This window comes from Diadema setosum, chromosome 21, assembly GCF_964275005.1.
Source record: "Diadema setosum chromosome 21, eeDiaSeto1, whole genome shotgun sequence".
Classification (NCBI taxonomy): domain Eukaryota; kingdom Metazoa; phylum Echinodermata; class Echinoidea; order Diadematoida; family Diadematidae; genus Diadema; species Diadema setosum.
The window spans coordinates 17,674,960-17,747,048 of NC_092705.1; the positions used below are offsets into that span (position 1 = coordinate 17,674,960).

At 38.4% G+C, this 72,089-nt stretch overlaps 1 protein-coding gene and 1 pseudogene across 1 annotated transcript; both read right to left on the minus strand.

Moving 5' to 3' along the window:
• Positions 1-7,914: 7,914 nt before the first annotated feature.
• Positions 7,915-20,719, minus strand: LOC140244366 (uncharacterized). The gene is made up of 12 exons (XM_072324006.1): positions 20,384-20,719; positions 18,573-18,770; positions 17,348-17,554; positions 16,301-16,542; positions 15,369-15,465; positions 14,293-14,490; positions 13,257-13,416; positions 12,708-12,805; positions 12,020-12,299; positions 10,958-11,059; positions 9,107-9,295; positions 7,915-8,252 (listed from the first exon to the last, which is right to left on the minus strand). Exons 1-12 carry the CDS (start codon positions 20,717-20,719, stop codon positions 7,915-7,917), a joined length of 2,445 nt encoding a protein of 814 aa, XP_072180107.1.
• Positions 20,720-61,795: 41,076 nt separating this feature from the next.
• LOC140244367 (uncharacterized) overlaps positions 61,796-72,089 on the minus strand; it is a 17,398-nt pseudogene continuing 7,104 nt past the window's right edge.

Genomic DNA, 72,089 nt, shown 5'->3' on the forward strand with positions numbered 1-72,089 from the left:
ATATTTTTAATGTTTATTTGTCTGCCTGTTTTGGAACTTTTTCTGTCGTAATGCTGTACTTCTATTGCCATTATGACTGGTTGATAAAGACATACGTTTTGGAAGGCTTGACCCCGTGGCGATAGAACAGCAATTTTATGTGTAATTGAAGCAAATGTTGAGTTCGTGTATTTTCAAATGGGAAAGGAGGAGAACTGTCCACTAAGTGAAACATTCTCACAAACGCACGTTTCTATTAGTGCACGGATTGACGCCACAGGCGATATACGTTGTGACCTGATTCCTCTCTCGGTAGGTCACACAGATTGGGCGTGATAAGCGCTTTGCCTGCGTGTTTGTGACGTCCATTATATGAACAATCATCGGAGAGAGTGGGAGGGGGAAAGAGAGAGAAGTGAAATAATCATTTGCATTTATCAATTAGCTACGGTCACTTGTTACTTTCATGTCCTTTAATGCCATACTCAAAGCACTAGATTACTACTGTTGCTCAGCATGTATAGACTTGTATTCATTTCCTGCCTGCTTCTTGTCATTTTTTTTTCTTACAGTGGTTATATGAACTTTATTATGTTGTCTGGCTCTTTGGCGCTCTTTTGTGTGCCGAATAGTTTGAATGCAAATGACTTTGACTGTTACTAATATCCAAATGGTATTAATCTTCATTCACTTCTAAAGAGAGAAAAACAGCCATACTACAATATACACATAATTAGATATAGTGAAGATGAGGCACAATCACGTGATATCAATGGTTAGTTAGAAGTTGTTCTTCGATTTTGATAAAGACCTGTTGTAGAGGCTGATTATCTTTCATTCTTTGTATAAAAAGCTTCTGTTTGTTGCTACCATTTTCATAGTTTAAGGCTCACAAACTTCTACTCGTTCATCTTCCGTCCTGATTCACATGTACGATTAGATAGCTTAATATTTTTCTAAAGAGTGTAACCTCTCGATAGGTTAAAGGAATTGATGATCATTTTGCTGTAGCTCTTCATAGGTAATTTAATTTACTCGATAATGGTTAAAAGACGTGACAAAGGGAAACAGCCGAGGATTTGACGCAGTTCTCCGCCAAGGTCATAGTCTATTATGATACACAAGGAATAATTGATCCTACAGCAATCGGTTAATAACAGCAACAACAGCCTCAACAACAACAACCCTAACAATAGTAACAATTATTCCTCAGTGATATCACAAAACAGAAAACATGCGTTGTTGCGTCAATTTATATCAGATAGATAATTAAAACGTATGATATGTTTTTCTGACTACCCCGATTGTTGTCCATGTAAGAGTGTGCATGTATTGCCTAACGCAAACACACACACACACACACACACACACACACACACACACACATATATATATCTATATATATATATACTTACATGTATAGAGTCACAGGAACTAGGCTGAAAAGAGAAACTGCTGGGGAAAAAAAGAGTTAAGACATGGTTTGTGAAGAAACGCGTGCACGCACTTCACGTGGCCTCGAGTATTATCGCTGATAACACCTCGTAATCTTGCTGGCATTATTTTTCCATTAGCCATAGGAAAAGGAGTGAACAATAGGGAAAGGAAGGGATAGAAAATGGGAGAGCAAAAGGGAAGAAAGGAGAGAGGGAAGGCGGGAAATTTAATTTAATCTGGCTGGGATATCTCCTAAAGCTCTGGCTAGTCCGCAAGCATTTACCGTATATCACAGCAATGCATAGGCAACTTTTTTACTCTATTATCATTATTATTCTTACAAACACCTACGCAAAGATCAAGCAGAAAACACTGCATTTTCTCCTGCAATATAAATTGAGGTACTGTTTCAGTTTTCCTTTTTTTATATCAGCTGCCGTATTCATGCTGAGAAAATCTGATACCAACAGCAGACAGGAAGATTTTTTTTTTTTTTAACGATCCTATAATTCCTGTTCGCTCTCTTTACGTGTACAATGTGCATTTTTTTTTTTCGTCCTCGCTTTACGTGTATATTCAACACAGCGATTTCAGGAAAAAGAAAATGTATCTGCACATTTTTAACTTGTTTTATTCTTTGATATACTTTCGTCAGCTGCTATAAAGAAATTTATCGACAACTGATATTAAAAACAAAACCCATCTACGCAAAAGAGAAAATGATTTTTTTTTTTTACGTGGAATATACAAACTCAACAACTATTTGAAGTCATCAAAGTTATTGGTCCGTTGTTTACTCTGTGTAATGATGCATGTACAAAGTTACATATCACCCTGGGGGCTCTGGGACACCCTGGGACATAGTGGAGAAATGTCTTGACTTTCAATCGGAAATATTTCAAACATACACACAGACAAACCAATGAACATAATTAAACATACTGGAAACTTAAGTGTTAGTACTACAATGTATATTTGTCAATGTACATAAAATGCAACATGTAAAAACATATTGAAGATTATCCCCTAAACCATTGACCACAAACCTGTCATTCCATTCGTGAGATTGTATATTTATATGCACTGACTGTACATTGTCTTCATAGCATCTAAATTATTTCTTTCTTTCGTTGTCAATGTTGGGTTCTTTTTTTTTTTTTTTTTTTTTTGCTAAATGATAATATTAGGAATGTCCCTTTTATGACATTCATATGTTGCGGCAGCCCAGCTACTGAAAAGAACACAGTGTCCGACAATATGAAACACAATGTGAACACACGCAGTCACAACTTATTGTGAATCATCAATTCACAGTGTGAAACAAAACCTTATTAAAACTAAAAAACCTGTGAAAAGCGACACCACACAGTGTCAGATAATCTTCACACAGTTAAATTCGAGCGTTTTCACATATTCGACTATGTGAACACAGTGTGAACACACAGTGAGACACTGTGTTCTTTCCAGCAGGGAATATACCATTTCTACGTGTTCATTCGGTTTTCTCCTTGGGTGTCTATTTGTCCAACAGGGCTGGTTGACATTCAATGGTCTAGCATAGGTTACATAATTTGCTTTCGTTTATCTATACAAATGATATCTTCCTAATTCTTGCCCTAATTTCACTTATATTTCATAATGCTCATTTTAGTACCACCATTCTTACCTCAGACAGTAATATTGATATTTTATATGAGAATGTATCATAGTAATCAGTTACAGTGCAGTAAATTGTCATAAATGTAAACAAAACTATTTATATATTATTTCAAAAGAAAAAAGTAAAAATGACATGAAAATATATGGAAAGCCAATAACTAAGTGTAAATCAGATCAGTTTTCATGAATCACTTCATATTACAATACTGCTTGGCGTGAGCATTATTATAACTAAAAAAAAAAATGTATGTAGAACAGAACATTTTGTCAGTGTTTTAATAAATCGTTTCAAGTTTGACTCACAACCTTTTGTCCTATATACAATTTTTTTACAACGCTTTATTTTACCTCATTTTTTGCACTGTAATGTTATATGGGGAAGCGCTTTTAATTCCAGACTTGATAAATCACCAGGGTATTCATATGTGTTTTTTTTTTTGTGTGTGTGTGTGTGTGTGTGTTTTTTCGATTTTTTTTTTTCTGGCTTTTGGTTTGTTGAACACTCAACTAGCGATCTCATTTCGCGCATAATCACGAATAAGCAGTTTGTCATCTCGACAAATTTCTAAGTCTAGTTACATTTAGGGTCGCTTTTACATTTAGGGTTAGACGTTTGTCACATTGATGGTCGATATTATTCTCCTAGGGTTAAAAGTTACTGCATTTATTGTCGATATCCCATTTAGGGTGGATAACTTCATACTATGTGAAGCGTTGTTATAACTTTAAAGGGTAATACAACGGTGTCTTCCTATCCACATCCGCTCATTGCTTATCGTATTGTCGGTGATCTGCAGTTGAAAATGCACTTGTCCTGTCAATTGGGGGGGGGGGGGGTGCTTAAGGTAAATGGGAACAGGAACACGTCTTGAGTAACAATTAGTATTAAAAGTACAATCTTCGGTCGATGTTAGATTTAAAGTTAAAAGTTAATACCTTGATGGTTAAAATAACATTGAGGGTTGACTCCATTAGCACATAAAGGTTTATAAGTTATTGCATTTAGGTTTTAAGATACAGTATTACGTTTCGGGTTAAAAGTTATCATATTCGGGGTTGAAATTGCAACTTTAGGTCGTTATGTAGGCCTATTAAATTAAGGGTTATCACATTCTGAGTCAATATTACTTTCTTATCAACTTAGGGTGATAAGTCATTACATTTAATGTGAATAATTATCACCTTAACGGTTAACAGTGAACACTTTTCTCCAGTTATCATTGGTTCTTGCATTGCTTACAGTTAAAAAATTTTTACATTAATGAAATGTATCTGATTATTTCAATTACGGTCAAACATAATTACACTTAGGGTCGATCTTTTAAGGTTGATAATACGTTTAGAGTTGTTTTTACACTTTGTATTAGCAGTAGCAGTAGCATTTACATAATAATAGATAGTCTTGATGTGTATCATGGGGGTGGTAATCTTAATGTATATAATATTTGACGACTGAACCACGTTATGTTATAAGTGGATATTACTTTATGTGGATATTACCAAACAGTTTATGGCACATAAACATTTGGATTGAATTTCTTCTTTCTCGTTTTCGTATCTGTAAATTTCTCTTCTTGTAGGTGTCTTCTTACACTGATGCCAAGACATTGCATTCGAATCAAGTCAAACTGATTTAATTACTCGATACAAAGTGCACTGACAAACGAATCTTTATGATTGCGTATAATGCATTTATTTGTCACAACGGCCACTGCCATTATCTCTTTTTTCCTGATTGCTCTTTTCAATCAAGATCACTCTTCTCTACTAACATAACACGACCACATGATTTTTCACTACACAATTCAGTACACAGTATGGCCATAATTATTTACAATGTGTATTGCACGCCAAAGGATTATAACATGAACTGAATTCACAAGCAAGTGTTAACTTTGTTTATAGAAAATATTTAGGCGTTTTTGTAATCATTTCAAACTCTACAGACATAGGGGATGTATGAATCAGAAGTGTGAAATTAAGTGCGGAAAGCAGATTTGTAAACTGTTCATTAACATTTGCCTCCAGACTTTCATTATGATTGACCATACACGTATAGGTTATTTGTGTCATACGTGATACAGGCACAAGTGAGCCGGAGTCGTTTTAATAATTATACAGAGATAAAAATGTGTAGCCCTGTATCATATCATCACAAACATAATAAGCAGCCACTATCAGTGTCATAAATATATTTGAATACGACAAAAATGCGGCATATTAAGATACATACTGTATTGCAATAAATCTCTGCAGATATAGTGATTTTCGAAAAATATTCCAATCATGAAAGCCCACAAATTTGCTAAAGGCAACACGTGATAAACATGTTAACATAGTCCTGAGTTATTCATAATTAACATATGAAACAACGCCAAAGTGCAGTGTGCTGAATTGGAGCGTTTTGCCAGACTTCAACTTGACACATCCAATTATATCTCTTAAGAAATTTTGAGGTTACACTCTATCAATTTGCATCATTTGATACTTGAAAACAAGAACCAAGCAAACCCTTAGGGATGGTCACTTTTCTGGTGAGATCTTTTTGCGCATGTATAATAGAGTATTGTCACGTAGTTTTACGATGCAGTCTTTGATTTTGTTTTATTCTTTGCATCCTCGCAAAGACTATATCTGAGACAACGCATTGCAAATACTGTTAGACGTCATGAATCACAATCATTGGATACCCTGTAGTGCTCTTTGGCAGAATTTGAAACATTCCCTCCTAATTGATACTCCATAACCAACATCAACCTCCCACTTCTAAGCTTTTCAACTGCACAGTTATACTTCATGACGCTTGATTTCCATCCTTTCATAATATCGTACAGTTATTAAGAAAAAGAAAGACTAGTTCTTAGCGTCTCTTGAAAAATGTTTTATTGCTCCCATGCCACGGTAATCATATCTGTTCGAATTTTCTCAAGGATTATCTTCGCTTAAGAGTGACCTTCCATAGTACATTTCTATGAAATCTGTGATATGTGTTAAAAAGTCCTATGAACCACTCGCACATCAATACCCATTAGCAGTAGAAAACAGTTTCGATTCCCGCTGGTTTCTTTTTTCCGACGTGTTTGATAAACAAATAATGTAGATCAGGAGTTGCAACTTTACAAATCTTATTTGTACAGAGGGCAGACAAAATTGAAGAAAGCTCATACCTCAATAATTTTCTTTTATCTAGATTTTCATCTTTACATTAAAAATGGCTATTGACATCAGAATTTTGAGACATAAATCCATTGAGTTGTATCATGAGTAAATGGATTTGAATGAATTTGTATGTCTATTCATTAATTTACTCGCTTTCTAATTTATAGACACTGTGCAGTGTAGAACTGCATAATGGTGCATAGTCTATCGAGGCGTGTTTGTACATCCCCTTGGTGGAATTTACAAAGAACCATCAAACTAAAAGACTTCGCGTGGCAAGGAGATAGCCTATCCAATCTCAATATCATCTCTACCTCACTTTGTTAATCTGATTCTGGCCTTGAGTGTGGAAATAAGGCAGGAGAAATAGAGGAAGCAAGTAATGATATGTCTCGATCTGCCTCAGATTACTGTCGTGGTATTCTAAATTTCACAATTTCACGTAATTCTTATCCAACATATAAATCTGCATTTGTGCCGTGGGAAATATTAGACATCGTTACACTCGCTTACTGACGCAGAAAATCGTCTCAATTTCATTCAAGCATCGTAGCACATCCCTCTGGTGGAAGTTACAAAGAGCACTTTGGGGGATTTTTCAAAAATCTCAAACTGAAAGAACTCCTATGTGTGTGACAGGGAAATAGCATGCTTTCCTATCTGATTTTTTTTTTTACACCACTTCTTTAAATCTGCTACTGGCCTTGAGTTTAGTAATAACGCAGGAGATGATATATAGAAACCAAGAAATGATCTGTTTCCGGCTCATATTACTGTAGTGATATACTGATTCCACATATAAATCTGCACTGGTACCGCGGGGAATATCCGTCATCATTACACGCTTGCATTGACGCAGCAACTCTTCTCAGTTTCTTCACGGCATCGTATCTCCTCATCACGCATAGTCATCAATGCCTACAGAGGGGAGAGCCGTATATTATTCGACTCATTTCGCTGCAGTCAGCATCAATTGTCTGGAAGACCATGAAAAGAGCGAAAGAAGAAACTAGAAAAACGAAGAGCTCATATCTATAAACCATTCCGTACAATCGACCGAAAAATGGGTGATCGCAATTTGACTTGAGGCAAAATGGTTCTGTTATTCAGTAGACTGTCCTCACTGCCAGGATTGGGTTTCATTTAATTGCGTATATCAAAAGGAGGTAAATGAAGATGACTCTGTCATCAGCCGTCTACAAATTACATGGATATGCCAAACCTTTTGTTGCTTTATCAACAAGTTCACCTCAGTGGTGCAGTTATCGGTGACAGAGAGAGAAAAGACATGACCGCGAAACATCCATCCATCTCTATAAGATCTACTTGAATGATATAGCTCGTACCCAAGTTTTTGTACGCTCATTCGGCACAGACGAACACTTTTATCATCACCATGGTAACAATCTACGAAATGCATGGATCTCATGCACGAGATTAGGGAATTACTCATGGCAAAACTGCCACCAACTGCCCTCAGAAAGACATGCCTTGTAAAAGCGCCGGTCGTGTCATCCACGACTCCGTAGCACCAATCGCTACCTCTCTTGAGTTGGAGAGGGATTTCAAGCACAAACCTCGACCATCGCCACAAACAAGCCACGTATTACAATGTGACATGATACACGTACGGTGAGAACGCCCTACATGTGGCTGCATGGCCTTAGATATGCGATCCCCTCACAAAATGTCGTCCAGAGCTTGCTTGAAGCGGATAATCTCCCTCAGAGACTTCAAGCCCAGCTCGTTTTTCACCTCCTTGTAAAAGAACTCCGGCGCGTCGGATGCGATGGTCTTCAGTCCAAGAATCCCCTCGCCGTCATAACCCTCTAGGCGATTTTTCAACTCCGTTAGACTGTTCCTCGTCAACCATGCATTTACGTCATCGTTTGTCCAGTTTGCCGCATTCTTCGCACTGACTGCTTCCCGCTTGGACAACCGCTTCGAATCGTTGCGCCTGATTTTCACCGCGAGGTTACTTTCTGAAAGAGAATGAAGACGAAAACTCATGGAGGTTGGGATGCTTGATATCACAACTCTCTACAGTGTAGGCCTATTTGATCCATTCATATATTATTTGCATTGTAACTCTGACTTCATTATCTAAATATGTCTATATTGGTTTGCGAAATGCACCTGCCGTTATTAGAAGAGGGTGTTGACAAATTCAACATTGAGGGTTGCTACGTCACTTAATAAGAATGTTGCATTCGAGTCAAAGCAGGACCTCTCCATATCTCTGGAATTACTGATCTATCAATTAAAAGACTTGGCGCTGATCAAAACTGATGCTTTCCCCAACTTAAGATAAGGATGAAAATGAAATCCATACTAAAAAGACTGAAACTTTGTAAATTTTAGTAGACATTACTCAATGAAGAGATCAGGTTTGTTCACATGCCCACAGAATTCATAAGCAATCAACGAAAATACAGAATAAAGATCATAAACAGAATTTGTTCAAAGTGATTTACGATTTTGAATGCTGAATGTGCGCAAACTGAATGCCCCCCCCAAAAAAAAAAAAAAAGATAATAATAATAATAACAATGAATAAATGAAATAAAATATAAAAATAAGTATTTGAACTCTGGAATAGCGGTATTGCGCAAATCGAGTGACCAGGGCAAATTCGAATGACACAAATTCAGATTTGATTAGTATATATAGGAATATGAATGCGCAAAAATGTTGATTTGAACGATAAATCCATTGTAAACGACAAAGAGGGTGGGGAATACTGAAATCTTTTTAAGTGATATGGAGACACATCATAGCATGAACTTAAAGCTTATTAACAGGTGAAGCTAACCATTAAGGGTCTTTAAATTCTCACCTCCAGTGACGGATAGATGACGAGGGATGGAGGTGGAAGGAAGACGACCTCGATTAGCCAGTTCTCGCTTGAGCCTGTCGACGTTGTCGACAACCTCGTCCATGGTTGCCATGGCAATGTAGTATTTGGTACCTAGCATGATGCCCAGCCAGCCGTCTGCCTCGTAGTCCGTCTGCATTTTGAGCGGGACGATGGGTTTGTTCAGTTTGAACGTGTACTCGGCCTCTGCGTTTTGGGGAAGAAAAGTTCGCATGGCATTAAAGAGGAAAGACAATAAATTTTCATTTCACTCGGTTTTGAGACTTTTACGTCGTGGACAAAAACTGGAAAATAACATGATATTGCTTAAAAAAAGAAGAAGATTAAAGTTCATTCATATCATAGCCAGCTGCAATACATTATCAGAAATGAATCAATGTTCATGATGCATGAATGTAAGAATGGGTGTGTGTAGTTTTCTGCTAACACATTTAATGTTTGTTTTGTAGATCATAATTCTATTCATTGGACTGCTACAATTTAAAAGAGGTAAATTGCGTCTGTTTGAAGGGTATTTCAACCGGGAACTACTCGCGCGGTCTTTCAAATGCGCGTTTCTCACGAATAAAAAGAGATTCAAATATATTAAATTAGTTCCGCATCCACGTTTTTTGTCGCAACATCGAGCAACTAGGTCTCATTTGATCTATTAACCTGCCGAGATTCATTTTGTGTAACCAAGACGGGCATGCAGTTTGTTTTTTTTTTCAGTCGTTTTAATTGCCTTGACTTTTTTTCATTAAGGACTAGTAGCCTGCTGAGAAACATGCACACTGAGAAACGTTGTGTTGGCTGTGTGCGTGTGTGTGTGTATATATGTGTGTATGTGTCTGTGAGCTTTAAAAAGTTATTGTTGACACTGCCGCCGCTGACATCGACGCTGACGACGACGGAAAAAAGGTCACCTATGTCTCGCTTCCGCTGCACAGGCGAGACAAAAAAAGAAGAAGAAGAAAGTACGGCAACTCCCAGGAAAACAGCTCCCGGACAAATTAGCACAAGCACCCAGAGATTTTTATGCTTGAAAATAACTACCCCCAAACAACTACCCCTTTAGGACAGTTACCTTGGGGTGATTATCCTGGGGGAAATTTTCCTTCAAAGAGTAGTTGCTTTAGAGTAATTGTCCTGGGAGTAATTGATCTGGGAGCGGGCATAGGTGTTCTAGGACTTAGTTGTCTTGGTGGAAATTGTCTTAGTATTTATCCCAGGGTAGTTGTCTTGGAGATACTCGTCCTGCAGGTCATTGTCCTGCAACTTGCCCTAGGAAATAATCCAGGGGTTGTTATCCTAGAGGTTACTACCCTCGAGGTAGTTATCCAGAGGGTAGCTTCAAGTTTTTTTTCTTTTTTTTTAATAAGTTTCCTTAAAATCATAAAATTTACAGAGTGCAGATATTGCAATTTATATACTAATCGTAATAACCTATTGTATTTGAAAGTCAGTAAAGGAGCCTATTGCTTTGTGTAGAAATTAGATCCTATGTAAGTTACACAGATTATGAAAAAACATGTATTTTTGCTGTATTTGATGATTTGAATGAAATCAAACATGAATAAAAAAAAAGTTACATGTCAGGAATCTATGAGAATATAAGAATTAATTAATTATGTCATATTTATCATCCTATATTCCTGGTAATGTGTAGCACAAAGAGAATTAAGTGTTTGTGTATTGCGTATTGTCAATGATATAAATATCTATAACATTCACATTAACATAGGCAATTATACGATATAAGTGATAAATTCTTTGAAGCTCTTCTTAAGTGACGCATATCAATAACACATCTTCTGAACACTATGCTATACAAATCAAGAAAACACCATGGTCATCACTTCAACCTACCTGTTCTGCAGGCCGGGCTATTCTTGTACTTCTCTGAGAAACAGATGAGGACCACCGCAGCATTCTCCACGGCAGACGCCATCGCCTCCAGGGTAGAGCCGCCTGCGGGAAGGCAAGGCAGAGCACGTTGAGAACACATGGAAGCTATAAACTTGTAAAGTGGTGTGTCATGAGGCTGTTGGTGCAAGCTTGAAATGAGGTTAGCTCTCTCATGGTTTATTGCGTGAATCTAATTGTTTCCGAAGGACAGATTAGAGATACCAGTGCTATCTGAGAAATGAAGACTGAGAGATGATGGAAGACTGAGGGACGAACAGACGTGACAGCAACATTTCTGTTGACATGAAAAGAAGATGCATAGCACTCGTCTACCTAAAATACATGAACAGTGGCCATCATTCCACTGGTTCCCAAACTAGGGAAACTCCAAATACCACTATGACAGGTCTAGGGCAATTACCCCCTGGGCAATTACCCCGGACCCTTCCCCTGGCCCTTATCCTAGTCCTAATCCTCATCCTGAACCTAATCCTAACCCTAACCCAAACTCCTGCTAACCCTAAACCTAACCTTTACTCTAACCTTACCACTAACCAGTATTTAGCCGGGGAAGGGGGGGGGGGGGGGTAATTGCCCTCGGGGGGTAATTGCCCGGATGACATGTACGAGCAACATTGCAAAACTTTGCTGTTTGTTGTTGTTGTCATATCTTGTGTCATTCTAACATAAAACAAACTTGTTAAAGCAAATACGCTGATATTGACAAAATTCCACTAATGGCATATGGAACAACGCTGAAGAGAAAGGCTAATATTAGGGAGCTTTAGATTTTAGACGCGCGGACGTTCAAAGGAAAAAAAAAAACAAAAAAAAAACAAACATGTTCTGAGCGTGCGCAGAAGCGCGGGTCAAGTTGACGCACGCTTCTGCGCACGCTCAGAACATTTTTTTTTCCCTCTGAACGTCCGCGCGTCTAAAATCTAAAGCTCCCTATTGTTGACTCCGTGAGTATGTAGTAAAATTTCAAAGCTAATAGCGCCCTCTTGAGGGGAACGTACTCACCCATTTGATCGACATCCATCCAGACTTTGTATCCATCTGCTTGAAGCAGCTCTTTCACTTTCAGTATCTGTTTTTGAACGTCCCACTGGTAGCTAAGCATCACATGATTAGTACTGACTTCCTCTTCATCGTCGTCGTCATTGTAGAAGACGTCCCCGACCTCGTTATCGTGTTCGACAGAGTGTTCGGGAGACTGCTTGCTGCTAGAATTACCCTCATCGCCCGCTGCCGAGTTACCCTCCTTTGCGTCCAGCTTAAACTTCCGAGAGGGGTCTTTTGACTGTAGCGGTAGAAAATCATGTAAAAATGAGAGAACTAGGGTTAGAGTCAATAACTGCTTGTTTCCTGTTTTGTTTGACCTGTTGTGTTACCATTTCTTATTCTTCTAAAGCATCGGCGGTCCTAACAATCAGAATGAGCAACTATATTTTGCTCAGGATAAGTTCGCAAACAGTGTTTTCTGCATTGCAGCATCATGTTCCGTTTTCACGTAATAATTCTGCTTTAGAATTTGATGTGGCATGTCCATGGCCTCTGAGTGATGTATTTGTGCTCATCATTTTTGTGTTAATGTGGTGAGTGTAATCATTCGTTTTCCGACTAAATTATGTTCAAAAATTCAAAGTCGACCTACATAAAGATAATGATCCGCTCCTTTGTGTACTAGTTTGTATGTAACTCGGCCTACCTTTTTCGTAAGCGTTGCGTGCGTCTCTTCCCCAACGTTCCAGAGAATGGCTTCGCACGGACGTGACAGTGCCGCATGAGTCTTGCACTTCCTCACCACTGAAAATAATTCATAGTGAACATTCTTGCTATGATTTGTAAGACACGTGTATACATTCGTCTATTTCTTTTTTCAGTTCATTCCAACAACGTTACAGTCAAATCATTCACTGAGGTATTCGAAGTTAAAATGTATACGTTCCATGTGATTATCTTTTTTTTTCTTCCTCACATCATTAATTTTCTTGAACATATATAATATATGTATATATATATATATATATATATATATATATATATATATTCTCATTCAAAACATTCCTAGACTTTGAAATTTTGACGGGGGATAACTGAAATGCAAACATTACGTTATCAAAATTTCTTCTTTTTTTTCCTGTACTCTTGTTTTCTAAGTTTTACTGTCTGGCCTTACCAGGTTATGGCGAAGATTATTATACCGTGCTTCTCCTACACGATTGCAACAATAGGGAATAAATGGAAAGGGTCTCACTTTGAAGGCAACCTTCCTCCTTCAGAATTGCACTTTGGTTAGACGGGTGGAATGAAAGTATCCATAGCACCTCTATCGCGCTTCGCTGTTCCTCGAGGGGGTTTTCGTCGGACATCATTGAAACGATGCGTGAAAGAGCGCCGGCAGTAATGAATTTTACCTGGATGGAAAAAGGATTGAGGAGCGAGCCTGGTTTGGTATGTAATGAGACACATTAACATTATGTAGTTGGTAGCATCTTCAGTGACCTTTCATCGCGTTAACGGGATATCATACATTACAAAGTGCTTAGTTCTACCCCTCTCTACATTTACCCGTATTTCCCTTCCATTTCGTAAAACATTCACTTCTCCTCTTTCGAAATCCACCTCCGAATACTAAACTACTCTCTGCCCCTTTGTGTTTATCTGAAGTTATTTGTTTGCATTCTTTATCTACGTTACTCTCATTGTTGTTCCTTTCATTCAATTATTAACTTCACCTTCGGTCTCCATCTCAAACCTATCATGAACTTTGACACCAGAATAATTATGTTCGGGGAAAAAAGAGACCACTCACCTGTTTCTATACCACAATCTTATCTAATGATATTTCATTTCGACTGAACGTCTTGAAATAGTAGTAGCAACAGTACTAGTAGTGGTTGTGATGGTAGTAGTAGTAGTAGTAGTAGTAGTAGTAGTAGTAGTAGTAGCAGTAGTAGTCGTCGTCGTAGTAGTAGTAGTTGTGATAGTAACAGCAGTAGTAGTAGCAGCAGCAGCAGCAGCAGCAGTCTCACCATCGATGATTATAGAATCCACTGATCATATTGCAAGTATCATTTTTATTATAACCATCAGTGTTGTTGGTAATTAAATGATGATGATTACGATGATAAGTGTCATCATCATTATCTTCATTATTGTTATTATTGTAATTATCATTATATCATTATAACTGTCATCGTCATCATCATCATTATCACCATCACTGGGAGTGATAGTATCATCTGTATTGGTACGAGCATCATTGCTTTTGATTTACTATAGTAATTTACCTTGTTGTCGTCGTTGGCGGCAAGATACTTCATAGCATCGGCAACCTGGATGGAGGAGAAATTGTAGTGTGCCGAGTAGTGATTTGGTTCGTTCAGGGCCTTGCTCAGGATCTTCACGATGAAGTCGATGTTAGTGTTGGTTGTGTTGAGGTGCGCGTTCTCATCCTCTGTCACAATGAAGGCTAAAATGAAAATAGCCTTGGAAAATGAAAATAGACAGAAAACAAATACGTTAACACCCCTCCTCATCTCCTCACTACTTAAAAGAGAGAAAAAGTAAACATTATGCTCCTTAGATGTAATGAACTAGTCGTAAATGAAAGCGTAATAAATCGTTTAACTGGCTGAAATTGAATTAAAAAATGCAACTACACAAGCACTCGGAGAGCGCAGACCTCCTCCAAGACAGCGACTCATTTCCACCCTACACGCATGCAATTCCCCCATTACAGACAATGATAGAAACCTTTGTTTACGTCGTCAGCTTCCAACTGCGCGGCGCCTCGCTCGCTCAAGCAGAGTACACGTTTTATGGTACGAATGCAAACCTAAAGTACGCCCAGCTTGAATCCCCAAGTTCATTGAACCTATATGCCAAAAGGTTAAAAAAAAAATCCTTCAAAAATGCATGCAAATTTCCTGGATCACTACCGCAATTTAATCATCTGTTCATTGTGTCGTTATCGACTTTTCCTGCAAGTTTCATTCAAGTCCGATCACAATTTTTTGAGTTATTTTTGCAAACATACAAACAAACCAACGCCGATGAAGACATAACTTCCTTCCTTTGGGGAGGTAATAATCATACTAAAAAATGGCGTAGACTGACATCACTCTAAAGTTGATTTATATCTATAAAAATGGCCACAATTTCATTATTGGCCTCACCTCTTGCGTTTAGACGAGAATTGTCAAACTACAGATGTAAAATGTCATTTATGGATTTTGAAGTTGACAATAGTAAAATTGATATAGTGGAACACCTTCCTAGAATTATGACACACACACACACACACACATACACAGTAACAAGTGATCAAACAAATACGTGTGTTGACGAGAGTTCGCAAGCTTACCTTGACCCGCAGGATAAGAAAGCGGCACTTAAGGTATGGCTTGAGGACCATGGTGGCGTGGTTCTCTCGGAAAATCGACTTGTTGTCCATGTGATGCCTAACAGTGGTAGAAACAATAATTTCGTTCATATTTCTTTCCGCTGATATCAAAACAGAATATTGCATGAACTAATGATCACCTCTTGTGCATGAGATCATCATTACTGATGAGATCAATACTGTGTATGAGTGTCTGCGTGCATCAATTAGAGAACTGATTAATGATTACTCAAACATACACATTTACACAGATACGTTTGCAATATATATTATCGATACAAACGGACACACAGACTGAATAGGAAATTGATGGATGATAAACGAAACTAACAGATGTGATACTCAACAGAAGAACAATTGCAACTGATTGACAAATTGTCCGACATCGACGTACATTTACGTGGATGTAGGGCAATTTGTCAATCAGTTGCAATGAAAACATTTCGATCGAAGAATTTCATGAATTTGAAGAAGAATAATTACTTGCAATGATAAACGGAAAAGAAATGAAAGAAAGAGTGACGAGTAAGGAATGAGAGATGAAGGGTGAGGGGAGAGGGGTGAAGAGTGAAGAGGTATGAGAGAGAGGGGTGAAGAGTGAGAGATGAGGGGTGAGGGGAGAGGGGTGAAGAGTGAAGAGGTATGAGAGAGAGGGGTGAAGAGTGAGAGATGAGGGGAGAGGGGTGAAGAGTGAGAGATGACGGGTGAGGGGAGAGGGGTGAAGAGTGAAGAGGTATGAGAGAGAGGGGTGAAGAGTGAGAGATGAGGGGAGAGGGGTGAAGAGTGAAGAGGTATGAGAGAGAGGGGTGAAGAGTGAGAGATGAGGGGTGACGAGAAAGGGGTGAAAAGTATGAAAGGATGGGTAAGGGTAAAGGACGCTGTCCGTAACGTACCTGATGCAGTGGTAGAGCACTGTGAGAACACGCTTGAGGAACTCTCTCCTCGACATCCATCGCAGCTTCTTGCTATCCATATTGAGAGCGTCCACGGAGTAGAAACGGTCGTGGAGAACGGCAAGGAGAGCAGGCACACACAGCTCGCCGATCTGCTGGCAGAGCTGGTCATCGGCTACTGTAAAGCCCTGTGTGGCATCCAGCAGCAGGTTGATGGCGAGGTACGAAGCTGGGTTCTCGATCTGACAATTTGAGGAGAGACAGAGAGAGAAATTACTTTAAAAACATAGTGATTACTGGCCTACCCGATAATGCTGGCTATGGCGAACAATGACAAGAACTAACCTTTAACGCTGAAAACATTGCACCAGCGTCAATTACGAGATACAAAGAGAGAGAGAGAGAGAGGGCTTGAGAGAAAGAGAGGGAGTTGGGGCAGTGAAAAATATGCAGCCACAGACAGACAGAGGAAGACAATTTTTACTTTTAACTATTGTATGTCAGAAACGGCATCTGACAGGACGTTATCGTTGTAATGTCACATGTCATCTTGATCCCCCAACTTTGAGCGTTAAAAAGAGCTATTCTGTTTTTAATCATGAAAAGGAAACACTTGCTATGCTTTAAAATTTTGATGTCGATCATATATTATAGAGATTATAGAAGGATACGATTCTTTCTTTAAACTTGATTTCGACATTCTGCAGACATTATCATTCTTTTCATCGTAATTAGATCCAGTACGTTAAGGATATGAGAAGCTTTTGTAAAAAAAAAATAAATAGATAAAAAAAAAATAATAATAATAATATTGATAATAACAATAATTAATAATAATGAATAAGTAACAACAACATCATCCAAAAATTCTTTGTACAAGAGATCCCCAACTACACATTTGTGAAACAATGTCTCCGATTTCTAGGGTGTGAAGAAACGCAGCACACGCACATACACGCAAGAAATAATGTGTTGTTTTTTGTTTTCTTTTACACAGTCGGGCTTAAGGCGGAGAAAGGAAGAGTGTGCCTTCAACGAGTCACTCACCAGATCATTTACGTCATCTTCGTGCAGCTTCTCCCAGATCTGCAGGAAGAGCCTGGCGAAGCCGAGCTCAGTGACCAGCTCGACGTAGTCGGCTTGTCTAACGTCACTCAATTTGCAGAGGACGAGAAGACAGTGGAGTTCCTCGTTGCCTGTGTACGAGTCGGCCTCGTGGAGTTTCTTCATTGTCTCACGGAGTTCTCGCTTTTGCTGGTTCATGAATAGACATAAAAAGTGTACTTCCAACAACTGATCCTCTAAACTACAGCGATAGTTTTACTTATCTAATTATATCTTTTAAAAAGAATTCTGACTTTTCTTCCGCTGTAGCAATAAAAGTCCAAACCGTTAAACTGATAATCTTAACAGGCAGGATTTAGTGATACATTTGCAGTCATTGTGAATTTTCTCCCATGTTCCTCCAGTAATTGTTAAAGTAAGGGAGTATCTATTATGGTAGTACTATCTGGAGTGTAGTTCCTGCCACAACAAAAGTATAGACAACACACACTCTTCCGATAATTCTGTTTCACTTCTAATTATCCGTTAGGTTATTACATATTCCGGTGCGTCAGCATTTCATTTCAGAGAAGACGATAATTTAACCCAAGAGCCTTGCAATTTAAACCTCACAACTAACAATTATTCGTGATACTATTATTGTTATTATCATCAGTATTGCTATCATAGTTATGCCCATTACAATTATCATAATGATAAATATCAATATTATCATTTATTTATCTATTTATTTATTCCGTTTTATTTTCACAGGGTAGCCCTTTCAGTTACAAAACTGATTTACAAAGGGGCCCTGCATAAAAACAATACAAAATACAGTACATACAAAGTTGAATACAGAAGTATACAGTAAGTCCCCCAAAAAGGAGAAAAACACCACACATAGCTTACAAACTCAATACAAAATTTTGGAAAAAAAAAATGTCTGCACATGTATAAAATGCTAAATTACAAGTAAATATCAATAAATCATTAATACAATCATTATCAATTTTGTCATTACATTATGGACACATTTGACTGAAAACAACGAGAATAATAAGGTGGACGATATCAATTAATACGCGTGCCCATAAAATACACGCACGCGTAAATACCGCATATTTAAAGGTGATATAACAGATGTTCGCGTAGAAATAAACATTGTATTTGATGGCAATAAAGAACTGTATTACGTGTGTACCATGGTGAAATGATGACGTCATACCTCAATCTTCATGGTTTCGTCAGGCATTACGACTCGCTCCCCACGGCTACCCGTCTCTGTGGCCCACGTGAGGTAGTCGTTGAAGACCTTAAACTTGGCCTCGCTGAACTTGGTCTCCGAGTAGGTCCCTTGTCGATGAATCTCCTCGAGTCTGGCAAATCGCTCCTCATCCGTCATTGTTGACGACGGCTCAACACACTGTAGGTACAGATTGAGACAAGGGAAGATTAATGGAAAGGGCTTTACAAAATATGTGATGACTTTCCCATGAAATACAATGTTATATCAACTTCGCACGTATATAAAACACATACCAAATTACATAATTATACTATTGATATTGCAACCACCGTGCTGCAAATTATTGCCTTTAAATAATGAAGAACTCACTTGGTTCATAGTCACTTTCCCCTTACGGCAATTTCTCAAACACCTAGGTAGCGGGTTTACAATCTTCCACGGCGTACAATTCATGTCCATGATGTGTCTCCTTTTCCATAAGCAAGTGCGCTTATTTACATCGGCACGACTTTTATATAATGAGGAATGACTAACTATCAGAGGGGATCTCACACGATCACGTTTTCTTGTGGTCATCCTCGTAACAGGCCACGGGGCTTCGACTGCGTATTCGACGTAGTGTAACTATGGACAAAGGAAGTCAATGAACTAAGGCGGAAGTAAGACCTCGCGTTAATTGACAGACCTCAACCTAATTTTGCGTTCAACTGCAGGCTCTCACATCTGGTGCCTGGTTTGTTTTGATGACTTTTCTCGGAATGAATATTGCATGGAGTGAAAGACCCGCTCTATCTGCGTGCGTTTGGCTCGGGTGTCGCTCCTTTTCTTATTTTGTTTTGTTGTTAACATTGGCAAGCTAACATGCAATGCGGACAACTAGAATTTTTTTTTTCTACCTTGACAAAGACTACATATGTTGTACTATACGTGCCTACCTGGTATAGGCAGAAAAACACGTCGAAACCAACTTGCTTCATGCTACCACATAATTTATAAACAATCCACACGGCAAACATTAACAAGTGTTTTTGTCGTGGGAGCAAAATAAAATTTACTTCCAGTGTGTTGTCTGTCAATATTACAATTATATGGTTTACAAACTCTTTCCTTTCAAACCTAATTACACCGGAGAGGATGACACTAATACTTTGCAAGTTGGTGTTAGCCATAAATAGAATGAATCTATTGAACATACATTTTTTTTTTAGCTTGATAGTAATAATCGCTTCATAGAGGTTAATTGTTACACAGTTTAATCATTTTTGTCCCATTCATTGCATAGGGCATAGCCTGAAGTACTCGAACGGATCCTGCACTTCAAAGTCTCTTTTTCTTAATGAACATATTTCTTAAGGCTGTACTTTCTTTCCTTTATTTTGATGTGTTATAGGGAAGTCAATTTGTATATGTGATTTTAGAGTCTGCTCTTACAGAGTTCGACCTTGTAGCTAAGAATTCACAAAATGGTGACCTTTCTAGTGGTTTTGTGATGCAGTCTCACATATTATTTGGTTACATGCATGAAAGGCTAGCAGAAGAAATGGAGGACTGGAAAAGAAGAGGAAAAAAGTTATTATACAGCTGACATTGCTAAGCAGGAAGAGCCTGCTGAACTTTCTGAGGCGGAGCTTGTTTTATGTCAAAATCTGATTCGTTTTGTTTATGATATGTCTGCCATATAGTCCATCCCAAGAACATTCCATATTTCCACCTTCAAACAATATCTATCACTTGCAAATATAAAGCACAGTACATTTGACGCTGACTGACCCACCAAAAAAAATACATACCTGCTCAGCGTTTTCCAGGCTCAGTTCAGCGTTCGATGCCAGCGAGTTCCTGTCCTTGTCTTCTCCGTCGTCATCCAGTTCAGCGTCCTCGGCGACCGTATCAAGTTTAGCCACAGGATGACGAGGTTCATCATACTCATTCTCGTCCACACTTTCGAAGTGTAGTGTATTGGGGACGTTAATTGTTTCTTGTGGGGGACCCTTGGCTACAATATCCTTCCTGCTAAAGGCCACTGTCTCGCGGATGGCGGTGCCTTCGGTGGATTTCTCCGGAGGTTCCTCCTCCTTCACTTTCGCTGTCACTACCTGTGAGGACTTACTCGAGCCACTACCCATGTTTGTTTCTATACAGTAACCTTTTATGACGTGCTTCTCGACGTTACGTCCCTATCACCCAGGACGACGCTCTGGTCCCGATAGATTCTCTAGCATTCCCGGTTAATCAGTGACTGGTTCGGATTGCGATTCTCCCCAGCTGACTAGGTATTTCTCCAGTTCGTAATAAAGTTCGTAAAGTAAGCGAAAGAAGTTGATTCCTCAAGATGGTTTGTCATCTGCTCGATCAGTGGGAACACTCAAACCTAAATGCAAAGAAATACAAGCACAAGAAAGAGTAATTCAGAGTTGTCCCTAATCATGGGAATTCATCGGTACTGTGTGTCAGTAAATTATTATTACCATGGTAGCTGAATTATTACAGTGTGTAAACCGCCACTTGTCATAATTGCTCTGCATGTGCCAGCACATCGTTTCGTCGCGTCAAATTATTGAAGCATTGTAATAACTATACGACGACATTAAGGCAGAGGTTGTAGTTGTCATTATCTCAATCATATTTGTATATGCAAACGAATGGACTAGCGGTGAGGTGACGACATCAATACCTCTTCCATTTGCCGAGGAAACGCATGGAAATTGCATATGCATCTTATAAGGATGGTACAGTCTCAGTTGCGAATGGGCTTCAGGTTTCCAACTTTTTTATGATGATTTCTTGAGATAATAAGAAACCTCTTATGAAATATGAAAGAGTGTATAATTCTAAGAGGAATAATTCTAAGAGGAATTTACGGTTTATTTCATGAAAAGGAAAAAAGGAAAATAAATGGTTGAGACATCCAAAACAAAGCAATGCTGGTAAAAGGTTGGACCCACCTTTTATTTCACGAAAATTGGTTATGAAATGAAATGGCTGAGATATCCAAGACAAAGCAATCCTGATAAAAGGTGGGATCTACCTTTTATTAGGATCATTTTGTTTTACTTTGTTTTTGAATATCTCAGCCATTTCAAAATCAATTTTCATCAAATAAACCATGAATTCCTCTTAGAATTGTATGCTCTTTCACGGAGTGGTTTGAGAGGTATCTAGCAAAAAGTTACAAGCTGAATCCTCACTTCAACCAATACTATACCATCCCTTTAATGCTCACTGGGCCATTTTCATACGAATATGATTACAATGTTAAAAAAAAAAATACTCGATCGGTTGCGAGGCTGTATTGTGTTGTCGTTGCTACCAAAATAAAAAAAAAAAACACCGTCACCGTCTGATTTTCCCTGATTTTCCTCTGATTTTTCCTCTAGTCATTATTAGTCATTATATTACAACCAATTCCTTGAAGGTATAGCCTGCCGCACACTATACGATTCAACACTATACGACTGACAGACTTTGGATCCGAAATAAATCACAATTCCCTTAGAACAAACACGCTTATTCATTTCATATACAAAGTCTGTCATTCGTATAGTCGTGAGTCGTATAATACAGCGGGCTTAACTTAGACTTGAACTTTGACAGATATGTGTTTGTTGACACAGAACGATCAGAAATAACCAAGGCTAGTATCATCCCAAAAGTCCAAATACACAACACGGAGTTGCGAGTCTTCTCTCACTTCTCATTAGTCTCCTCATATGAACGTCTTTTTCTTTGTCTACTGTCTGTAGACTTGAGGAGGGCTGAGAAAGAGAGAAAGAGAGGGGGCTTGGTTGGGAAGCAGAGCTGGATAACTTTAAAGACAAAGACCAGTATAACTTCCTCCCGACATGCTCAGCAAACGTCGTTTCCCATGTAACCACTTTTTCCGCCATCTGTAATTGGAAGGATTTGCCAGCGGGAAGCTTGAGCGTCAGTTTGCATGTGCTATGGTGCGTCCGAAGACGGACAAGACTTAGTTCGGTGGCATCCGGCTGGCTGAAAATGTACGCTCTCAGTTAGGAGTGAGTTCACGAGAAGTTCAGACCAAGGCAAGACTAAGGCGACATTTGACAACATTGAGGTGAGTAAATGATGATGAAAAGTACCCTTGATGACGGTGATAATAATGATGATAATGGTGATGGTGATGGTGATGATGATGATGATGACGATGATGATGATAATGATGATGATAAAAATAATAATAATGGCAAGGATAACGAAAATAACAAAACAATAAGAGTAACAACAATGATAACAACAGGAGAGATGACCATTATCTTTACCATGCTAATTATCATCATCATCAACAACATGTTATTGTACTACTTATATAAATCAAACATACATAGGCTACATGCTACAATTTCATTTGGACTCGGACAAGAGCCTTGTACATGGCGTAATGATATTGGAAATAGAACAATGACAAAGCTTCTATTATGTTGATGTCAATATAATGGATAATCGGGATAGTCAGGACGATAGCGGTAATGACAGTATGAGACATCTGCTGGAAGACCTTCCTAATTTTAAAGAAATGAAAGAAATAAAGACAGACAGACCAGGGCACAACAACTCGAACTTAGTGATAAGATATTCATCTACCACCTGTCTAAAAGTACACGAATAACAGTAGTTGTTTGCTTGTTTGCCTTGCAGACAGGCGAAACGAATGTTTTACGAGTTACAATTGCAAGTGAAATAAGGAACATAACGCTATGTTTTAAAGGGACTGTATAGTACTGGTTGAGGTGGGGATTCATGTTTTGAACATTCTTAAAGTGAGACAATGAAAAGCCTCTTATGAAATATGAAAGAGCATGTAATTCGAAGAAGGATTCAACATTAGTTTGATGAAAATTGGTTTTCAAATGGCTGAGATATCCAAAAAAGTGCTAATAATAAAAGGCGACATGCCACAACTTTATTAGGATCTCTTTGTTTCACCTTGTTTTTGGATATCTCAGCCATTTCAAAACCGATTTTCATCGAATAAACTTTTGATACCCCTTAGAACTGCATGCTCTTTGACATCTCATAGAGTGGTTTCTGAATATCTCGCAAAACATTAAAAGCTAAATCCTCACCTCAACCAGAACTGTACACACCCTTTAAGGGAACTCTACGTATCAAACACTGACTAACTGGCTCAGAATGTCATTTCATGACGCGTCAAAATTCAGCTGGACATTTTCTCATATGAATTATATATAGCGTTACGATTCCATCTTTTGTGTCACACGCAACCATGACAACGCGGAACGGATCGTTGTCGCTGGCCGAGAGCTTCAGTTGATGGCCAATGAACACATACGCACAAAAAAAAAAATAAATAAACGATTTTTTATTGCTTTTTCATATCAAGAGATTCAGTGGGAGTGGTTCTGAAACCTTTTCGGTGTTTTGTCTAGTTCACGCCAGAAAATGTTCAAAACATTTTCAAGTGAATAGTTTACACTGTTTAGCCCATGAAAGAAATGTTCCATTTACAAATTTACTGAGATATTCTATTAGCCTTTGTTTCGGGTTAATGAAACACAAGTGTGCATCTCTCAAGACGGCATTTCCAATACCAATGACATAATTATCATACATAATCATACACAACATGTGAATACCAAAGGATGCCTACATCACAAGTATGCACACACACACACACACACACACACACACACACACACACACACACACATACAACCTCTCACACACGTATATACACATGCACACACGAAGATATTATTATAATGTGCATCTTCATAACCATAACACTTCATATCGCATCAAACAAAACGAAAAGTGTAATACCATCTTCGCCGCATATGATTATTTTATAGTGTAAATTACAATAAGAGAGAAATCACATAAATCGAAAGCTTACTGACAAAGTAGTTCATCTTAGCAAGACATCGATTGGCAAAGGGCCATAGAGTATAGTGACACAAAATGATAGCTGCTATATTGCTGTGCCCAGTACATTGTGTACATGCCATTCCTCCATTTAGCGTGAATTGTGTTGTAGCTCTATGGTGTTACTTTTGGCGTACGACGTTGCCATGACGACACGGCAACACGGTGTGCATCAAATTAATACAAAAAGCCCACTTAATAACGAACCTCTGCTGTGTTCAAGCAATATCATGAGTACGACATCAATTGGTAGCCAGCGTACGAGAAACGGAACTATAGAGTCGTGGCTGTGTTCTTTTCATGAATAGGCCTGCATTAGCCGCTTGGATAAGCAGAATAATACAATAATCAAAATGATTTTCGTCGCTTCTCTATGTTTTTCTCTCCTCTCCTCTCTCTCTCTCTCTCTCTCTCTCTCCCTCTCTCTCTCTCTCTCTCTCTCTCTCCCTCTCTCTCTCCCTCTCCATCCTCCCCCTCTCTCTATAAGGCGCGAGAGGTTTCTCTTTTCAGCAGTATTCGAAAGTCACTTTCCATGAATAATGACCACTACGATCAGGCCAGGTTATTGATGATCGAGAGAACTACTACACCTCACACTCAGCCAAAAATGATTCTCCTATTTGAAGAAAAAAAAGAAAAAAATATCTCTTCAGGGAAGGGTGAAAATCGCATGGTAATACAACACACAATGACAGGAAACGCGATTGTAAGTCATAGTGACAGCGAGTGTAACATTGCTGCAAATGCATGCATGCATCATCACAAACACATTTAAGAGGCAGTTTTACCCAACATATTGATGAGTGTAATATATATGAGTATGAAAGTGTGAGAGAACTCGGACAATCAGTTCAAAAGTTATGCAGTTCTTCTATACGGTTAATTCCAAGGTCTTCCCTGAAGATGGAAAGTCTTTATCAACCAAAGGAGGTATTATACCTCCTTTATCAACCAAATTCCGAATCACTGTTTGCATGCGTGTGCCACAGAGGGCAATTTAAGCATAAACCATGCATGTGCGTAAATTCTTTAGTATTGACTGTCATTACGAGTACAAAATAAAACGAGGAAAATAATATGAGGAAAAGAAGAAGATGCACGTAATTCCCAAAATGTAATGGATTGAATCAATACAGGAGTATTAGTAGTACAGTGAGGTTTTAGAAAATAGAATTCTTGAAGGTTTGGTTAAATCCATGTGTTGTCATCACTCTATAAGAAGACTACAACAATTCACGATGTCACAGTTAGGAAAAGATGAGAAGAAATCCATATCCTTTGTGAATGAGTGATATTTCATACACGTAACGAAGATGTATACACTGTCGATTGGACTCAAGAATAACTTTGGATTAGACTGCCGAAGCAATATACTAGTATAGCAAGGGAAATGAAAATATGTCCATTCGCCTTTTGCGACGTTTGTCAAAATTCTTTGAGTTTAGTTATTTGGAGAGTGGGTGATTTTTTTTTTTATGTTTTAGTGAAAACATTTCTTTTTCTTTATCAGCGTCTATAATTTTGTTTTAATGACGGTGATGACTGCAACTTTAACGTTCTCAAGTCATGTCTCTGGTATTTGTTTTAACTATCAAAACAATAACGACATATCGGCAAACTACTACACACCCAAAAGAAAAAAAAAATAAAACAACAACACCACCACCACCAACAACAACAACAAAAATATAGGAAAGACACGCAATGGACGTTCAGATTGATGTGGCATTGCTGCTACTAAAGCTTGAAGCCTTGAAAATAATATTTGTTACGTGCTTGTTTTTTCTCTGTCTATTTGTTTCTTTGTTTGTTTGTTGCTGTTGCTGTTGTTTTTTTTTTGTTTTTTTTTTGGTGGGGGCTACTGCTTTTTGCAGCACAATATCAAACTTGGGTGCATTATATTCATTGGCAGCCATCTATAAAAACAACTGCGTAAGTGTGTTTGAAGGAGGCATTGCGGGGAATGGGGATATTTAAAATGCTAAAGGTCGCATACACATGATAAACAGCAGCGATTTGACAGTGTCGTTACATATGGATTTTCAAGAGAAAGAGAAAAAAAAAACAAGTAAAACAAAAATATGCAGAAAATCAAAACCACAGGAAACTCGACCAGGTATCTATAAATATGTTTGGCACGAAGTACGACCCTGTACAGGATTGCTCCATTCACTTAAGAAGTTGCTATAAATAATGCAAAGGAAGTGTAAGAAATTTGACTGCTTCTCCCCTTGGCCCACGACAAGTAATATGAACAAAATGGTGCACGAAGAGCCAAACCTATGCACGTCGATATTCCTGTTGGCTTGGTCTGTACACAAGTAGAGGAGAACTTGTTTAGGCATGGCTACGTTCCAAACAGGGGGTACAATCCATGCCGATCTTCATACCAAGCTACGGGGTTGAATTTTAGATTTTGCGGCCAAATGTTCGCTGACTAATAATGCATCATTTCACTAGAGCCCTTGGTCTACATGCGATAAAAAGTTCACCCACCCTCCATCTTTAGATGATGACAAAGATTATATTTTTGTTCTTTTGATATTTTCAAAGACCCACTAAACCTCAAATAAAACCCCCGAAACGTTAAAATCATCCCATTTATTTTTCTATAGACTGCAGGGTGCATCTTCGACCAATATAGCTGAATATAGGATGAATATTATTGTTAAAAGATGGACAGCAAAGACGACAGTGAGTCAGAATGCCTGAAAATGCTAGGTTAATGTTTCTAATTTGCCACGTTAGCGGGCACTTTCCGGAACTTCAATTGGTCATGCCTGTAAAGCACAAGAGTCGTGCTAGCACAGTGATGTAGAGTGTTGAATGTGAATGTTCTGTTTCTTCGTGTAACAGCCGATCAACATAACATGAATGAATGAATGAAATTCATGTAATGATAAAGTGAATGCAGCTCCAACTTGCTATTATAATCATATGAATGAGCAGGCATTTCTCCATGGGGTGGAATTATAAAGACAGCAAACTGTCTTGCAAGCTTGATGATGATGATGATGATGATGATGATGCTGATGATGACGATGAAGGACTGGGAAACAATACATTACACAAGTTACACCTCCGAAGTGCTTATGGTGTTTTTATACACTGACACAATGTTATGAAATATAGAGGTAATACCCGAAATTAAAATCATGGAGATAATCGTGATTCATGGTCTTGAAATTATTCAAAAACAGTTATACTGTCCGAAGACTTTGCACAATTTTCCTTTGTTCTATTGCAATTTCCTTCGAATGTATCACTAATAAATATATATATATATATATACATATACATGTATATATATATATATATATATATATATATATATATATATATATATATGTATATATGTATATATATGTATATATATACATTTGTGTGGTATTAAGTAAAATTGCCCCAGCGGATAAAGTTATTGACGAGCGCGTGTCGCCCAATCTGCTGCTAAAAATCAGAACAAGAAGAGAAATTAGAAGTAGACGAAAGGCGACGACGAAGAAAAAGAATGCTATAATGCAAGAGGGTTCACACAACCTTGCCAACTCACGTGTGTGGGTGTATACGTGTCACTCTTCAACACCAACGCAATATAACATGTATAACACTTCAGGTGGCATTTAAAGGCAGCTACGATATTTTTTTTTTTTTTTGTAAATAGGTCATCATATCTGCCACTACCGCAAACAAGACGAAACTTCTCTATAACGCGCAAAACTTCTCTTCAATTTCCTTACGGGATCACCAACTTGACACATCGTTTTCTATCGAAGAAAGACAAGTGTTTTGTTGTACGGAGACCATTAAACCATTATGATGTGAAGGCAATAACAAAACAAAACAAAAAACCCTAAGAGTAACGCATCATACAGTATGTCCCCCAGAAAATTACACTCAAATTTGTGCATTGATTACACCCAAAAATGATTAAACTGTCTAAATACTACTTCAGGGTCTTAAAATATAACATCTTAGCAGAAAACCCTATTCAATTTGGTTAAGCGCGGTCACAGAGAAATGTGGAATGTTGGAAAGCATGTCGCGTGAGTCTGATTCTTTCAAGTTCAGCACTTCGATGCTTTTGTGTGTGAATACAATAGACAGAACTTGGAGGGAAGAGATTCTTGACATCCTCAACAAAATTCCTCATTTTCCTTTGACCACTGAAGCAAATCGAATGGGGTTTTCTGTAAGATGTGGGCAATGAGTTATAGTTCCATACCCTGAATTTGTGTTTGGGTTGATTCACTATTTTTAAAGATATCATTGCGGAGGGTCCCGTTGTATTTTTTTTTTTTGGGGGGGGGGGGACATACGGTAGTTTCAGTACAGAAACGCATGTTTTAATACATTTGCTTCCTTGCAACAAGTGCAAATCTCGCATCCCTTTCGCTCGTTCTTAAACGAGCAGAAAGTGTTAAAGCGGGTATCTAATTTAAGTATGGTCCACTTTCACTGGGCAGAAGAACAACAAATAAACTAACAAACAAACAAGCATCATCTAGTTGCCAAAGTTAAGTGAATGTAATTACTAATCCCGTGATTCGTAAAAAGAGAACAATCTGAATATAAGCTGTAATATGATTATAAAGTTTGGCAAATGAGACTGTTATAGACTCTCATTTAAGGTGATACCACGGACGCAATTGAAGTTATAGTGAACACCTCACCATGTACACTCCGGCGAACAAAGTTCTTTTGTATTATTTTGAATGTTTTGTCTTGCAACGGGATTTCTGAGATCGAATCCTGATTTGCGCGTTCATCCCGGGGCAAGATATTTCCCTTCACAAGGTTCCTTCTGACCCTGGTATGAACCAGGCAACATCTAGGGACTAGGGTACGTAACAGGGTCCAATCATAGAACAGCACTAGCTGCCGCAGAAGAGTCTTCCACAGGTTTTGGGGACTTTAAAATCTTATTATTTCCTGACCTTGAATTTTTATGACCAACTCTTAAAAATGTTAGCACTACATTATAATTTGCATAATGGTATCCTCAGTTACCCGGGTAAATACAAACACTCATTTCACCTTCGCCAGCATGATGAAAGATGGACCGTATTGATAAGTTGCCAGCGAATTGATCATAATGCGCTACTCATCTTCGTCAACGAGATGAAGAATAAGATGGTGAATCATCACTGATGGGTTGACCTGGGCAGGCTACGTCAGCAGTATTAAAGGAAAGATAACGTCAACAACAACCTCCCTTCGGACATTCCCATTCGGACATTCTCCATGTCAGGGTGATCAGTGAAAAACAAACAAACAAACATCGATGATCATTGTTTGGACTCAACAATCTCTCTCTGCATCGCAAACTCACATGCCACTTGAAAGAAATAAGGCTTGATTAATTGATGAAACATCAATCGAAAATTTGAAAAGAAAAACTTAGGTTATTCGATTCTATTTTTTCAACGAGGTCCAAGCTTTGGAGTGTTCGGATTCGTCAAAAGACGGATGCAATTATCAGCGGAACTTACTGAGGTAAGTAACCTGGGAGGGTGGGTCCCTACAGTCACAATCAAACCGAAAAGCTTATTTTTCGTAATTGGTCTCCTAATTGATAATTTCCCCTCCTCTTCGGCTAGACGGTCAGACGGATACTGACGGTGAAGTTCACATTGACTTTTTGGCTCGGCAGGCTTTGGCATCGAGGTCACGCACGGTGTTGTTTACCAGGGACAGACTTATCCGTGCATTCTTTTTGTTGCTGGTTTTTTTTACCTAAATAACCATCGAAATATTCAAATGTTTAAAAAAAATCATAAGGAGTCATATAACTGACGAGTGAAGAGACAATTTGCTTTTCATTTCGTCACGTGTCATGCACTCATTTTCATACACGTTTTTCTTATGGTAAGATACATTATAATAACAGATGTACAGTCACTGTAACTGAATACGCTCAGACTAAACAGAACGAACAAGAATGGTTGATACCTTACCAATGCATTCTTGGTATTAAAGAATGGATATAGAGAATGCGGTCCACATACAAAATTTTCAGCTTGTGTAATCGCATGAATATGTAATGCATGAATATGAAATTCACATCGCAGGTAAGCAGATTTCAGTGAAAGTGCTGTAAGATTACCTTCCAGTCATTCTTCGATGAATGTCTTGATCAACATTTATCTATAAGTTTTGATCGATATTTTTACTGCATTTTTCTTAACAGTGTTTAGCTGACATCTTTACCACGTGGTTTTATCAATCGCTTGCTTATTGAATTGGTTGTTTGTATTTTCTCCCAATGTTGTCGGGGGGCAGGACATCACTGTATCCTACACGAGAAAAAAAGAATTAGCACCGAGAAGAGGAAGGTGAAAAAAAAAATAAAAACAAGAGTCAACTCCAGGTCAAGCAGGCCCTTTAATATAGAATTAACATTTCCGATGCTTCTCGTCGTGTATCTGTGACAGTAAGTAACGGATACAGGTTATCCTATGTATACAGGAAGCTATGTTACACATGAATCATAAAGCATTGCTTATTATTTTTGAGGCCTACACGAGTGATGGAGTCACGTAAAACTAAAACAGCATGTGCCAGCGCAAAAAAAAAAAAAAAATGAACAAAACAAAAATGCACCCGGAATAGATTTTTGCCTCTTGCCTATTCCGTAACAGACACAGCAATTGCAAAACAAGGAATTTATAGCGCGCATTTTAGCTGCAGGTATCATCATAAATATGAAAGTCCGTCATAATTTAATGGTTATCACTACCGGCGTAGAATATCGACAATACGTACAACACGTACCCACACAAAATAGCATCTATTGCACCACACTCTGTGTACAAGTACAATATGTTACCATGGTTACGTATACAACAGTCTGCTCCTACTGATGGAAAGGATGTTGCAACAGCTCCTCGAAGGGACATTGCAACAGCGCATTCTTCTTCAATATCTGGCAGCTGCTTTAACGGGTATCAATTTCCGGTCTCATCAATAGAAAAAAGAAACACAAAGACACCAAAAAACAAAAACCAACAACAACAACAACAAACAACCTGCACAATAGTTGGAATATGGCATAATATCAGCAAAATTGAAAGGAAATGTTTTGATCGTTGGATAGTAGTGTTAATATTCATATAGCCTTACTAGCATTTCACAAACACTAACGCTCGGTGCACGCAGGAATTTACAATGTATGTGGCCTATATAGCTACTATTCCAGCATACATCCTTATCGGGATATCTTAATTATCACACTTATTCTTGTTATCAATTCCATATAATTCCTGTGGCAACTAAGTTTATCCTATGATCAAGCAAGGCTAATCAGTGAACTACTGTAAGGTAAGGCTTCAGCTGAGGCAAGATATTTTCACGCTAAAACACAACAAACAAAACAAAACAAAGAGAAGCTACACAAAAATCACAAGTAAAGATGTCAAACATGTCACCCGTTTATATGTGTGACTGTATCAACTCCACCCCTTCTCTACCGCATTTTCCATGAATAGGTTACATGTCAAAAAAAAAAATCAGATGAATGGATAAATGCATGAATGAATCGAGCTACTACGCTACAGTCATTTTTCCCGACGTTGCGTGCGTGAGTACTTACCTTGTCATGCTAATGCATAAAGTAAGCATCAAACAATACTGCCGCTGAAGAGAATCCAGTATAAAGCTGTATACACAGCATCCTCGCACACGTAAGACCTCCCTGTTTTTGTCTTGCCAGCTGATAAGGACCGGGTGTCTATGACTCTTGCGCAGTCACTGAGTCCACTCCGAACATTGGCAGAAGTCTGCATGGCATGACGTCTACTCGACATGCGCGCATCTCTACGACTCAGTTAGTCTATTACACAGTCTATTACACAGTTCTTGTTCATGAACAAAAAGGTAATGGATGCACTGTAACATTCATGATGTTCGCTCCCCTGTGACACAAAACTCGCCAATGTCGTTTTCGTTTTTAGAAGGATGACAACACACAAGATAAGAGTAAGGCGGTGTGTTGAGCTGGAAGTCTCCGTAACGAGTGTGTCACGATCGAGTGCGATTGGAGAGAGGAGCGGATGCTGATGGAGATACGAACCCTGGAGATATGCTGGTCACGTGGATTCCACAAGATTCTGTTAGGCCCTGCGCAGGATATGTGGAGCACTGAGTTTTGTTTTGTTTTGTTGTTTGTTTGTTTGTTTGTTGTTGGTTTTGTTGTTTTTTTGTGGGGGGGGGGGGTTCGGGGGGGGGGGGACACGAGGGAGTGGGCAAAGCGCTATGAGGCATTTAACTGAAAACATTTAACTTGAAAAAAAAAATGAGTGTAGACCTACTTCAGATTTTCCAGCTACCATATGAGGTAAGTGGTTTCCACTGTCGCCGTCGCATGCGACTGTCAGATTATTCGACTTCATCGTGCTTTGCATTGTAAAGTCACTATAGTAGATGAACAAGAAAGAGATATGAAGATAAAGATACAATGAGGGAAAGAGATAGATAGATAGATAGATAGATAGATAGATAGATAGATAGATAGATAGATAGATAGATAGATAGATAGCTTGATGAATTGATATTCTATTCATACAGGCTGGTTAACCAGGTCACTACGATTTCTGTGCCAATGAGTCAAATATGAACAAATTCCACACACATACCTATGGACAGGTAATAATGTGACACGCAGAGGATTAACAAATAGACAGAGAGAGGAAGAGTGAAAATATACTGTATTAGAAAGAGATAAACAAGTCGATATAAATATAGATAGATACATGTATGTACATACAATATATAGGCATATAATAATTAATCATTATAATACAGATCGATTTGTGGAGACATATTGGAGACAAGAGCAAGATAGTAGAAAAAAAAAAGAAAAGTATATTGGTAGATAGATATTGGTAGATTGGTAGATCAAAAGAAAGAGAGGGAGACAGAGAAGAGAGTGGTAATGTGACGAGGATCATCACGTGTTGCCTTCAGAGGAGTAATTGCTAGATGATCGATCGCAAGTAGCGTCGACTCTGGATCAACCTACTCACATTGTTGCCGATGATTCAGAATCAGAACGACTGATTTCGACGAGATAAAGTCCTGCGTTTGTTGATGTGGATGTTTCAGTTGCTATATTAGATAATGGTTTCCACAGCCTTGGAGAAAGGCTAGTCATGCTTTCGTCATTGAGGCGTAAATATTCATCACTGAATGATACACGCCTTAAAATTGAAATAACAACAACAACAACAACAACAACAACAACATCCATTGCAACCACCGACATTAATGGCTAGATACAATGGTATGAGTAAAAATGTCTACCGATCCCTGTTTGCATTTGCATGGCGTTAGTGCATGGAGGCACTGTCCCGATACATTTTGACACGGTCTTTGCTGCAATGGTGTTTGTTGTAAATGTTGTGTGCTTTATCTCTTTTTCAAAAGACAAGTGAGAGGATTCAACTATTCAGGGGGATAATCACAAACAAACAAAAGTAGGCGGTAGCAAACACCCCTGCAAGATTCAATCCTCACGATCAGTTTCATGTAATCAGTAACATTGTCATGAGTTCTATATTTGTTCATGCGGTTATTAATTCGAGAGTTCCCCCAAATCGACAGTGCATCGTGAAAAAAAAGCAACTGCAAACTTGTTATGTTGTTATCACCAACCCCTCGCAAAACTTTCAAATTTTCAAACCTACCCCCTCCCTTACAAAATCCATTGGCAAAATTAACCTGTGTACATAAAAGGCAGGTAAAATCAGATGGACATGTCAGTACCTTCTCTTTGCAATATGTTTCGAAGTGTGAGGTCATAATCCACCTTAGTATAGCAAGAGAGATTAGAGAGAGTTGGGAGTTAAGGAGCTACGGAAACTGAAAGTAAACCAGAGCTATGTTGTCAATAATTATGAAACCCGTTACACTCAAAATTAAAAGAAAAAAAAATGAAATTAGCAAATCAAATACGTGGTAGAAAGTTCTTGAAAGTAAACTTATTACAAACGAGGGGCGTGGGCAGAATCAGTAGAATCTGGAACAGCGTTGACCTTCGCATGTCCAAAACTAGCCACAACATTCATAAGCCTGAGTAGTATTCTCACCCACAGGTCCGGGACCAGCGATGTAGCAAAACTAGCCAAATCCGGGGGGAAAACCGCACACTATCCGAGTGGTATTCCTGGGATTTTCTGCTCTGTCATCTCTGTGTTAAAGACTGTGCGGCTTGGACTCGGCGATAAAGCCGTGGAAATTGATAGTGTGTGACGGAACAGCAGGTTTAGAAACACATGACTTCATGGTGTCCTTTTCTCTGTGTAATCCTGAAAAAGTGCACCCGGTGTTACCGAGATTACACTCAAAGCTGCAGATCCACGAGTTTCTTTCGCTTTTTCTTGAACAACGTGTCTATAGATCCAAGTGAAAATATTACATCAAGGCATTTTTATTATTCTGAACTTAAATGATCCCTTTCTCCCATCAAAATGGTACACAGATTCTCTTTGAAACTTGATAAAGCGCATAAACTTATTTGCTGATGGATTAGGCCTACCTTACTCGCCTGTATCGACTTTCTATGTAAACAGATTATCACATTGCGTTTTAAGTTTTCATTGATTTGACTTCAAATGAAATTGATATCATGCCACAATGCAAGTGATCTGCAAATCCCTGTTTGATTTATATTGAAATTCAATTGATTCTACAGTGTGAATCAATCGGTTGAAAACCACGAAGAATGGATATTGTCTTTGAGTAGGATCCACTGCCTATCAACAAGGCATTACCTATCTATAAACAGCAAACAATTAAAGAAATCCTGACATTACTTTGATTGAAATGAGGTAAAAGTAGGTGAGTAGATAGATACAGTAACAAGTTGGATAGCCTTCGGGGCTTTTTTTTTTTCTGTGATGAAGGCACAGTTTGAGCTCCTTCTCTGTTTCATAATAACATCAACAGTGGAAGCATGCTGAGGGCAGTGGTGGTACAAGGCATGAACTTAGTTTCTGACTTTCAGGTGGGAGGTCCCGAGCTAGAATTGGGTCCGTTAAGATGTTTTACCTACCATTTCTCTCATCATCCATTTGTGTATAAGGCACATGCCAGTACTCTGGAATAAGAATGGTTGCGGTCCTCTGTAAGAGTTAGTGCCAACGTTTGAAAGCCTACAGTGGTTATATTAACTGTCTTATGGCAAAAATATTGTGCATGTCAGCACGAACTTTTGACAATGACGTTGTGGTGACAAAAATACAAATTTCCGCCATGTGTTCCTATACACCAAGTGGACCAACATGAAGTGTCAAATCCATCAAGAGCTTAAATCATGATGTGTAGTTTCGTATTTAATGCTCAAGCACCGGTTGTACTTGCAGTCTACGCCTTTTCGGTGCCTATCACAAAATGGATTGTGTCATTGATGACCAGGGCGCTACGCAGACCCATCGGGGAATAGAGTGTCATCGCTCTGCCAGTTCAGTAATCTCACTATTCACTGTCTTTTTCGGCTTTCCGCATGTACTTTCTGGCTATAACCTACACCAATTATCAGCGTTATCAACGATTGCCAGGATTTTGACGGGGAGGTACATGGGTGTAGTTCTCCAAGTCACCCGCGCGGTGATTTCTGACAGCTCACCGCAACACTTTGACAGGTGCTGGTTTAAGTTTGCTCGGAAATGAAAGTCGGTTACACAGCAACAGACCGTGAAATCATGGTTGGGTCATAGAGCTCTGTTCTTGATACAAAAAAAAAAAAAAATATATATATATATATATATATATATATATATATATATATATATATATATATATATAGCATCTAGGGTTTTATTCTGTTTTAGCTTAGCTTTTGAAGTACAATATTGATAATTCTAGTAACATGTTTCATCGTGTCTCTGAATATCCATGACACATGACAAAGTGTGTCAACACACACGCATTGTTACGGACAGCCAGGAAGATTTTCCTGTAAGGGGAAATTATTATTGGGCATTGGGTGTTTGCAATAGCATCTGTAAAAGTTGTGGGTTCTTTGCTGTGTGTGCAGAGAACGGGTGAAATGTAATAGGTATACGATTTTCATGCAATATGTAAACAGGCTCAGTGAATTGTACTTGACACGTAACTTATGATGTATGACATTAAAGGCTTATCTATTATCATCAATAATGAAGTCATTAGTACCCCGGAAAAAAAAAAATCGGCAGTCAAAGTAATCTCGATTTCTTAGGGCGGTGAGTTGGCTCAGTCGGTAGCGCGTCTGCCTCACGATCACGCGGCCCGGGTTCGAACCCGAGTCTGGACTGAGCAATGTTGTGTGCAAACATACCGTCCCCTCTAGCAAGAGGCAAAACACTCTGTCCCTCGGATAGGACATGAAATGGAGGTCCCGTGTATGAGAGAGTCACAGCTCATGCACGTAAAAGATACCGCTTCATTCATTCATCGCAAAGAGCAGGGTGTCTAACCCGGTGAAGTAGTCCCACCCCTCATCCAACTGGAGCCCATGGAAGACCAGCTTAGTGTAGCTGAATATGGGCTATCCAGCCATCTTCACAGATGGAAAATGAACAACAACAACAACAACTTATTGTGAGATCTTTTCTTTAATCTGTATCATAATGAAAGCTTTCACTCCTAGGCAACTTTCTTCTCATTGGCGAAATGCATTGTGCACTGAGAGAAAATCACTGATAGACGAAATCATACGGGTGTCATTGTTCACGTGACCTTCTCTCCACGTGATTGTGATGCACCAATCAGTATGTGACTTGAAGGATCCTCATGAACATTATGCTTGCCACGTGACCTGTTAACGTAGGTGGCAGATTGCAGGATGTTATCAGTGAGAATCATGACGAAATGTGAGGCAGTAGAAAGCAAGGCACAGCCCCAGGACCGTCGGCCGGCCAGTGAGACGGGGGACATCCGCTGGAGGGTTCAGAAGGTTACCATGTCGAGACTGAGCTCAACTGTATTGCTGTTAAAGGAAGGACAGGTTACTTTAAGTATTCGTTTCGATCAAAATGAGCGGTCATTATTACCGTGCATGCTGTGGTTGTTCAGTGAAAAATGATTACTTTTGGTAAATCAGATTAGTCTAAAAAATGTTGATGCCATTTGCATACTCATCGTGATTATTCAAGAAACTACAGTTGATTTTGCTTCGATTGCCCCTACGGAAATAGGGAATCACAATATGTGTATTACCATACTTGTTCCAGACTGTTTTCCATTTTGATCATTATTCCCTCTCTTAAAACATATACTTGAACTGGCAACTGAAACTGTGACATGAACTGTTCTTCGATTTGCGTGGATGCATATGACAGACACGCAGCCAATTTTATGGACTGCAAAGATATCTACATTCAGCACTGAATGTATAGAACATCAACATCCCTGCCTGAAAAGAACAAACTGGATAAATGAAACGGATATATGTTGCCTTGGAACAAACCTAGATACATTGTATAAAACATTCTCAGGTAAAATATTGCTCGTTCTCATGACAGATTTGAGTTTCCTCAAACTACAAGTATCTGCAGATTGGAAAATGTCTTCCCCGAAGATGGTTTAAAAGAAAATAAAATGTGCGCGATGTCATCGTTATTCCCTTCAAGAAGCGCAAACACTCACATGATCACATTCTATGTGTCTATCCGTTCGATTTTACACGAAACAAGCTGCAACCAGTAGCGAAAAACGATTATCTAGCCAAAACAAACGACGCATCCTGACCTAAGTCTGGTGCTCAACAACACAAACAAAGAAAGGCGAAAAAACCTACAAAAGTAAGGAACCCCTTAGAAGATTAGAATTCATTAATGATAACACGGATAAGACGTTTTGGCACGCAGTCAAGAGACGTGCAGAAGATGTCCGCTAAGCATTAGGGATAACAGGACTGTTAATTGATACTGCACTGTTTTAATTAATAGAAGTAGATCATTTTTACCCACTGGAACCGCAAGGGCGCAGGTCTTTGCACATGTCCACCTGCAACTCCTATCGATGACGGAATCCCGAACGTGACAAGCGGCGATAATCTTTCAGGCCAGCGTTGTACCGTTCATTTTGCAAAATATGTTACAAACATTGTACACTCTTTGCCCTGCAATCTCTTTACTGAGCTGCTTACTCCACGGAATGTCTCAGTGACTCTTTTTAAAAGTACTGATCCCATTAAATACATTCCATGAAATTAAATAAATGGAATAGAACAAAGGATTAACTTGTTGTAGAAGCTTCATTCCTTTCATCTGGCACAGAAATAGATGTATATATAAATGATTAATAGGCCTACATACAAACAAACACACATACACACAAACGCACACATAATGATAATAATTATACATATATATCATGTGTGTACATATATATATATATATATATATATATATATATATATATATATATATGCATCACATAAATTTACTCACATTTTCGAATTCTCCTTATTCTCTCTTGAAAAGATAAGTCATACATATGTGCACAATTATTTCCACGATCATAATCGCACTGAGTATAAATTGATTACTATACACAGTAGCCTATAATGACAAGGAGTAAAGGTATGCATGGGATTTTATGCTGGTCTTCACGCATGGCCTGCGACTGACCCGCAATACAAAGCTGACGCGATTTCTACCATGGAGACGACAAACAAACTTGACAAAGAAGAGAACGGTTTGCAACGAGGTCTTTCTTTCTTTCTTTCTTTTTTCTTTTTTTTTAATGCCAAAATGTGCTTGCGGGGTTTTGTTCATTTTACAAGTAGCACTACGGAGAAACTATAAAAAAAAAAAAAAAAATATATATATATATATATATATGCCCTACATTTTTTAGAATTTCTATCTGCTCCCCCACCCCCTTCGCCTTGTAAAAAATGAACAATTAAAAAAGAAATAGCAAATGAGTGAAGTGAAAAATATGATAATCATACAGATAAAAAAAAAAATCATGACAGAATAGATTTCTGTGGGCGTTGTAAAATCATGTCGGATCAGTTCGGCGTTGGCAACAAGGGCAGCATATCAACCTCCTATGTACCCCTCTTCGCTTCTCTCTCTTCCACCTTTTTTTTTTTAACAGTGGTTTGTTTTTGTTTTTGTTTTTGTTTTGTTTTTTGCTTGCTAATACTGAACGCAGTGGTGGATCCAGAGGGGGCGCACCGGGCGCGCCCCCTCTTTACTCTTTGTTAAAATAAAAGAAATAAAAATGCTTTTGTGACGGCTGCACCGCGATTGTGGAACGATCTACCACGGTTCTTCCGCATTTCCCCATCCCTTGATGTCTTAAGACTTAAGTCTTACTTTTCTTTTTAATGCTGATCTGTGGCTGAATTTTGTTGTACTGTGAAACTAGTCATTGACTGTGAAAGGGCGCTATATTATGAATGATCCTATTGTATTGTAAGAAAAAGATGAAATGAAACCCGGAAGTAGCACCAGAAATATGTTTTGCGCCCCCTCCCCCTTTACGGAATTCTTCGATCCGCCCCTGAACGCAGTTGGCTTATGTTTATCAATATGAATATATGCCTTGAGTGTAGCTTTTTGTTGTATTGATGTTTGCCGGGGGGTTGTCTGCTCTCAAGTTAGGCACCTAGCTATTGGTATTGACTTCCTTTCCTTTCTTTCTTCAAACAAAATGTGAGCACAATTTACTGGACATGTGACATGGTAAAGTGGATTAGGTCTGTTCAAAATCTGGATATCTAACTTAATTCAATTTCAAATTTATTATCATCATTATCATCATCACCATCATCAACATAATTATTATCATCATTATAATTTGTTGTTGTTGCTGTTGCTGTTAATTTATCAGAAGCTATTGGTCAACTAGAATTTTGTTAGCCAGCTTTGGATTATACAATCTGAAAAACATGCATCTCTTAAAAACGTGATACTAGTTCTTTCCCCTGTCCTAGGACATGTGGGAAAACCTGTTAACTTCTTCAGAAACCACGAATACTAAATATGTGTTCAAGGGTCTCCTTCGCTTCTTCTTCTACGCTTTCTTCTTTTCCCCCTTTCTTTTTTTTTTTTGGTTCTCTTTTCTTCTTACATCTCCTTTTGTATCTTGTCTTTTTGTACTTTTTTTTCATCTTATGTCTTACTATCTTCTAATTGTATTCTATCTCGTTCTTTTGTTTTTCCTTCTCCCTTTCCGGCTAATTTTCCTTTTTTTTTCTCTCTCTTCTTCTTTTTCTTTTTGATATGATAATAATATCTGCTGTCATCTCAGTCAATGCTGGCACTCCTTTTTTTTTTTTTTTTGCATATCAAGCGGCAAAGCTGATGATCATTCTTGTATTCTCGTATTCAGTAGAAATCAGGATATGAAAAATGTAATGCAAGGATGGATGTGAAGGGGAGTTTAGGCTGTCTTAGAATTAAGTGTATTGTATCCATATAGTGAGTCTGTAACCCCCCCCCCCCCCCCCCCCAAAAAAAAAAAAAAATGTAACTGAACGAACATATATCTATATCATCTTCCAGATAGCATAATTGCTATGTCAGTCAAACCCAGTATCAGATTTATAGGAAGTGCTAATGATATTACCAAATAAATGACTATTGTAATAAATGAATAATTATGCAAACCACTGGATACAAACAGAAAGAAGTAAAACAGAATCTCTTAGCAATTGTAATGCTCCTTTCATGTCCAAACTGAAACTTAAGTACTATCATGGTCAGATAAATATGTTAATCGCTGTTTAACTGATAAGTCTCCGTCGGTTTGTGACGTTATGTTGAGAGAGAAAAAAACAAATAATTACTGATACTTCAGGTCACTATTTGGGCTGTCGATCTTGCATTATCAACACCAGCAACTGCTCTGTGAGGTTAATTGCACTCTGACAAAAACGCATCTTAATTGCATTTCCTGCCATGTTCGCTTCGCAGAGAACTCGTTTGCATCAAGAAGATTCTTCCTCATGTTAAGTGGAATTACATAATGGCCCCTATGTCCCCAGCAAGCCATGACCGCAAAACGGTTACATTCCCGGGGGAAACAAACAATAACTCCCCTCTCCTCTCATTCTCCTCTGATGTATCTTATGACACAGGAGGCAATTTGATGAAATTCACCTCATCCTGTTGACAAGATAAAGTCGTTACGTCAGTAGATTTGCACGCCTGGGCACATGGTTCTGGGAAATGATTGAAATCGAAACGAACTTAGTTTAATACACTATCACTTGTCGTGGTGGAAGCCTTGCACCTGAAACTCACAAAAGTATTGAATTATGAATTTTAGATCATGAATGTGAAAAGATTTGTAGGAAGAGTTATCAAAAATTCAGGTTTGATAACGATATTGGCTGGTTATGTATGATGTACAATGTACAAATACATTAAGTCTAAGCGTTGAACACTGTAAGTATTTAGCTTTAACATACATTCTTCTGTATTGGCGCTCATTCGAAGACGAAAAACTCCACTAGCTTCGCTGAAGTCTCAGGAAACAACAAGAGCCATAACGATGTTTGAGTAAGAAGAAAGATGGAGAAACGTTACACTGTTTTCTTTTCGTCACGGGATAGTGTAATAGTGAATTCGCATTACAGTTTCCTATACAGTTATACTTTATTGAATAAACCTTAATTTAGAAACAACTCAGCTCAACATCTCTCTATGAGCTCTTTCAATGTTTAAATTCAAAGAGAGAAAACAGTTGTATTAAATGTTCAAACAAAACAGGTTTTGCTAGCACGGGGTGATCGCTTTTATTCCATCCCCAAAGAAATACGCAAATATACATTTTTTTTAAAAAATAGAAAATATGGGTGCATGTTTACATCAGAATGTGTAATAAATGAAATTTATAAGTATGTAATTAATTATGTTAATTAGAAAGGAAAATACAAAACACATCTTGTGTATAATTAGGACAACACTGAAAATGGGAACGAATGCTAAGTAAAAAAAAAAAAAAAAAAATCAATGCTTGTAGGGTGCATTTTCCACAAACAAAACGACACAGAATTGCATGATTAATATGCTGATAACATGAAAACGGAGATTTCCCAATTACACAAACTAAGAACAGGAACCTGACTATATACGTAGCTTCAAACAAACACCCTGGACAAATCCCAACACAAAGTCGCTGCTATTATCCAACAAAGAAGAGAGAGGAAGTAACATGGTGTGGGAAAAAAGTGTGGGGGGGGGGGGGTAGATGGCTAAGACAAGAAGTAAGGGATGGTCGTAATTGCTGAGTAAACGTTTGATGTTTAAAAGAAAATAACAGGTAGATGTTCCCTTTCTTTTGCAACATTAACGAATCAGCAACGTTCTTCTACATCGCAATATAAATATCTGAAACGTTGGCAATTTTATGATGATGAGGCCCAGACGAGTTTTTCTAAATAAATGAACATAATTATTTTCTTTTTATTAGTTTTGAAAGAATCTGGACTCGGGAGCCCTTTAAACTATCCATGAAACTCTTCCAGGATTTGAGCCCAGCAAGTGTTAAAAAAAAAAAGTAGATTGAGTGAAAAAAAAAGTACGTGTTAAGGGCATTAGTGGAAATCATTGGAGTGAGAAGTGGATATCTATGAAGGGAGTTATTTGTCAGAAACATATTAGTGAAGGTGCTAAGTAATCAGTTACTGCTGAGTTTGTACATGCATTGGCCTGGAATAAAGCATCGGTCTGAGAAAGCCATACAATATATATATAATATATATATATATATATATATATATATATATATATATATATGTACATTTTCATTCATTCATTTACAAATGCCTCTTTTTGCCAAGGGGGTATGTTTGTCAATAATTACAGTGATAACACCCCCTCCCACAGACATACATACTAGTACATCTGACATGTCTGAACTGTTTGTTTTTATGTTTTTCGGGTGGAGAGGTTCGTTCTTTAATATAGGTTTTCCCGGCCAATTTCGCACTTTTTTCAGTCCAATTCCTAATTGCTGCATTCAATTTAGCACGATTTAGCCTCGATGGCATGATCGGTATTTCAATTTTATAATCTTTTCGTTCAAATTCATTTTGGAGCATTCAAATTACCTTTAACATCATTCGAATCAGCACTTTTTCAGTTCAAATTCGTAAGGGTGGGATTTCACGGAGCACGCGAACGATTTGCGAAGGACGCGAATGACAAAATCCAACATTTGGAAAAGTTTTTCTCCGAATGTTTTCCGACAATGAAGCCGAAAACTATTTTTGCGCAATTTGTGCGAAGTTTCCACGACGTATGTGCGAATGTCGTGCCTCATTGCTAAAGTACAGGATGTTACGTACACGAAGAACACGCGACGGAAATGCGAACAACGAAAAATTTTCAATAATCATGGGAGAAAATGTACCCAAGGAGAAGTGGAAGCTGTCTTGAGTTGAATTTTTTTCTTTCCTCTATTTCTCCTTTCTTTTTCTCTCATTTCTCTATCGTGTGCTTGCCTACATTTTTTTCCTAGGACATATCTCCATTCGTAAAGCCTTTGATTTTTTTTTTTTTTGCAATTCCTCCAACACATAATCTCTATAGTTCAAATGAAATTTTACATACTTTAGATTAATTTTAAGTGTATTCTACGATTTTTTTTCTGTATATCAAACATTTATTTCTCCTTGCTAGTCTTTAATTTCTTTTGTTACTATAGTTGTTAATAATTGTTTGATGTTTAGATGTATGTTACGATTTTTATTTGTAGAAAACGTATAGTTCATACATCCCCCAAACGTGCGCTAAGCGTTCGCAAGAATATCTCAAAAGGTACGCGAACAATTTGCGATTACGTCGTAAAATGATCGGAAAAACTTCGCAGATTTCGCGTAACATACGCGAGACATTCTCCAAAGTTTCGGAGTCTGTTTGGGGTTTCACGAACATTTTGCGAACATCGCGCGTGTCTTGCGAAGGTCTTGCGCATATGACGAGACACTTTCGAGAACAATTCACGAGCAAATCACAACCAAGTGTGCGGAAAAGGTTCGCAAAAAAATTCAAACTTTTTTGAAATTTTCGCCGAAGTAAAAACGACATTCGCGAACAATTGACGACGCTTCCGAACCCTCACGTTCGTTTGGCGATCTTTTGCAGACTAAGATACGAATGCTGGATTTTGCTATTCGCGTCCTTCGCAAATCGTTCGCGTGCTCCGTGAAATCCCACCCTAGGGTTCGGAAGCGTCGTCAATTGTTCGCGAATGTCGTTTTTACTTCGGCGAGAATTTCAAAAAAGTTTGAAATTTTTTGCGAACCTTTTCCGCACACTTGGTCGTGATTTGCTCGTGAATTGTTCTCGAAAGTGTCTTTAAAGCCTCGTCATTATGCGCAAGACCTTCGCAAGACACGCGTGATGTTCGCAAAATGTTCGTGAAACCCCAAACAGACTCCGAAACTTTGGAGAATGTCTCGCGTATGTTACGCGAAATCTGCGAAGTTTTTCCGATCATTTTACGACGTAATCGCAAACTGTTCGCGTACCTTTTGAGATATTCTTGCGAACGTTTAGCGCACGTTTGGGGGATGTATGACCTATACGTTCTCTTCAAATAAAAATCGTAACTTACATCTAAACATCAAACAATTATTAACAACTATAGTAACAAAAGAATTAAAGACTAGCAAGGAGAAATAAATGTTTGATATGCAAAAAAAAAAAAATCGTAGAATACACTTAAAATTAATCTAAAGTATGTGAAATTTCATTTGAACTATAGAGATTATGTGTTGGAGGAACTGCAAAAGAAAAAAGATCAAAGGCTTTACAAGTGGAGATTTATGTCCTAGGGGAAAAAAATGTAGGCAAGCACACGATAGAGAAATGAGAGAAAAAGATAGGAGAAATAGAGGAAAGAAAAAATTCAACTCAAGACAGCTTCCACCTCTCCTTGGGTACATTTTCTCCCATGATTACTGAAAATTTTTCGTTGTTCGCATTTCCGTCGCGTGTTCTTCGTGTACGTAACATGCTGTACTTTAGCAATGATACACACGACATTCGCACATACGTCTTGGAAACTTCGCACAAATTGCGCAAGAATATTTTTCGGCTTCATTGTCGGAAAACATTCGGAGAAAAACTTTTCCGAATGTTGGATTTTGTCATTCGCGTCCTTCGCAAATCGTTCGCGTGCTCCGTGAAATCCCACCCTTAGACAAGCACAATTTCGCAAATCGTTCATTCAATTTAGCATGATATAGTCACGTGATCACGAACACGCTGCGCTCTTTCATTCGAATTCATTCTTAGGCATCCAATTTCGCATTTACTGCAGTCAATTTAGCAGACACGTTTATGCTTCCATTCCTTTTTTTTTTCATTTATCGTAGGTATTGTTTGCAAGCATCAAAACATTTCATATTTTCGTATTCATTCTTTATTCTGATATCACCTTTCCAACAGTACTTTAAAAACTTGTGTATGTGTTTATGATGTTCGATGGCATTATTTCATTCACAGATACATTAATTTCAAGTCTGTTTTGACATTAGTTGGTAGAAGGAGGTTTCAATTTACATCGTGATTATTTCTTTCATCTGTATGTTTCAGTATTTTCATTTGATGGCGCTATATAGCGTTAATCATCATTGGAAATAAAGTTCTTGATCAGCTCTAGCCATCAATTTGTCAAGGTTATTACCCTCAAATGCCTCTATGATTCTTTCCCTGTCTTCTTGAGATATACGCCTGTACCTAACTCGTGCTGCCATGACTGGACAAAAGAAAGTGAAGTGATCTATGGTACTGGTGCATGTATAGTTCTGATAACATGTATGAAAGAAAAGGGGCGTTACAGAACAACAAACTTGAGTTATTTAGGGTCAAAGATACATTTACTATATACTTAACAGTGTGTGGATGAAACAAAAATTCACATTTAAATTCGCATAAATCACGGTTCTCATCTTTTCAAAATAGAAATAACATTACGCCAATTTGAATGAACATGTTTGGAATTTGACTGCCCATATGCGAAATTGAATGACTGAAATACCATTTTCCGCCAGTGCTGGCGAATTTGAATGACTGAAGAGCACGTGCCAATTTGAATGCCCGTTTTACGAATTTGAAAGGCAAATGTGCGAATTTCATTGATCGAAGTGCTAAATTGAACGAACAAGTTGCACTTTTGAATGACTGAATGTGCAGTGACGAGGATTTTCGCTAAATTGAATGAACCTTTTATCAAATGGACTGACAAAACTGCGAAATTGGCCGGGGAAACCTATAGTAAACGTACAGTCAGCTGAAGATCCGCGGGGGCAGCCGGGTTAATTGTTTGGATTACGCAATATATCATCTCGTCGCGCCTACTTAATCGGGATTCCACTATTACAGCACTCAGGCATATTTGTAACGCTAACAAAAACATTAAAAAAATTTCGTATCCTTTTCACATCATAAAGTGTATAATAATCATCTGTACATATTCAATGTTAAAGAACCCTATGGCTGTCGAATGGTCACTCATTACTTATGTTACATTCTACACCTGTCTTGCTGTGGCCTTGCATAATTTCGATCTTTGCAGTACTTAAATCATGTTTCGGATATTGAGAATGAGTTGTGCATACGACCAACAAATCAAACAAACCATTAGTGCATGCATGATGACTAAGTCTCTCTGTCCCTACCGCTATCTTCGTATTGCGATTTCCACTTTAGCCCGAGTCATCTCTTCCCGTGTGGCCACTAACGATAACACATACTACATTACTGTTAATAAGATCTCACCTGAGTAATCAAGAGCAGGATGAATAACATATCACTCGACTTTCCCTGCACAGCGATGATTGACATGTCAGTAAAACCATATTTGGTTCAATCGTGCGGTGACATACTGTTCCCTCTGTTAGTATCATTTCACACAGACCGGCGTGCTTTCAAGTAAATATAAATGCTTTGCATCGTTAATACACGGAACTATTCCCTACTAGTGGTTCTATTGTAGCATAGTCAGCGAGCCCCATGGACGAAAGAAAAGCATACACTGTCATTGTGCTATACACCTGTGATCTTTCCCGTTTCGAAGCTATTATTGAGCAGTGGGGGACGCATTGACCCGTTGCTAGGCTGACTACTGTACTACGCGTACGCTCCATTGCTTCTAGCAGGGGCGAATACATGGCAAGCAAATTCACGGGGAGATCCTGAGCGCTGCAAACAATAGTCCCAAGAGTGTTGAATCATGTAGCTGTAGAAGCTCCACGGTTAAATCAGGTTATCCCAGCGAATTCACTTAAATGGTGCTAAGTATAAACTCCTGAAAATGAGTTTTGGTCTCGGCTATTTGGCAACGGTAAAGGTTAAAAATACTGCTTGACAACGCTTCCAGATATCAACAAAACCTGGACTGCAAGCTCCAAAATGCTACGGAGAGTCTATGGTAATATTATTGTTTTAAGAAGCCAGCAAAATATCAGGGTTGAACATAAGTTAGTCTTATTAAAGATAATATTAAAGACTGTTATTCAGCATTTCAAACCAGATAATGTGTTGGAATGGGCTATTGAGAATATACCATTTAGGTCATCAGCATTGTTGCACATAATCAAATTGACAGACTGAGAACAAATCTTACTCATTTAAACATCACCGTAATCAGGGGCCGAGGAACGTTTTGTTGTTGTTGTTGTGGTTGTTGTTTTGTTATTGTTGTCTTTTGGTTTTTTGTTTTTGTTTTTGTTTTTAGGGGGAGGGGGTGGGTGCAGGTCGGAGTGAAAGGACCAATAGTACCCCCTCCCCCATGATATCACCCATTCAGCAAAAATAGATAATGTCTGAAATCTAGCCATTGCGATGTGAAACAGTGTTTTCAAGCTGAATAATCAACCAAAGCAATGAGTAGGCCTACTCATAGTAATGATAATAATAATAATAATAATAAAAAACATGTCTATACAGTAGAAAATGTCCATTCCCCCCCCCCCCCTCCTTTTTTTTTTTCTTTCAATTACCGGTCAACAGCTCTTGCGTGGACACTTTAAAGGAATTGTAGAGTTTGGTTGAGACCTAATTTCAGGTATCTAACATTTTTGGGAGGGGACGAAATAATGAGAAACATTGTATAAAATGTGAGAGAGCATGTTATTCCAAGAGGGATTCAACGTTTATTTGATGAAAATTGATATTCAAATGGCTTAGATATCCAAAACAGCCCAATCTGAATTAACGATGGGACCCACCTTTTATTACAATCGCTTTGTTTTACTTTCATTTTTGGATATCTCAACCATTCAAAAACCGAGTTTCATCGGTAAAACCTCTTAGAATGGTATGCTCCGTGCTATGATTTTCATGAGTGCTTTCTTGGCAACTCGCAAAAAGTTGAAGCCCAATCCTCATCTCCACCAATAATATACCATCCCTTTAATGATAGAATGAAACAATGGTTCCCTTTAATGATAGAATGAAACAATGATTCGAAAAGTTAGATTAATGAATCATCTTTACTGCATTTTTCCGGCTATAGTAAATTCACAGTGGAGAGGGTTTAAAAGTGTGGGTATCACTTGATAATGTCAATGTTCACCTAATACATCTCTATTTTCATTTTTGTATACTTTCAACAAAAGATGGCGCTCTTGTAAAAATCGGCGAAATAAATGTTGATCTTCCATCGTCCTGGCGTCTGCTATAATTAAGAGCGCCGGTAAGATAACGTAGGCAGTAGTAGGGTTTCGGAAGCCATTCTTCGGTGCTCTTTCCGCATCAGCTAGAGCGTATGAATCCTTATGTAGGACAGTACTTGCAGTCTCTGCCTATTGGTTGCAGGAAACCTGATTGGGAAGGGCACAAAATACCACCACCAAAAAAAAAAAAAAGGTTGTGATCGTACGATCTAGGATCACAAAAGGAGAGGTCAAATAATGGACTGTGGCAATCAGCATGACTTTCCGACAACCCTATATTATTATACATGTAAATAATGGGGAAATTTGGGGGAATAATTTTGTTATGAATTTCGGTTCGACTTTGGGAATATGTTCACACTCCTGCTTATGGTCACGTCTGGTCCCCCTCCTCCTCCTCCTCCTCCTCCTCTTCTTCTTCTTCTTCTTCTTCTTCCTCCTCCTCCTCCTCCAAGGCACTGTCACTAGCCTAGAAGGATCAGGCCGTATCAGGACAACTCCCCCCGGAGGACTACTCCCCCGGGGACTACTTCCACCTGACAACTCCTCCGGAGGATGTCTCCCCCGGAGGACTACTCCCCCGGGGGACGTCTCCCCCGGAGGACCACTCCCCGGAGGACCACTCCCCAGGAGGACAACTCCCCCGGAGGACCACTTCCCCGGAGGCGATTTTTTTTTTTCCCGTAACCCCAATGCGTCGAAATTGCCAATTGTGTCCTTTGAGCAAAGACTATCAGTGTACTGGCTGGTTTTTGTACGCATGCGCGTGGACTTGGTTAGGCATACTGTATTGTCGCACAGTACCAGTGGCATGGTCGTCTGCTAACACAGAATCAGATTTGAATGGCACGCCGCCTTCATGCCTTTCAAACATAACAACGGGTTTGTGTGTGTGTGTGTGTGTGTGCGTGTTTCCACTTCACAAAATAAGCCCTTAGGTGGCTCTGGCTTTGTTCACCGTCTGCTGACACTTTTTCTATGTCTCGCAAGACCTGCGTTGCGAGGATGCAAACTCAAACTCGTCTTCAATGTCTTACAAAAAGTAAATTGGAAATCTAATTGAAGCTTGTAATGAATTATAATCAAAGTATTATAATTAGATTTAGGCCTACAGCTGCAGCGATTGCTATTGTTAACATTGATCATGTTTATTAAGCCCCACAAAATCAGATTCGAAGTGAGCATTGGGTCTTGGGTAACATGGATGCACTACTGGGTTGATTTGGGTTTATCCCCCAACTTCAAGATGATTGTGCTTTAAAAATGATTCAGAAAGGCGTAGTATAGGCTCCTTTTTAGTTCAGGTTCATGTATATCAAGATATATGATTATATTCTCATGCAATAACACCAAAGATGAAGATGGGGAGGGAAGAGAAATTGGGTGAGAGTAATCATCGATTTTGATCGATAAAATCTCTTTATTAATAATTTCATTTAATCAGCTTTAAAAAGGCATTTTGAATCGGTATTTTAAAAATCAAAAGATATGCTATTTCCAACAAATAGCAAATCATTTTCCCAGTCCATGCACTGTGATGTGCAAAATTGCTCTAGAATCACGGTTTGAATTGATCTATCAATAATTTTTTGATGTTCACTTTATCATTGCCAACCCTATAATCCTCCTCATCACGTATACCATCGTCACCTCTACCACTACGACCATCATTGAAGAAAACCAAAGCCCAAAAGAAATGTGGATTGAGTGAAATAGCAACATTATTAGAACACATCAGTGAAAATTTAAGGAAAATCGGGCAATCGATGCAAATGCTATGAATTTTTAACGTTTTGATGTTGGAACCACTCAATAAGGGAATACTTGAGTTCATGACATCATGACATTGTGTAGGCAACAACATAAAGAAAATATAAAGAAAATAAACATGTTTTCACTTTTATTGCGTAATGAAAGAGCATTTGACTAACCGCTTTCAGAAAGTAGGGGAGTGATTACTATAAACACCCTTAACATGAATTATGTCAGTATCAACTAAGTTGATGGAATGTGTAATTTTCATGAAAAATGATTTTTTTTTTTTTAATTCTCTTCATATTTTCTTTACTTTGTTGCTGTCCACTAAAGACGTCATGGACTCTATTAGTCTCCTTATCTAGTGATTACAGCACCAAAACTATAAAAATGAATAACTTTTGCATCGATTGTCCGATTTTCCTCAAAATTTCACTGATGTGTTATACTAATGTTGCTGCGTTCACTCAATCCATAGTGCTCTTTGGGCTTTGGTTTCCTTTCATATCAACCAATCATTACTACCATCATTGCTTTTATTAGATTACCATGAAGGACCATATACATCAGTACTATCATTTCACAACTCGATATCATCTTATCATCATCACCACGAATATCACTCGTATTACCATCGTATACATATCACCACAATCAATCTATCCTCCACCGCTATCAATATACTTTTTTTTTCATGTCGCAAATCCATCAACAACAACTTCACGAATTCGCTTTCATAGTTTTCATCATCATCATCATCATTATCATCAGTCTAAATAAGCATTGGGACTGGCAATATATTCCTACTCAATCCCTCCCTTTCATGGCCTAGCGCCCTGTAAATGATGAAGAGAACCGATTGAATATTAAAACACTTTTTGTTTGTTTGTCTGTTTGTTTGTAAGAACACTAGCCGCATTCACAAGTACAAAATAGCTGGTTACCGAGCGCGCTCCAAAACTCGAGTTATTGTCAAGTTGTACTCGTAAATTTTATGAAATTTCATGATCAATCATAGAAACAAACACCTGGCATTAACTAGTATCAGATTCCCAGGTGGCTTCAAATGTGTACAAAACCATTTGTTGTCGACTGACACCCAAAACAGAAGCCATGCGTGATTTGTTGTCTCGAAGTCGTGCAGTATCGTACAAATACACACAAAAGTATAGCGTGTTATAAGTGATGAGATATCAGAGCTGTGATAGCAGTTTACCAGTTTGAAGTTTGTCAATATCAGCATAACCATATGTCTACTATGCGAGAGAGAGAGAGAGAAAAAAAGAAATCCAACTCACAGCTCCGATTCTCAAGTAATACACATTTGTAGGAGCGACTTGAAACGATCGTTTTATAACGTGTTGTTATTTGGCACAAAATGATTTCATTTATTAGAGTTTTTGAAAATGGTAGACGATAACCAAATAAAAATCAATTTGCCCGATATTAGCCACATTTAAGATCTTTTCATTAAGTTGGAGCATCGACTATCAGTTCAGAGTCACAGAGGTTACTTTCGAGTTTTTATAATATGCATTCATTGAAAACTGATAACTACACGTTTGAACGATGATAGCACCCATTATTATGATTACAGTTCGTTATTCCGAAGAATTATTCCGAAGGTTCGTTAATCCGAAAATAAAATAGGGTTCGCTATTCCGAAGGTTTATTAATCCGAAAATGATATAAGGTTCATTATTCCGAAGGTTCGTTACGGACCCTATTTCATTGTCGGATCAACGAACCTCCGGAACAACGAACCCTATTTCATTTACGGATTAACGAACCTTCAGAATACCCAACCCTATTTCATTTTCGAATAAACGAGCCTTCGGAATAGCAAACCCTATTTAATTTTCGGATTAACGAACCTTCGGAATAACGCCACAAATGTTTGGATTAACGAGCCCTTCTTGATTTTCGGGTTAACGAACCTCTAGGTATAGGGAATTTGTTTGTTTCGGATTAACGAACCTTCGGAATAGCGAACCTTCGGAATAGCGAACCTTCGGAATATCGAACCTTCGGAATAACGAACAGCACCCCATAAATCTAACCTACCCTACTCCTGCAAATATCCTATAGCCTCATATCTACGTCTAACACATATTCATAGTTGCTCGCACTGTTGTATCACGTTTTTATATAACTTATAAGGGCAAAAATTTGTAATGCTTTATGACATGGTTACTAAACCGAAGGTTCGTTAATCCGAAAATCAAAAAGGGTCCATAAATCCGAACATTTTTGGCATTATTCCGAAGGTTAGTTATTCCAAAGGTTCATTTATTCGAAAATAAAATAGGGTTCCTTATTCCGAAGGTTCGTTAATCCGAAATGAAATAGAGTTCGTTATTCCGAAGGTTCGTTGATCCGACAATGAAATAGGCTTCGTAAAGAACCTTCGGAATGACGAGCTTTGTTTCATTTTCGGATTAACGAACCTTCGGAATAACGAACCTATCATATTTCATTTTCGGATTAATAAACCTCCGCAATAACGAATCTTCGGAATAACGAACCTTCAGAATAACGAGCTGTAACCCAGCAAACACATAACGTTTTCAGAAGTTTCCTAATCGGTTGTTTGTTTGTTTGTTTGGTTGTTGTTTTTTTTAGGTTCCGTACGTCATCGTATGAAATGGACATTTTTTAAACATACATACAACGTCAAAGTTGGGACTTAGCATTTACCGCAAAGCACAGGTTTTTGGGGGAAACGTTTTAAAAACGTCAATGGACGTTACAAAACGTTTTTATTATGTCTGCTCGTCTTCATCCTTTATAAACGTCTACGGTCTACCAAACGTTTTCATTAGATCTGCTGCATCGACTTCGTCTTTAATGAAAGTTTAAAAAAAAAAAGTTTTTATTTGGTCCGCTACGTCCGCCTATTTATGAATATTTAAATGATTTTCTGCAGGTCCTTAAAAATTCCAAAAGGTTTTTTTATTGGTTTTTTAAACGTCCAAAAAACGTTTTTTATAACGTCCATTTGAAACGTTTTCAATACATGATAAACCTTTCACAAAAAGACGTTCTGAAAACGTTTTGACAAAACGTCTAAATAACAAACTTGGAACGTTTCAAGAACGTTTAGAAAACGTCCAAATGTTAGCTGGGAACCAAATTTGTATCAGGGTTGTACCTTGAGGTGCTCACAGGAGCTTTATTAGATCTTAAAATGAAATACTGATTAACCAACCGTCCACGACTTAAAATGACGTCAAAATCACGTCCATTTTCCTTGTTTAATTTTCGTGAAAAAGGCGTCTTTCAGACGTTTTTCTTGTTTTCTTTACCAATATATATTACGTTAAAAAGTCATGAATTGACGTGTAAACGACGTGCTCATGACGTTATTCTGACGTACATCTTGTCTTTAGAATTGTGATTTACACGTCATTAAGACGACTCTATGACCACCAATGACATCCTTGGGACAACTTCCATTTGATTAAAAAAAATACGACATATTGGCGTCAGTTTGAAAAATACGACGTATTCACGTCAGTTTAAAACGTTAATGACGTCAAGTATTTTTGTTTATTTTCGTCTAAAAGACTTTGAATTAGTAATTTACACGTCTTTACGACGTCTTTGTATAACCAGCCAGGCGTCAGAAAGACGCCACAAATATGACGTCTTTTAGATGTTTATTCCATTTGAGCGTCAGTTTGAGACCTCTAAATGGCGTCTGTTTTCTTTGCAAGACGTCGCAAAACTGACGTAAATTTAACGTCATTAATACATCATTAACATGACGTGGTAAATAGTTTGCAAAGCAACGTAGATTTTACTTCACTAATAAGAAGTAAATATGACGTGAATAATAGGTCACAAAGCTGACTTGAATTTTACGTCTTTAGTACGTCGATGATATGACGTCATAAATGCGTTGCAAAACAAAGTAGGCCTAAATATTACGGTATGCAAGACGTAATTTAAATAACGCTATGAATGCGTTGCAAAGCAACATAGATTTTATGTCATTAATACGTCTTTATGACGTAAAAACACGTCGCAAAATTGACATAAATTTTATGTCATTAAAATGTCACTAATATTGGGTAATAAATATGTCAGAAAACTGACGTAGAATTCATGTCAGGAGGTCCATAACGTGACGTGATAAATTCGTTACAAAAAGACGTTGAAATCACGTCATTTCCTGGTCATTATCAGACGTGCTACCACTTTGACCAGTTGCGACCTCCGTCTGCTAGCTGGGATGTTCATAAAGTTTGTTCCATTCCTTTCTGACAATTCAACCGCTCACATGACTACAGTGTATAGTATTAGTGCTATTTTTTTTTTTCTCTCAGCCAATTTCTGTGCATTTTCTGCATTCATCCTATACTGCATCCAGGCTATAGGAATCAACAACTTTTGCTAAGCTGAGATACAACGTCGAACGTTTAAATAGATGAATTCACAGGTCTGTGTGTGAAACCTAAAGGGGACGTTCACCCTAAAAGATAACTTGTTCTTTAAAGACAAAACTGACAATAATAAGAACATATGATTGTCTAAAGTTTGAATAAAACTTTCTTAAGGAAGGTATCATTCTAATTTTCAACAAATTATAATCGATCAAGAAAATCAAGAAATCTATGACGTTTCCAGCGACTTCCTATACATGAGAATAGAAAAGAAAGTACATGTATGCAAAATATAACATTCTTTAACTTAAAAGCATAATTTACCATTTGCAGATGAAACTAAAACCCAGCATTGTGCTTAGAAATAATTCTAAAATGTGCGCCGTATGGATAGAAACAACCAATATAAATATTTGAACCATTATCATCGATGTTGAATATCGTTAGATATACAAAATGTGAACAATAGTTTTAATAAAAATGTTTCCAGATTAAACCGTCTACAGTATAGTACAGTTATGGTTTAATAAGAAAAACCGTGATATCTCCTTATATTGTATGCTTTATTGAAAACATTTTATATGGTAGGATGTTTTGTGATACAACTGACCTACACATAATATGCATCATAAGTAATAATCTTGAACATTTTTTGAATCACTGCATCCTCTCAGTAATCACTCCAAATATTTTACAAATATCCTCTGTGATGACAGTTTTATTACTTCATCAAAACATCACGGAAAATACAATTCAAATAAATTTCTCAATGATATGTCTAAAAATGCCTATACGAAGGAGAAATTATCAAAATACTCTTAAATGCATGGTTAAATTAAGTAACGAGCGCATCAAAACACCACTTTCCTGCGGGGGGGGGGGGGCAGAATGAATTTTTGAACACTGTGTAGGTGATCAATAATTTCTAGTGGAGTCAACATCTTCTTGGTTTCGAGCCAATGTTGGCTCAACCTTATACATATAGTTATGTTGGGCCACGGCGAACAAACCATTCATGTAAACGCCTCATGGATGTTGGCACAATTTTTCACTTAATATTATCAATCCTTTTAACATCTTAATAGGGTTCACACCCATAAAATTTTCCCCATAGGGATGTGTGTTAAAAATCAAACTTTAAAAAAATCTGTAAAATAACTCATACAAATGGCCTCTTTCATATCGCATGTCAAAATAAAGTAAGATGTGCCCTTTCACTCACTAAAATATCAAGGGGGGTTATTCTGCTCAAACTCTGTCAAAAGGTCGGCAAAGTCAGACTACGTGTCTTTTTAACTAAAAAAAAAGCTCAGATTTTCTGTGCGTGCGCCGAGTTAAATTAGTCCCTTTATATTCCACAAGGAAAAGCTATCACCTGCCAAGCAGAATATATTTTGTAGAGGAATTCACATTTATCAACTTGAGCTAAAAACTTTTCTTCTACCTTCATTTCCTGATTTTTTATGATTTTTTTTTTCTGAATTAATTTTGGTATCTTTGGTACGAATTTGTGATCAGGCCGGGAAGAATCCATTATACAGTATTTACGGGTGTGAGGCCAATACCGTAGATCAAACATTTAAACAATCGATTTCATGTCATACAAATGCGATCCTAGCGATCCTACACTAACCCCATGTCAAAGAAATGCGATCCTACACTAACCCTTCACAAACACCTGTTAACGCCATCCTAACACGTGAATAGCAAATTAAGATTATACAGTATAGCTGTTGTAAAACAAACATACAAAAAGGAATCATATGGATGCAAATGCATTATTTCTTTTCCCCTCACGGCCTATGTACACATCAATACATCATGCAGCACTAACTCCCCCCCCCCCATAAAAAATATTGAAAAAAAAAATTATTCGTGGCTTGTCAACGGACACCACCTGACGTTAACTCCACTTTTAAAATCGCCGCGGTTAATGTGTAAAAGTAAGACAGCCCATAAATAATCTCAAAACAAAGTGATCGCTGTCAGTGAAAGTAACCAGTGATGTGAACTTTGATTGAAAAAGGCACCCTTTCGTTTCTATCTGCCTAATACCAAGGAGGTTACCTCCCTGCTAATACCAGCGAGGTGAGTCACCTCCCTGCTGATGTTGTACACGTATACTGACTGCTGAGTTTTGTAAATGACGACTTGCTAAACGACTTGCCCGTGTGAAACATCTTCGAATAATGCTCCAATTTACCATAATACGTCTTGTGTCCGCGCTGCGAGCAGAACAATACACCAAACACTCTTTTTAATGATATTTTTTATGAGAGATTTCGATATCAGGCCCATGTTTACAATGAAATTATGTAATTTCAACAAAAATAAGCAGCTGAATTCTCATCTCTTGTGCTCCTAAATCATATTTCTCTTAACATACAATACAATATAGGCCTACATATACAAATCGTACCATGCATAAAACATTTGCATAGAATTCTGCATGAATCTCAGAAAAAGATTTCTGATTTAATACTATAGTAACTTAATCAGGCCAATCCATATCTGCCTTACGGAAACACTTGTGCTGCTGAATCACCTTCTTTTTTTAACACTAAAACACACACGCACTCACACACACACACATACACACACACACAAACCCGTTGTTATGTTTATGTTTGAAAGGCGACGTGCCATTCTCACATTCTAATCTTATTCTGTGGTTAGCAGACAACCATGCCTATGGTACATGACTGTGAATACAGCAGTACAAACTCAATGTAACTGCCCAAGTCTATGTAGTATGCGGAAGTCCACGCACATGCGTACAAAAACCAACTTGTACACTGATAGTCTTTGCGCAAGGGACACAATTGGCAATTTCGACGCATTAGGGTTACGGGGAAAAAAAATCTCCCCCCGGAGGACCACTCCCCCGGAGGAGCACTCCCCCGGAGGACAACTCCCACCTGACAACTGCCCCGGGGACGTCTCCCGGGGTAAAATCCTATACTGAACAGAGATTTTTTGTGTGTGTGTCCTTGAAATTAAAACTCAATTCATCTGTGTACAGACATTATTCTTTTAATATAACGTCGGCCTCATGCCAATAGGGCCCTAACAGTGTACAAAGTCTATGGTGTTAAGGCCCTTTTCGCATGAGGCCGACGACCTAAAGCCTGTTTAAAATTGGCGTTACCGTTAATACACGACAATCTTTATAGCAAAGTTTTTGAAATCTCAGCACAAAGTTTAACCATTATACACGCTACATGTAATGTCGAAAAAAGTAGAAGCGCAGGTCCATTTTATTACTGAAAGTGACTGAAGAGTTAAACACATTGGCGGAAATACGCTTTTGAGGGGAAATGGAGTTTATTCCTTAGCATGTACCTGTTTTTCTTTAATGGTTTTCTTTTTCTTTTTTGCAATTCATGATTTTGATAAGGAATGTGTTAATAGTGTACCTTATAAATGTGGTTGTGAGTTTTATCTTAGATTCTTATGATATAGTTAATATCCTGTGTGTCACTATCAGTAATGTTATTTTGCTATTTTCGTTTATGTTGACTGTGAATTTGTCTGAACATCATTTACAATTCTTAATGTCGAAAAATAATCGACAGAAAAAAATATGAATATTTTGTTCCTGAAGAGACTTGAACGTGTAAAATGCTAATATCTTCCAACAGCGCTGGGAAAGCACACCCGCACGGCCAACATATATCTCTCAGCCACAAAGATGGAATAATTCGAGTTTACTAAAAAAAAAAAAAAAAAACTTCGTTGAAAAACGAATTTTGTTCAACACGACTTTATTTGATAACGTTTGAACATTGAAAACAACTTTAGAACATGGAAAACAAACAAAAAGCAAACTAAATATAACAATATGATTATGTTACTCTGAATTATCAAGTCATACATTTTTTATTAATATAACATGTGATATCTGGCCTAAATAGATCGAACCATTTGTCAAGACTTGTGGTAATCATGCACCAATCAAAAGTATCAGCCTGAGGGTTAAAAATAGGAATAATCCTTGGATCAATCATGAACTCATTGTTGCCATGTATGAACGTGATTTCTTAGCGTAAAGCAATTAATGATGCACCTTTCCTCCAGAAATAAAAGCAAACAAATGTGGTGACAAGCGCTACCCGTTAGGCAAACACCGATTATTATTTCGCTACATTGGACCATTTAACTTCTTTAGCTCCACTGGAAGTGTTTTAAAAAGTCCATTTTATGTTCAATAGGCCTATAAAATATGGGGTTAAAATGTAAGGAAATAAATAAGGCTCTGTACATGTACTTCGGATTCACTGGTCCCTTCTCTTATAACCAGATATAGGACTACTACTTAAAGTAAATAAATGGGGATTTTATTGCATAATTAACCTGAATCTTGGCATTGCACTCGTTCTTTCGGCGTAATTCGCATTCGAATCCCTCCCAACCACCTGCAAGGTCACATTTTTTACGTATATGTAACCATTGAGCGCAAGTTTCCGCCCTCCTCGCTGGGCTGTGATCCACTCCACGGCTTTGGCTGGCTTCAAGGTCCCACGAGGAGGGACGAGATGAATGCACGATAGGCCTAGGCTTGCATGCAACGAAGAACAACGTCAGCACTGGCGGATCCAGGATTTCTAAAAAGGGGGGCCGAAAATTCGGCCGAATTTTTTTGATGACTAAATTTGCGTGATGACTTTAAAAAAAAAGTCATCAGACAGAAAAAAGGGGGGCGGCCGATTCGCCCCCCCCCCCCCCTAGAGCCGCCACTGGTCATTGCTGTCTTCGGCTATTCCCGCAAAAACGCGTGCCTAGCAATGGCGGCATCATGGAGGAGGGGGCTGTGCATAGCCCCCCCCCCCCCCCCCCACCCGTCAGAATGATTTTTGGCTCACCCGAGCCGAAGGCTCAAGTGAACTATTGCCATCGCTTTTTGTCCGTCGTCCATCGTCCGTCGTGCGTCGTGCGTCGTGCGTTTCATGTGGTCCCCACAGGGGGCCGGGGGTAATAGCCACCCCCTTAAAATGAGAAATTTTTTTCTCTAGACCCAAAAGCATTACAGTCAAGATATGTTTTACGTAGATACCTTATAGATAAAGAATATATGCTGCTCACGGCAATTCCTAGGAGAACCCCCTTGGGGAACGGGGCCACTAAAGATGGGTGAAAGTGGGGGGAGGGGGTGAATTCCATTTTCATCTTCTACAGAACCAGTGTGTAATAGATTTCACCCCAAGTTGGTGGGAATCATTCTTATGGGATAGGAACCCAAAGTCAGTTTTATTGGGTATGTGGCCCAAGGTGGGGGGGGGGGGGGGGCTCTTCCTAGAAGAATGGAGAAGTGGCTTTAATTTACAGGGAAATTGCGTCAGATGTGGTGACTGAGATACTCGGGTGAGCGTCTAGCTCCCCCCCCCCCTCCTCCGAGCTCTTGTTTTCTTTCTACACCAATTTGAAATGAATATCAACGTGCAATAAACTCGGATATAATAAAGCGAGAACGAGCAAGTTTGGACTGCAAAAAAAAAAAAAAAAAAATCAAGCTCGCTCGCTCCATCGCTCCCACAATGACTTTTATTTTGTTGACTTTGGTTCCTTGCCGGCCATCAGTTATTCATAACGTAATATCATAATAAATAGAAGGAAAGTTTACCCATTATTACATGTCTCAAAGACACAAAGACACATATGCGATAACATTCAAACCTAAATTGTATAAAAGTCTTCAAAAGAACGCATGGTTTGTGGAACATATCACCCTCCTCTAGATGTAAAAGGAAGGAAGAAACTTATTTCAGAAATATAACATCACAGTGACGTTCCTATTGTGTGATATATTTTTTTCACGTTGACAGTTTTTGTTAATGGGTTTTATATTTTTCCAGACTGGAAATGATAAGACATAATATATGATTGCTAAAAGCGCATTAATAAGATAGACAGCTGACGGGAATTTGGGAATCAAGGGACGAGGTGACCCCTTAGTTTTACAGAATAATGATGCCGAACCTCTATTTTTGCATTATTTCTGAAATAAATTTCCGCGTACTTAGCCGAAGCTCAATAATGTGATTATTAAAATGAATGAATGAACAAATGAATAGATGAATTAAGCTACGTTCTCACAAACTTAAAGTTAACTCTGTCACTCTTGAAAGATCAGCGTCAACAGGTCCTCACAGAACTCTTTCTGTGGTAGTCCTCCTGGGGAGACATCCTCCGGGGGAGTAGTCCTCCGAGGGAGTTGTCAGGTGGGATTAGTCCCCGGGGGAGTTGTCCTCCGGGGGAGTTGTCAGGTGGGAGTAGTCCCCGGGGGGTTGTCCTCCGGGGGAGCAGTCCTAGAACCCACAGCAGTTGTGTGAAATGCTGTTTGGTTGGGTGCCAAATGCTGCCTTTATTGTAGCACGTCTACATTCTTTTCCGCGTAGAAAATCTTGCATGGGAGAAGTTGTTTTTCTGCCAGCACTGTCCCCGGGGAAACACAATGTCACAGCAGTACTTTGCTTGCCATCTCGTCCGATCCTCCCATTCAGCTGGATATAATCGTCTAGATCACTTGGGCATCCTCACAAAACCGTACTGTGTACGTTGCTTACAACAACGCCCAGGCCATATGCAATGGTTGCTATCAGAACTCTGATTTCACCATCTGGTGCCGACATGCTGTCCACAATTTCCTTTTGGATATCAGTTTCTGTGTTCCGGTGGTACATATTAACATACCTGTGGCAACCTTCTGGAAGCAGTGCCTTAAAGGTCACGTACACATCACTGCACATTTTTCTTATCATCCTTTCACAACTTGCACCATGGATCTTCAAGTCATCCCACAGCCACTTTGAAAATTGTATCTAAATCTCTTGTAGCAGACTTGATTACAACATGTTTTATATTTTGCTTGTCCGGTGACTGATTTACCCACACATAACTGCGAAGACCAAGGTTTTCGATGATACCACTACGCACATCTCTGGTTGCAGTGGCTGTCAGGGCAACAGCGGAAACTGACGACTTGAGTTTCGATCGTAATTCGCCCAATTTTCATACGCTGCTCGAAAGGCTTTGGTGTCTCCAGATGCAGTCCCCCTATTTGAAAAAACCCAAAAACACTAAGATAAAAAAAAAATCATTTTCTACATTGCACATGTGATTTTAATAATGCCTGCAGTCTCTACAATGCATATCGCATAGCCATAAGACTGCATAATTTTAATCTATGAACAAGTATGAGTACATTTGCATACTGAAGCATGTTTCTATTTAAGTGTTTCTCAATGTACATGCAGATGAAGAATTAGTCCGTGGGCCACAGCCTGTGTCTCGGTCGCTCCTCTGTGTAGAGGAGCATAGCGACCGAGACACAGGCTGTGGCTCACAGACTAATGCGGTATGTGTAATTGTATTTGTATGCGAGAAAGTTACAGTAGTTACTGTACTGTACAAAACAATATTAAACCAGTGCAGTGACGGTGTTAACAATTTATCACAATTACACAGGATTTAACTCAGTACACCTAGGAACACTCACAAGAGTAGACGCCTGACATATGTGTACCCTATCTACCCGGCCCAGAGGCCAGACATTTAACTACAATTAGTTTTACAATCCTTTTATTATTATAATTATTATTGTTATTATTCAACAAGGGGTCTACAGTTACAGTTTGTAATTCAAGACAAGGGACACTCAATGAAAGTTGTCATGACAAATCATTTTTAGAAACTGGATAAATGATTAGCTTACCACTTTGTCACGCAGTGACTTTCGTCGACAAAAATGCCACAGATTGATCTTTCAGCAATGTGAAGATTTCTTGAGAGTCGTCTTCCAGCAAACTCTCCGGGCTTGCAAAAAGTATCGAGTATCGGCCAGACGCCATGCCTTCACGGAGGGGGTCATTCAAACCTGATGAAAGATCTCCAGCAATCAGGCCAAGATCCATAGGCATAGCCCTGCTCATCTGGTCCGAAATTAAAGACTTCAAAGGCATGACAACAAGAGCCACAGCTTCGGAGAGTCTGGTCCATCATGTAGATCTGGTTTACGAAGAAAATCAACGCATAACGGTGCAGCTGGGAACACCACTCTCTTGCCAAAACCAGTCGGCAGGGAGATAAACAAATCATGACCACGCACGGATGAACGAGTGTATTTATTATAGGGACTTCTGCTGCTGCTCCCTGAAACCGTCAACGAATCGAAGCTTCTCAGCAGCACATTGTGTGTGTTTAATACATACTTTATTTTCTGTAAATCAATAAATCAATCAGCAAATCAATATACATAAGGCATATAATCATGAACATGTGGAAAATATACAGAATAAATTCAAAACAGAGTCGTTTGACTTGCATAAACAAAGATATAAAAGGTAATTAATGATACAATATACGGTATGCATGTCTATGCAGCGGGGATTACAACAACAATTATAATTATGGAGCGATTATGCAGAGGACCGCCATTGTAAGCATAGCTTGAAAAGATGGCCGGCCGGAGGGAAAGGTAGGAACGTATACTAGTTTCGTAACAATACAATACAATACAATACAATACAATACAATACAATACAAATTCTGCTGCGAAGATAGCAGGGGAAAATAAACTCTGATGTGTGATGGTGGTGGATGTGTGTGCAAGTGCTAGAATGTGCACAAGGGCAGATATGCTGGAATGTAGAATAATAGAATTGGTTTGCTGGAAGAGGGAACGATATGCGATGTTGCTATTTGGGAGACCAACATTAATCATATGAATTATTTGTTTTTAATTCGTATTTGAAGTATACTGTAATAAAATGTGCTTCTTTAAGTTTGCTTTGAATGAAATCAAGGAGGCACATTGTTTCAACTCCTCAGGAAGAGTGTTCCATGTATCCGGACCGTGATGTCTGATCGACTTTTGAGCAAGTAGAAGCTTTGGATTACTTAAATGAAAATCATGGGAACGACGGGTTGGGTATGAGTGAATATGGTCATTGGTAAAGGCATTATGAAAAAATGGTAATAAATTTCGAGTGTGTTTATACACAAATATGGCAGTTAAGTATATATGTATATCATGGGCCTTTAGAGTTTTAGGCGATAAAATATGGGATCAGTGTGAGCCAAGAAATTTGAGTGTGTGCATATACGAAGAGCCTTTTTCTGAAGAATAAAAATTGTGTTTAATTTAGTTTTGCTACAGCTGCCCCATACAATATTGCAGTACATTACATATGGTAAAAATAAAGTGTTATATAACATTATTAAAGTTTGATCATTAATTAAATACTTTATTCTCCTTAAAACACCAGTTGTTTTAGATATTGCTGTAGTAATATTCTGGACATGAGTATTCCAAGTTAGATTGCTATCTAGGGTCACTCCTAGAAACTTGGTTGAATGTTTCTCAGCAATGTTTATATCATCAATATAAATACTTTTAGGAAGGGTGGGTTGGGATTGAAGAGTATGAAAATGTATAAAACATGTCTTATCAATATTCAATGAAAGCTTGTTACTTCTAAACCATTTTGAGATGTTGCCTAATTCCATATTAAGTGTATCAATCAGTGTTGCAATATCCTTGTGGGAGTAAAAAACTTTAGTGTCGTCTGCAAATAAGATAAAGTTCAAACGAGGGGAGGAATTAATAATGTCATTAATGTAAATCAAAAAAAGTAGGGGCCCGAGGATAGATCCCTGAGGGACACCACATGACACGTTAGAATATTAATGAGTGACTAGATTTAAATGCAACATATTGTTTGCGATGACTTAGATAACTTCTGAACCATGACAAAGTAATCCCTCTCACGCCATAATTATGTAATTTTTCAAATAAGATGTCATGATCAATAGTGTCAAATGACTTACTAAGATCCATAAAAACTCCAATTACGTGTTCATTTTTAGTAAGCGCATCAATGATATTGTCGACAGATTTGATTATAGCATAATCAGTAGAAAATCCTTTCCTAAAACCAAACTGATTCCCAATCAATGTATCATTTTCAATCATAAACGAGTAAAGACGCTTGTAAACTACTTTTTCTAAAATTTTCGATAGAACAGGCAACAATGAGATGGGTCTATAATTTTTAACCATTGATGGATTTTCTCTTTTATAAATGCGGGGGATAACTTTGGCGATTTTAAAAGAGCCTGGATACTTGCCATTAAGTAGGGATAGATTGAATATATGGGTGAGGGGGGCTGCTATAGAGTTAGGGGGTAAATTGTTTTTTTCAACAAATTCACCCTTAAATCATCAGGCCCACAGGATTTACTACATTTTAGAGATCGAACAGTATCAATGATTTCAGATTCATTAATTGGAGTAAAAAACAAAGAATTTTTATTACTTTCAGGTAAAAATTCTTTATATTTTTTTATATCATTTATGGGAATAGATGCTGCTAAAGAAGGACCAACATTAACAAAAAAAAATTGTTAAAAATATTTGAAATTTGGTCAGGATTGGTAATGACATTATCATTATGATTAATACTATCAGGACATTCCGTAGGTTTCTTTTTGATTATTTCATAAACAGTCCGCCAAAGATCACATTTATCATCCTTGTTAGATTCGAGTTTATTTGAAATATATGATTTACGTGAAACTCGAATTAAAGTAGTTAGTTTGTTTCTATATGTTTTATACCTTTTCACATTTTCAGGAGTGGGTTTTCTCAGAGATATTTTCATAAAGACGGTTTGGAGTCAGAATGGAATGTATAAGACCTTGAGTAATCCAGGGTTGCCGGGCTCTTTTCCTTCCATTCCTTTTGGTAGTTAAAGGAATATGTTTATCAAAACAATCTAATAGTTTTTGTTAATAAAAAAAATCATAAGAGGAATTAACATCTTGGAGTTCAAAGACGTCATTCCACTGTTCTTCAAATAAATCTTGATTCAATGAATCAATTTTTTGCGGTGTTTCATTTCTATGCATTTTCAAGCATTGTTTGGGTTGGCGGCGTATTGGGGTTGTTACAGATTTATCGTTAATCATAAAAATCGGTAGATGATCGGATATATCTGAATAAAGAATGCCGTTGGTACAGATTTCAGTAATAACATTAGACAGTATATCATCTATTAATGTTTCACTATGGGTGTTGTTGTTTATTCTGGTGGGTTCATTAATGTGGGGATGCAGTGAGTTGGAAAGTGATATGTCATGAAATGGGGTTATTATAATCTCCCATCAAAAAAAAAAATGATTTTCTCTCTACAAGAATTTCATTAACACATTGGTCAAAATTGTCAAAAAAAAAGATTGAATATCATTTTGCGGAGGACGGTAAATGGTACCAACTATTATATTTTTCTCGTTATCATTTAAAATTTCAATAAATAAACTTTCTGCTTCCTGGATATGCAAATCATTTCGAATTTTTAACTTAATTTGATTATTAACATACATGGCAACCCCACCTCCTATAAATGCCACGCTTTCTGTCATTACGAATAAAATTGTAATTTTCAATGCCAAAATAGGTCCGGGGAATTGGAGTGCAACCATGTTTCGGTAATTCCTATAACGGAAAATGGGAAATCATTGAGGGAACTTAGAAATAATTCAAACCATTCAAAATTTCTATTCAAACTCCTTGAATTGAGATGGATTAAACTAAAATTAGCACAAATCTGATTTGCCTTGTTGACAAAAAAAAATTGACTGTTGAATTCATTGATAGTGAAGTACTGACTTGTGTGGTTGACTAGCTGTTGGTAATCTATTCCAAAATCAGAATCCATTTACAATGAGTGACATTACGTGATCGCAGCATATCATGGTGCAACAGGAAGTGCAGCTAGTGCACATCGTTTACACGGGGTGTATACGATGAGGTGCATCGGTGCGTGTTGTGCTGTAGCAAACTATAGAGGAGCGCTTGAAACGAAATTATTGATATGATCTACAGGACTGCAGAGCATACACACACAAAAACACAAATTCAAATAATATGCTACACTTTAGGGGTGACCTAGCAAGTACTGTAACTTACACATAGTGAAAAATAAACAGTATCATTATGTCAATACAATCTCCTTCCTGAAAGGAATGTGTCATTTTTACAATATTCTTGTTTGACATTAGAGTGAGTTGGGATGGAATGCGGGTGAAAGAAAAGAGGAAGAAATAAAGACAGACTCCAGAAATGGGGGGTTGGACAAGAGAAAACTGGTTTCGATATAACCGTGCATAATACGGTAGAGAAGAAAGGGAGGATATGAAGGCAGATACTGGAGGGAAGATGAGAATCTGAAAGCTATATAGGGTAGAATACGGGTAGATAAGACATTAAGCTGTGGAGACAAAGCATGAAAGAAGAGAAGAACTGGGCAGAACTGGTTGTGATACAACAGATTGATAGCTGCTGTTGTCACTGAAAACGGGAGGGTACGGTATTTAAATTTGAAGTCCTTAACAACTATTTTGACTAACAATCATTCATAACAAAAGCAAATGACAAGGTAATCACACAATGACGTAACAGCGTAGGACGGCTATACAATAAAGACATTCTTGCTAACAAGCAATCAAACAAGTGATACATTGACGTCGGTTACATTGTTAGTTTCTGTATCAACAGAAACGTAACTTTTATTTGTTGGATGCGAACAGTGAAATCAGAGACTGCAACAATATTATTCATGTATTTGTGACAGTAAAACCAGAGGAAGTCGAGGTCGAAAAGTCACAAAAATGTCTTTCATGCATATACTTGTCAAGTTAATTCAGGGATGTTGCCAAGCGTGAAAACTAGTGGTATGTGTATGGACCTCGATTTAATTATCTTTTTGGTACTACTGTGTCATTAACACGGGATATATATAGCTTAAATTATTCATCAACTGTACTGAAATGGAACACAAGTGGATTTTAATCATTTGAATTTTGAATATATGGCTTAATTTGTTCGTCTACTGACTACACTGAAATTGAACACAGTTTGAATCTTGATCATCACGTTATGTGGTGAGGCTACAGAAGAATTAAAAAAAAAAGAAATACATTGGAGGAGAATGTGGTGACTAACCACACTTTCCTCATAATCACTCATACCTGCAATACCTCAACACTGGAGCAAACTCTTTACTTGAACATGCCTTGTATGCTATATTCGTTGGGATACGTGTAACAAAGGAAAACAATCGTGACAATGCCACTTAGGTTCTTTCCTGCTACTCAGATGTACCTTTAACTATAACATAAAAGTCAAGGTAGCATAGCGAGTTACAACTCAGGTGGGGTTGTTTAGTGAAGCGGAGCAAGCAAGATATACTGAATGAATGCTCTTCTCAATATCACTGTCAGAAAAGCGACGCGGAGACGCTGATGTTGACATCATTGATCATGTAAACAAGATTTGGAGGAAATATTTGAGATACTGCACAGATTTTGGTCGGAAAACGCAAAACTCGGAATCAATACGAAAAGCACATTGCACAAGCTGTACACGCGACTCGGGGGATCCACGATCGAGAAGTAAAAGCCACCTCGAAATTGACATGTACGAAAGGTCACGATGCTTTAAATGTGCGAATATCTGTTCTATTCGTATTATCCAATTTTTTTTTTTATTTGTAATTTCTTAATTATTTCTTCTTCTTTTTTGCTGAAAATATATTAAAACGTTAATAATTGTGATATTTATAATTTGGCAAATAACAGTTATGGAACGACTATAATTTAGTCTTAATCTTATGTATGGTTTATGCACGTTCTAATTTCATTCTCTTCTTATGATCTCTAAGATACATTATTTGAACAATTTTTCATTGAAAGAAATAAAATTTGGATATTCCATTAATTTATGTTGAGATTAATACATAAGTTGGCGTAAAATACATATATTACATTGCTAAATGCAATATACCTGTTTTGCAATAAGACTACAAGATTAGAGATCGACTTTTTCGATCCCGCAAATTGCCTGGTGGAAATGATTGACGCGATCTCATCGACCAATCAGGAAGCTCTAAATGAATATAGGCGGAGCCAACTCTCCCCGAAAATTTTCAGGGAAACTCGAAGCATTGGCAAACCGGACAGGGGCCCGTTTTATCAAGATAAAGTTAGTGCTGATTGTGAAATCAACTCTAACTTTAGCCAACTTAAAGTCAGCCATAACTTTAAATCAACTTTAAGTTTCCGTTTTACGAAGAGACTTAATAGTCGATTAAAGTTATAGCTGATTACCATAACTTAACTTATGATTTAGTCAAAACGAAAAACACAGGATGAGGATGGTTTCCGGTACTGTCTGCTTAAAAACATTACAATACATAAAGCAAAACAAACAACAACAACACGAATGTATGATTGTTTACCACTGCCACGGAAGCGTAGTCTGCTAGTGCGCCGCAGTATGATTTTGTAGCGCTACAGCCGCTGAATTAGAAGTATGCTTGCAACAGAACCGCAAAATACGTCGTTTTGCGTTGTATTGACGAAAGTAGGTCGATAGATTTAGCACATCTCGAGCTCAACGAAAATCAGCGTACGCGCGTACCGTGGAGAGCATGCACACCGAAGAGTATAGAAGCGCTAGCTTTTATTCTCTTTGATACGATGCACACTACAGATTTACAGTAGGATCTTAGATAACATAACGTTAGTTTTCATTGACATTGATTACTGATACAAAGGATTTCTGCAGTGGGACTGTCCAATGCATGCATTGTTTCAAATCTTGTGTGTTACGTGAAGGATTATGGAAACTTGTGAGAGTGTGGTGACTAATCTATGGCGCAGGTCAGCTTTGTAAAGAATAGATCGAGAGTCTACATGTCGAAATTCCATACCTACAATTGTAGTAGACGCTCTAGTCTGCAGTGTTAGGTAAGTACAAACGACCCGCTGTAACGTTACTTAGGCCTAACTGGTTAGATAGATCTGGGGGCGTTTCATGAAGGAACTTGTCGGATAAAATGTCCGACAAGTCAATTATATCCGACAAGTTCAGAGAAATCAGCCAATCAGACTAAACAATTTCTTAAAACTTGTCGGATATAATTGACTTGTCAGATATTTTATCCGACAAGACCTTTCATGAAACGCCCCCCAGGACTGTCGTATTCGGTGCTATAGAATTAAACTCTTTATTTTGTGTATAGGCCTACTAAACCATTAGTAACTATTGGTATCTAATGAACTAGCTCTACGTAGGCCTACGCATGTCAAAAATCGCTGGTTTCCTCGCATATTCTTTGGCAATATGGATGCATCGCACACAGACGTAGTTCAAGCGTTCGGTTACTTGCCCTTGCTGGCGGTGGCTTGATGGGCGGGCCGAGGCGCCGGGCGCGCAGGGTAGGATTGAGACTGATGTCTAACGTTAGGTGTTTTCGTGCAGCAATCGCGTATTGAAAGCAATGCATGCCGATCATGAATTTCATGCAAGGAACAGACCATAACTAGACGAAGGAAACGTAACTAAATGTTAGAGAAAGTGAGCAGTTGTTAGAGAAAGTGAGCGTAGTCTGCTAGTGCGACGCAGTATTATTAGCGCTACAGCCGCTGAATTAGAAGTACATTTGCAACAGAACCACAAAATACGCCGTTTTGCATTGTATTGAAGAAAGTATATAGGTCGATAGATCTAGCACATCTCTCGAGCTCAACGAAAATCTGCGTACGCGCGTACCCTAAAGACCCGCACACTACATGGATCTCTCAGTAAACCTAACGTTATAACAGTATTCATTGACATGGATATAAACGTACAGTAACCGACTGTCCAAGGTGAAGGTCGTCTATGCATTGTCTCAAGTCTTGTGTGTTTACGTGTGGGATTATGGAAACTTGTGAGAGTGTGGTGACTACAGTAGCTTGTTTTTACCTCTACGTATACGTATTGACCGATTCGGGTTCGTTGAGGGCAGCAGACATTTTATGGCACTGGGCGCAGCCATGAGCTCAAATTGCGGTGTCTCAGCCGACCCCCCCTGCTCTCCCCCACCCCCTGGGCAACATGTTTATCGCGCACTTGTAACAAAGGTTCGCGCACTAAGCAAGCATTCGCGCACTCAGTACGAGACGCCCATTGGCTAAAACAACCATGCATCAGTTTTTCATTCTGCGCGCGTGCTAGTGTAGGGAGAGGGGTGGGGAGTGGGAAGGGGGGGTCGGCTGAGACACCGCGTAATGGCGCTGCCCATGCCAAAAATACACATAGCGCGTCACAGAATCGGTCAATACGGCGCAGATTTACTATACACAGCCCAGTCGCCGCTGTACATACGTCGCGTAGGTATTAACAGCGTCTGGTCGGGCTAGGCGCAGATCGGCTTTGTAAAGAATAGATCGCGAGTCTACATGACGAAATTCTAGACCTAGTAGACGCTCTAGTCTGCAGTGTTACGGTATTAAAGTACAAACGACTCGCTGTAACGTTACTTACCCTTAGGCCTAACGTTAGGCCTATTCACTGGTTAGATCTTACTGTCGTACTCGGTGCTATTAAACTCTTTATTTTCTGTATAGGCCTACTAAACTATACTATAGACCGATTCAATTTCGATGACCTATTCACCTACCGCCGCTAGCGGCGCTATAACGGTCGCCATAACTGGGGGCCAACGGGGGGCTTCCAGCGAGCTAGCTACCCAGCGAGTTGCACTTGCAGCTCAGCGGCCTAGCGTACCCATCGCGCATAGTTAGCCGGGCGCAGCCGCTGCGCCGCGGCCGGCGACCGCTGGCGCCGCGCTAATATTGTGATTGTTTACTCACTGTGTGGAAAAGTCATTCAGCGGCCTTTAATGCCTTTCTTTTGGATAAATTGAGTGATTCAGACAATGATCTACTTTGAAAGCTTCAAAGGAAGGATCAGGAAAACACATTGTGCAGTTGTTGGGTACACAA

Excerpts from the sequence above, each read along its gene's own strand:
- LOC140244366 (XM_072324006.1), bottom strand. The coding sequence starts at position 20,719 with ATGGGTAGTGGCTCGAGTAAGTCCTCACAGGTAGTGACAGCGAAAGTG. Across the intron at positions 9,296-10,957 it reads TAGCCCGGCCTGCAGAACAG|AGGCCGAGTACACGTTCAAA; the intron begins GTAGGTTGAAGT and ends CCCAAAACGCAG. Across the intron at positions 8,253-9,106 it reads TAATCGAGGTCGTCTTCCTT|CAACCTCCATGAGTTTTCGT; the intron begins CCACCTCCATCC and ends TATCAAGCATCC.